Source organism: Saimiri boliviensis, chromosome 14, assembly GCF_048565385.1.
Source record: "Saimiri boliviensis isolate mSaiBol1 chromosome 14, mSaiBol1.pri, whole genome shotgun sequence".
Lineage (NCBI taxonomy): Eukaryota > Metazoa > Chordata > Mammalia > Primates > Cebidae > Saimiri > Saimiri boliviensis.
Genome location: NC_133462.1, coordinates 66,644,559 through 66,716,647, shown reverse-complemented (window position 1 = coordinate 66,716,647; position 72,089 = coordinate 66,644,559). Strand labels below are relative to the sequence as shown.

At 38.0% G+C, this 72,089-nt stretch overlaps 2 pseudogenes; one reads left to right on the top strand and one right to left on the bottom strand.

Annotated features, from left to right (window-relative positions):
• The first annotated feature begins 28,932 nt into the window (after positions 1–28,932).
• LOC101048862 (importin subunit alpha-1 pseudogene) lies at positions 28,933–30,543 on the top strand (annotated as a pseudogene).
• A 2,374-nt stretch (positions 30,544–32,917) lies between these two features.
• LOC141581165 (glyceraldehyde-3-phosphate dehydrogenase pseudogene) lies at positions 32,918–56,284 on the bottom strand (annotated as a pseudogene).
• Between the last annotated feature and the right edge of the window lie 15,805 nt (positions 56,285–72,089).

Sequence of the window (72,089 nt, the reverse complement as noted above, 5' to 3'; positions counted from 1 at the left end):
ATTTTTTAAAATATTCCACCGTTAATTATAATGTTGTTTAGATGGTATTTTAAGCTGTGCACAAACTGTAACGACTTAAATGCTTTGAGAAAACTAGCTATTTGACTGTGAAAAGTTGCTAATTATTTTTTGTCATACAAGAAAAAAAGCAGATAAGTAATCATTCTCCAAAGAATTCCTCTGTTAATAGTTTATAAAACCCCATTAATAACAAATTCTCAAATAGCTAAAAATGCCTATTACTAGGATTACTAATGGCAGATAACTGATTGCTTATTAAATGTTGTAAAGAATCAATGTAAAAGTAATAATAAAAGTAATGTAAAATAAGCCAATTAGAATGCTTAGTTTTTCTAAAGTTGGCTCTACAACACACACACACACACACACACACACACACACACACACACACACAGGTGCACTCACACTTAACATTATCTGTTGTTAGCAATGCTAAGTCATATGAATCTTTAATGTAGAAAGTTTACTAAACACTAAAAGTGATAGTCTCATTAACAAGGTATTTTTTAATGTAACTATTTCTATTGAAATTTTTTCAATATGGGTTAGGATTTTATAAGTGCACATTAAGTGTATTTGGGAAATTACCGATTACAATTCACTGAACTTTTGAAATGCACTTATACCTAGTTATTTATAAGAATAAATCAAAATGCATCTTTGGCAATGAAAATTACAGTCAAATACAACATTTCACACTATCAAAGACACGTAAGAGACCTTCAAATAGAGATACAAATTAACATTGGTCACCTAATAATCTAAGTACATTAGCTGCATGATCAATAATATTATTTAGGAGAATGTAGACAGTTTTGTTTTCATTGCTAATAGCTGCTCCTCATCTCAACTCTGCCATGAATTTCGATCCATGTACGTAAAACTATCGAAAGAAAAAGAATACAAAAATGATTGGCTAAACAGAGATACAGTCATGTGGTGTTCCCCTCTGCCTGTAAGATGTGACTTGCTGAACATTTTCCTATGGGTTCCAGAGTGTCACATGACTCTCAGGGTAGCTGCTTTTACACAGATTTGGACTACACTAAGCATTCAGTGAAGAAAATTACAGTGACAAATCAAGGAACAAAAAACATTCTCTTCCAAGGTCCTGTCTATTTAGGTGAAAGTTTTTCAGGTCTAGATTATTCAGCAAAGCATCTTAAATCTGCACTTCACTTTGCATATTTAGTTAATATAACATCTTTAGCTAAGACTCTTTATGTTATCTTTCTACAAAAAAAAGACATTTTAAATATTAGTGTGTAAACTATTATCTAAATCAGGTATGTTTTTAAAACCTATTTTTATTTAATAAGGGGATGCAGCATTAATTGTTGGGTCAACAAGAAGTTAAACAGGCAATATTTTAAAGGGAAAATGATTAGGACACTGGACTATTTTCACATAGATTAAGAGTGAAAATGACGACCAGCTAAAAGAAAGATCCTGAAACTCTGAAAAGTTTTATCCAGGGCAACACTAACCTGTGTCTTGCTTGCTGCTCTTTTTGAAAGCGCTCCTTAATGTTGTTCTGTTTGTTCTTTCAGAATGCTGATGGGGGGTGGGGCGGGAAACTCAAGCTGATTAATAATGTTTTTCTTTGAGTTTGTTTTTTTGAGTACCACAGTTCATTATTTACAGAAATGGATGCCCTGCTGCTGTCAAATCATTCATCTATGTTTGTCTAGAAACTGTTTCCTATAAAGCTAAACCCATATGTTTTGCAAGGATTTTTCTCCCTCTTAAAAATAGCCTGAATTTCTCCTTTCCACTACCATTGATAAGTAGTCTAGAATTTATTTTTTTGTAAAGTCTTCCTGCAAAGGAACATTATAAAATAAGTAATAATAATTAACATAACAGGGCTACAGTTAGTTTATTATCAGATTCCAATTTCTCTTCATTTTCTTGAAGCTTCATTTGTTTATGATAAGGCGGAAAAAAGCCCTCAGTGTCTTGAGTGCAAGAATAAAAATACATGGCTATTACAGTCAGAGTTTAGACTATAAAATTGTAACTTGTCTCCTTTTTTTCCAAGTATCATAAATGCATAACTTTTAGTTTTACTAGTTTTGGGAAATATGAGGACAGGCACTTTTTTAAAAAACAAAATTCTTTTAAAAGCCTTGATCATAAATTTATAAGGTTGAAGCCCAAGCTACTGAATTCATTTGTGAAAGAGTCATTGTCCTGTCTTTTCAATCTTGCCAAAAGAAAGAAAGAAAGAAAACTTACTTGTAAGAGGTATGGTAAATTTTTGTAACTTTTTCAAGTCATCAATAATACCATCTCCCAAATAAAACCCCAAGGGAATTAATCTTCCTAAAATAAGAAAGCAGCTTAGGTTTTGCCAGTGAAGAAAATGTTGAGATCAATGCTGATACACTTTATAGATCCTATTATAGATCCTATATTAGCAGGGGATGGGAGGCACAAAGGCAAATGGCTTGAATAATTTCAGTTCTCTTTTCCTACCTTCCCAATTCATTATGCTTTAGAGTATTTGATTTAAAAACAAGCTGTGTTTCTACTCGATTATTTTCCACCTCAAGTTTGGATGACGGGAACAGACCTCTATTTTGTCGGGCGGCACTCCCTACGGACCTTGCCTGTTCACCACTTTTCTTTTCGAAAGAGATAAACATGTTCTTGTCATCCACAGCTGCTCCTCCAGATGTTCCTGAACCAGGACCAAAATCAGCTCATCTGTGCTTTAAACGTGGTCCTCTTAGGAATTCTTGAGAGAGTTGCTGTCTTCTCTAGGTGAGACCTTTCACAATTCCAGTGCACAGCAGGACAGAGGCCATTTCTTCTTAAGAACATGTGCCTGCCAAAAGCAGGAGGAGGCTCCCTGACCAACTTGGCTAGGGAAAAGCTGCCCACAGTCAAGTGGGCCATCCAGGAAAAGCAAGAACCATAGCTATCAGCTGGGAGCCAGGCAGAGGAGCTAAAGTAAGAGGGTCTGTTGTGGATAAAATCTGAGAGCTTGTTTGCGGTTGAATTCAGCATTCATTTATTGTGGACTGTGGAGTTTACATATACAATTTAGTTTTAACAAAATCTTACTCGATGGCATAATTAATCCATCCCCACTTTATAAATTAGAAAACCGAAGCTTAGGGAAAACACAAATAAGGAGTTTTTGGGGTGTAATTCCCAAAAAGTCAACTTAATTTAGTTGGTTCATATTCCTGGGAAGTCTACAAAGCTGCCTTCAGTTCTGACTGAGTCCACAGATTCAAGATTATCACCATATTCCTATAGCTTCATCTTCATTTCTCAACTCTCTTTTCCAAGTGTTGGTGTTATTCTCAGATAAGCTCTCTCTGTGTGTATCAAAAATGACCACTAAAGCTCCATGCTAACATTGCTCTTACAGCTGGCAATCCCAGCGGGGGGAAAGAGTGCCCTTTTCCTGATAATTCTAGAGAAAGGTCTTGAGGATTGGTTGGCTTGGATCATATCTGGACTGATCACTTGAACTGGATACTCTGGCAAGGCCTGGGTCACATGCCACCCCTGTGGTGAGGGGGTATTGCAGACTCAAAGAAGTCACATGAAAAGAGTTTCCTACAGAAAAGTTCAGTTATCACACTAAGTGGGAAAAACATATATGTGTATATGTGTGTGTGTGTGTGTGTGTGTGTGTGTGTGTGTGTATACATATACACATATATATACATATATACATATATATACATATATATCAAATATATATATATACATATATGTAAACACACATTCATATACATATATACATACAAATGTATGTAGCTACCACACTCTAGTAAAGGGAGTGAAAATTCTGTCCAAGGCCACAGTGCTGGGATTCATATTTCACCGGAAATACTCCAAATCCCATACACTCTGTAGAGAAGAGAGGACCATGCAATCAAACCAACTGAAGAGAGAAAACTGACATTATATCCACTAACTACTCCAAAATACTTTGGAACTAAATTAAGTGGTAGATTCTGATGTTCATGGGGTTTGATACCAGAGCAAAGCAAGGACCCCTTGGATACTATGTCTTTTTAAATGATGGATTTCTAACTTTGGGTTTATTCTCACAATCACAAAAATGTTTACTATTCAACCTAATTTGTAACCAAATCATTTAAAAATATATTTAAAATGTTCTTACTGTTTTAAAGAGAGCATTTATATGGAACATAACGGCTCAAAATCATCAATATAAACAGCAGACATTATAATATACTACAATATAATCACACCCCTAGAGTCTCCTAAGATTGATAGAACTATTTACTCATTTGCCAAATTTACATTTTTGTGTCAGCTTCTACTTTTTCTGTTACCTTCCTCACTTGTCAAGAAAATATAAAAACTAAAATAAACTTTTTTGAGTAGAATAAAAGAGTTGTCATCTACCACTTCCAGCCTCCTTCAGTGTGCTTTCACATCTAGTCTGCTGCTTGAAAAGTACAGCGAGCATAGAAATCAGATAATGAATCCCATTAAGGGCTTGTCAGGGGGTGGATGTCTAGTGGAGGGATAGCACTGGGAGAAATATCTAATGTAGATGACGGGTTGATGGGTGCAGCAAACCACCATGGCACATGTATACCTATGTAACAAACCTGCACATTCTGCACATGTATCCCAGAAGTTAAAGTGTGTTTTAAAAAAAAAGTGTATCTTAATGATTTGAGAAATTGATTTTTTTGTAGGTGAACTTATAAATAAATTTATTGCTGATGATAGTTCTGTTGAATTACTGAAGTATTGAGATATAACATTTCTAAAAAAAAAACATTTGATCAGTAACTGCATGGGCAATGACTCAAATATTTAAAGGAAAAATAAAACATAAGCTTCATTATATGAAGTAGGCTTCACAAAATATTGAGGACAAGAGACATAGAGATTTGGGTGAGGTAACAGCTCTGCATAACTCTTTTACTCCCAGAGTGGAAAACTGATCATTTCTTTTTAAAGCTTTGGATTTGGAGTCTGACAGATTTAGGTGTAATTCAAAGACTGACCATCTATTTGCTATGTATCCACAAACAAGTTCCTTGCCCTCTCTGAGTTTCAATTTACTCACTTATAAAACAGAGATAGCAGGTTTTCTGAGGGTACTTATGAGATTTAATAAGATAATATTTTGAGGTGCTAGTCACAAGTACTTGGAAAACGATGTTCAAATTGTTATTGTTGTTACCACTACTTTGATCAAATAAAAGCTAGTTACATGATAGGGATAAGATGGACTGGATTTTAATAATATAGCAACATAGACAGAAAGGCACTAGAGGCTGAAAAACCAAGATTTAGTACTTGAGTAAATCTTCCTTAACTACTTTCTGATCCTGTTGGAAAAGGGAAAGGAAATTTTTTTTTTATCTATCTTCAACATTTTTAATGAAATTTATAAATGGGCAGAATTAATTTCTACTTATTACTTCATTCATCATGATTTTAGTGGGATAGGGTGGACAGATGATGAGAAGTTAATACAGCAATGTCTAACAAAGAAATTAGTACCCTAAGTCAATGAGTATCACAAAAATCAGTGCAGATGTCCAGGCATTTACCAGACCTGCTAGGGCTGCACATAGAAATCTAACAGGCCTAAATAGCAGATCCTATGAGAGGGATCTCCAACCACTGGGCTATAAGAACCTTGTGCTGCATGATTAGAGAAGCGTGCCATTTCTCTGGTTGATCAAAGGCAATACAGTAGCAATATAAATTGACAGACCCTTGACTGCAAAACTGTATTTCCATCATAAGCATTCATTGTTGAAGGTAACTTTAGCATCTCCCTAACATGACGGTGTGGGGATAGGAGGCTGATGTCCATACTTGCAGTTGACTAGGATTGATCTTAAGCATCAACCCAAGGCTGGTTTGCATGAAAATTCAAAGAAGAACAGTTTTTTGTTTCTGTTTTTTTTAGATTGGCACAGCGACCTGGAAGAACAATTTTTTTTAATGGAAGGCCAGATTGTAGAAGATCAGGGTTGAGCAAGTTAATTATTACCTTTCAGAAGGTAAGGCCATAATGGTATATAATCAAAACTGCCCTTGAAAAATCCCTTGAATTTACCTAAAGCATAATATAAATGAATAACATACACAATTCTGCATGGTAGTCTTATGCACACAAAAAATGGAAAATCCTTAAACTATACTAAAGGGGCAGGGAAAATAAGAGGAAAGTCTATAGGCAAATATCAAAGCTTTCAAATCATTTGGCTTTGAAAACAATATTGACATCTCTAGGTGGATGAAAGCTCAGGGGATAATTCTAGATTGTCCTAACTCATGTACAGAGCTTACTCCATTCTCTTACAGGAGAAAACCTCCATAGTGTTAATTAACAGATTAGTTGGTTGTCGGATGAATTACACGAGTTCCTAAGCTAACTGGGCTTTATTCAGTTTCCACAGGTAAAAGTTGATGCAATAAAAACTAGTAAATTATTTTTGTTTCTATATGTTTTTTGAGCTTTGTTTTAATTTTTTGGTCAAGAGGTAGTTTGTATTCAAATAAAAAACATGCAAGGCATTACATAAAAGGGGAAAATTTACCATTAATGAGAAATAAAGAGTCAAACATACCACTTTTCCTCTGTCACTTTACTAAAGGAAAACTACTGTGTGCCAAGAATATTTCTATTCATAATTCAGTTTAATTCTTATAACAATTTTATGATATGTATCCTACATTATAGATGAGAAAACTGGGACGTCAAGATTTGATGTGACTTACCTTAGTTCATGCAGCTTGTAAATGGATGCTGGAAGTAAATCACCGCTTTTTTAAATCTTAAGCTCTCTGTAATTCTCTTGCCTCTACATCATACCCTAAAAAGTAATCCGGTATTTAGGTATCATAATTGAACTTTAAACACAGTATATAAATTCACTTGCCTCTTGAGTTAAATACACTTGCTAAAAAGCATAAAATCAGCCCACCAAGTATTCAGCTTAATGCATAAATACTTAGTCGTATCTATGCATGCCAAATTATTGGCATTACCTTGTTCTAAATATTGTTAGAAATATTACAGCACTACTTGGTTCTAGATATCATTAGAAATATAATTGTTAAACTTATCTGACCAGACTACTCATGTGCTTTGGAAGTTCAGATTGCTTAAATCTACATCAAATAAATAGTTGCCCAGCCAAGAGTTTCCATCCTTGGCTTTTCTTAACAGCCTTGGAAATAAGTCTTAATGTGAATTGTTACAATGCCAAAGAGGCATTTTATCATATTCCAATTATTGTTTAGATAATCCTACAATGTTATGACAAAGGATGACATTTTAATGTAAGAAACTATAATATTTAGCAAATTAAGAATATTATTTACTGGATATTATTTTAAATATTTATTTGAGATTATTACTGAGTCCTTATTATGTTCAAGACACTATTCTTGGTGCTGAAGATACAATGAACAAGGCAGAGAAGATTCCTGCCTCTGTGAATTATCATGAGAGAAGCAAGAGACAAACGGTAAGCAAGTAAACAAGTAAATACGGATTCAAGATTGTAAGGTAGGCACTGAAGGGAACAGAGAGATGTTACACCTGAAGGTGAGAAAGAGCCTATCATATTAAGAGCAGCGATAAAAGCTTTCCAAGCAGAGAAAATGGCCAATTTCTGAGGCAATAAAGAATGTGGTTGTTGGAGCAACAGAAAGTCACCCAGTGAAACAGAGTAGACTAGGATGACCAAAGCAGGTGAGCAGGTTTTAGGGTACACAGGGGCTTGTAGGCCACAGGAAAGAGTTTGGATGTAATTCCAACGGCAATGAGAAGCCATTGAAGGCAGACTCTGCAGGGGAGGGACACAGGTGGGTTTGTGTGTAGCCTGCCTGCTGATAAGGAATGCACGCTTTGTGCCAGGCGTTGTACAGAGACGTCTCCTTTTTATCTCATTAGGCAGTCTTTTCACTATTGTGACGTGAGAAAACAGAGCCACACAACCTAGTTATTTAGTATCACTCAACTGTTGGGTTTGAAACCCATACATCTGACTCCCAGGACCAAGTGCCTAACCACAATGCATGGCTCTTGTAATGACTAAACAGCCTCATCAATGACACATTTACATTTCTGATACCTTCAGCATTTGATGTTCCATTTCTTGAAACAGACTGAGATCTGAAGTAAATGAATAATCTCTGAAGAATAATAGTATTATTCATTTAAAAATAAAATTGTGCTGGAATAAAGATTCTTACTCAAAAGGTGAGTGTTACAACTCAAGAATATAAAAATATGTATGGTTTTGGTGCTAAATAGGAGTCTTTAGTTTCACAGAGGAGCAAATAGAATTAAATTAATAAAAAAATTTAAGAAAACATCATGTGGAAGCTCACTATTTAGTAATTAGTAAAACTTTATACAACACAAGAATAGACAAGCAATTGTTCTAAAAATGAAAATAGATTTGACTGATACCTAAATGGCTTCAGTTCAATCCAACTGGATATAGATGTGTTGACATTCAGAGTATTTTTAGTCTCAGAATCTAGTTCTGACATGTCATGCACCTCTGACAGCCTGCACATACTGAGACTTTCCAGGAAAAAAAATGAAATAAGTCCTGGGTCTTGGGCCTTCCTTGACTCTTCAACTATACTATTTTCTCTTTTCTTATTCTTTATTTTATTCTTTTTCCAAAACTGCTTGTTATTTCCTTGTAGCTTATAGCATCTTTTCAACAATGATGTATACAAAGACTCAAAACCACATTGCTAAAGAGCATAGAATTAAAGTAACAGCATGTTGTATAAACTACCTGGTTACCATAGAGAATTATGGAGAAGGATTTTAACTGTTTTTAGTTATAAATTAATAGGAGCAGTAAACAGTTACGCAGTGTTTACTATAAGCATTAGGCACTGCTCTAAGTGCTTCATGAATGTTAACTCATTTAATCCTATCAGGTTGTACTATTACTACCTCCATTTCACAGATAGGAAAACTAAAGTAAACATAGATTAACTAACTGGCCTAGGACACCTGAGCAATTAAGTGGTGGAGCTTTGACTGAAGCCCAGTGATCTGGCTCGAAGAATGTGTTCTTAGAGATTTCTTTCCATGCTGCTTTGAAGGTCGGGAAAATATGTGGAGCCATGAAACTCCTGATCTTTTAATAAACGTCTAAAACTTAACAGAGTACTTGAGCACCTTAAGTCAGGTGCACTAATAGCTCTGATTGGAAGCAGAGAATGAAGCAAAGATTGGAATAGCTCTGATTGGAAGCAGAGATTGGAATCCAAGTAGAATGATCAACCAGAGACACACAAAATAGGTGTTTTAGTAGAAAGGCACTGAGAAGAACATGAGATAAGCCCTTTCAAAGAGTTTCTGGAATAAAAATGTAAACAGTTACCAAATGCAAACCTGCTAAAACTGTAGACATTGATGGATGAGTTCTCTTAGTATCAACCTATAAAAATGAAAAGATTCCTGCAGCTCCATTTCATTTCTGCCCACCAAGACTGGACTCTTGGCAGAAAATGTGAAGATTTCATCTTATCTATGTGCTCACTTTCACAGTGTGGTTCAAATATTTGTACTCCCTGAATGATGGGATTAATCTTAGAGTGTTATCGTAATTCTCTAGAAAATAAGGAGCACAAAGTATTAATAATAGCTAAACTGTGGTGGGTCCTTCCCATATCCTCAGGAGTTTACCTCTGTTAATGCAATCAAACCTTACAACTGCTCCCTGAGGTTGTAATAGCATTATTCATTTAAAAATAAAATTGTGCTGCAATAAAGATTATTACTCAAAAGGTGAGTGAAATAATTAGAACTCAAGAGTATAAAAACATATGGTTTTGGTGCTAAACAGGAGTCTTTATTTTCACAGAGGAGCAAATAGAGGTAAATTAATAAATTAATTGACCCCTCTGACCCACAAAGCAGCTCCTTAGTTCTCATTTTGGCTATTTTCCTTATTGTATAAACGTCTTGGTCAGAAACCCCACGGGGAATTGGAATGAGTGGCAATTTACTCAACCCACCCTCCTCCCATGCCCCTAGTAGTAAATTATTTTCCCATCTTCAGGATACAATTGAGGAACTGAATGGTTCAGTTGGGTTAGGTAAGGTACCACTGGGACACAGTTAAAAGACAGACCACCCTGGAGAAAGAACTGCTTAATCAAAACCTTGTTTTTTAATAGAAGAAATTTAAAACCCTCAGTTCACTGCCTGCAAAGATTTAGAACAAACTTTAGAACTCAGAGTGTGCCTTTCCCTAATGGGAAGTAGAGGGAGGGAGGAAGGAATTGTTTCCATTGATAAGGCTGTATTGTCCAATAAAGGGCACAGAATCAGAACTAGGGAGCAGTGGTTCTGGTCCCAGATCTTTACCTGTTAATGTCTCTAGAGTGGGCTTCCTGTGCTGTAAGAAGAAAATATCAACCTAAATGACTTCCAGCTACTTCTCAGATCCAGAATTTCATGACCTTTGCAAAGAGCTGCTAGGAGACTCAGATAAGGTAATCGATTGAAACCATTTTAAAGATTTTACCATCTGCTCTGGAAATGTATTATTATATGGAAAAATATAGCGAAAAAGTTCAAAGTGTTCGAAGGCCAAAGGATCCAGGAAATCGTTCCCACTTTGGCCCCACTCTGAGGGCCGTCCCACACAAGGAGTACCTGAGGAAGAGCCAAAGAGCCTGGAACATTTTTCAGAGCAAATGTCTCTGCTTTTGTTTTTTTCCTGATGCTCTTCTCTTCCCCAGCTGGGGTTCCCTTCAATTGATTTCAAAGGAAGAGCTCCCATTGTCACAAATGAAAGTTGCACCTGCACTCTGCAGAGAAGCAAATGGAACTCACCAGGAGGATGATAAAATAGACAGATTTTCCTTAAATCAGAGAACTGAAAACAGATAAATATTAATTTGAAATTATACTTTATCACAGCACTCATAATAGAAGTCTAAGAAGTAGGCATTGTCCTTAGAGAAATGAGCAGGTATCTGTGTATGAGAAAAAGATATAGTGATTGAGTGAGGCCAGGAGAGGTGGGGGTGGGCATTTTTAATATGGCAGTTGGGCACAGCCGGGGCAGGCTCATACACTAAAAAAGCAAACATCTATCCATAAGAGACTTCACCTAAAATAATTTAAAACAAAATAGCTGTTAGAATTCCCACTTCATAGAAGAAAGCAGGCCTGGGAGAGATGACTTGCTCAGGTCACATAGGTAAATGAAAGCTGACCTGTCAATGGTACCTCTAAAACCTTTGAGTCCTCAAATCCTCCTTCTCTACATTTCCATATTTATTATTGAAGGCTGTGTTTTAACTGCAGTGAAGGAATTGGGTGGAAAAATCATCGAGTTCTGGACACAACTGAGTGTTTACATATATGTCAACATTAGTGGGGATGTCACTGCTGGCCCAGCAGCAGAAGATATAGTCACTGACCCAGACACAGTTGACTCTCATCCATCTTAATAGTGGTGGCAAGCAGATAAACCAAGCAGGTAAGTCTCTTCTGCGTTAAACCAAGCAGATAAGTCTCTTCTTTTTGCACTCTTGCAGGCAGACCATACTGTCAAGTTAATCAAGTACAAAATGCAAGCTAACCAGACAGGTCTCCCTTAAGTTTCTGCTCAGTGTAATGGAAACCAGGTTATTCCAAGGATTAGGATTGAGGAAGCTGACATTTCAATGGTGGGTAAAGCATATGCTTGTGCAGCTTTGCCTCATTGCTTTGTAATGAGCTAAATGTGGAAAGGGGACAAAATCCACTCTGCGAAAGGCAAAGGTCGGCTGGTATGTGCAAGTTACTATCATATCAACAAATGCCATTCTTTATCTGGCTCTTAAGGTACAAAGTAGGTTCTTAAGTACAGATTTTCTGAGCTTTTCCCGGCACCAAACATCGATTTTCTTGTATTTCCACATTGACCTCACGTTTTCAAAGATTTTTCTGTTTACTAAACTTCATTTAAGTAAATTAATTCATTTGTTGAGTCTTATTCATCAAAGATATAACTGCCGATCAAAGCTTCTAATCAGCCTGGGATAACTGATGTTTCTACAGTGTGTTAATTATAATTCCAGGCTAAAGCAAAAACTTGACATTTTAATTAGCATGGGCAGCTTTGCCATACTAAATGAGTCGCTTCTACTGGCTTCTGCAAAAACTGAAAATAACTTTCTGTGTCCTATGGATCCAAGGTCCTAGGGTTCAGAAATAGTGGAGTTCTCTGTTCCCTAAAAAATAGGTCAAGGTCCTTTTTACGTAATCCCTTAAGACCTCCTGAAAACCCTTTCCAACATACCATACACATTGCATTGTAATTGCCTTTTTAAATATACGTAATTAGAGTTTGATTACTTAGGTACCATCCTAATTACATAACCATACCTACTGAGTTTCTTCCAAACATGTGCTTTCCCCAAGAATTCCAATGAATGTTATTTTTTTCAACTCACATCGCTTTAGTCTGTTTTGTTACATATCCATTCAGATATTTTGACACAGATACAATTAAATATTACTCAAAGAAATAAAATTCCACTTCCTCCAACCCCCAATTTGATGAATCAGCAGAAGATGATTCACATATCAGGTGAATAAAAAAAGGAGGAAGGGCACAGGAAGAGTGAAAGGATGAAAAAACATTTTTACATTTATCAAAATATGGCCTTATCCAGACAAAAAGAGGAGGTGGGCATCTATGCACAGAGAATCGAGTTTAGGACATGTTCATTAGCTATATTGAGTGACGGTTTAGAGATTGAGGAGAAAATGGCAAGAGACAATGGCGCAGAAAGCTGATCATGTGTTCACTGATAAGAAATTTAGATTCCATCCAGACACTATAGGGAGTCAATAAAGATTTTTGTAAATGATGTATTTGTGCTTTACAAAGCACAATGGCTGTGACTATGTGACCAAAGTATAACTCAGGTATTAGCAGCATTGACTCTGCCTAGTGACACAACAGAAATCCCCTTGAACGATGTTCCTCCCAAAGAGTTGTGGGAGACAAAAATATGCCACCCCAAAATCTGAAGGGTTGTTAGCTGAAGACAATTAAGAGGAAGCAGATACAGGACAGCTCTCTGCCCTTTCTCGGTTTGCGCAAAAGCAGGGTATAGACTTAGAAAGACAAAAGTTATTGTGCCTCTCCTTTCTTATCAGGTAGAACAAAAGTTAATGAATGAAGACAGCTTTGGACCCTTATCAGCCCAGAGATGATACCAGAGAAACTTGTATTAAGAAGATTTACTAAACAGCCTTTACTCAGCCAGTTTTTTGCCTTCCTCCAAGCTGCTGCTGTAGAGACTCAAAATCCTTTTCCTTTGTCTTGCTAGTTCTCTAAAAGTTTACTTTGTTGAAGATGCTCTATAAGCTGGAATTCAAAGCCACTTCTTCAATAACTACTCGTTTTGGGGGGTCTCCCATGTAAACATGAAATATACAGATCAATAAATTTCTGTTTTTCTCGTTAGTCTGTCTTTTGTAACAAGAGTTCACTGTAACTACAAACTTACAGGAGCTTAAAAAAAAATCCTACAGTTTTCTGCTAATTTCCAGCGACATTTTGTTTCCTGGCCTCTTCAGTCTCTCAGGCTTCTGATTTATTTCAACATCAATTCTAAAAGGAAGTCCAATTTTTTCCTCAGTTTCAAACAACCATACACAATTTTTTTTTCATTAATACCAAGTCTTTTGTTTTGGGATTTTTGCTTTGTTTTATATATTTGATCAATTTTGTTTTGAAAGCTACACTGAAGATTTCTTAGGGAAGACATATTAGGTTAGCACAAAAGTAATTGTGGTTTTTGCCATTATCAATCTAATAAAGGGTTATATCCCCGTGATGCAAATTGATGGCAATGGGAAGCTTTTTTTTAAAAATGTCACTTGGCCATTCACTTATGTCTTGCTCCTTGCTCTCTTTTGCCCCATTGTACCATTGAAACTTCTACACTTCTTGGAATAGCCTTGAGAGCTATGAAAGGCTTCCCCTCTATCAGACAGAACAACTTGTCCACATCCATGCTCTGATGTCAAGTTTCTGTCTCCCTGGCCTGGGGTGATTCCGCTGCCCACAAGCAGGCATATCAAGCCTTATTTCCATAAAAAGTATTTCTTGCTCCAATGAAATTTTTCCATCAACTGTAAAGAGAATTAGATTTTTTTATCTTGCTGAAAATTATTGAAAGAAGGCACACTTTCAATAAAAAAAAATAGTAGTTGGTGCAGAAATGTAACGAAAAATGGTAAAACTGAAATAGTAGCAGTGTAAATAATGAAAGGATTGTTTTAAGAGATAATAAGGAGATAGAATCAACAGTGCCTGAAGATTGATTAGGTAACAGCTTTGTGGAGGGAGAGATGGAGTCAAGGTTAATTTTCTTTTCTTACTTGAAAAGATGGGACTACCACATAAATGGTAATGATATTAACCAAGGTAGAGAATAATGGAGGATTTAGAATATTATTCATTTTCATGTTCTTTTTCACATTTGAGATGTCTGTAGAACATGCAGTGAAGACGTCCACAAGGTAACTGGATTTATAGGTCTGAAACTTTGGTGAAACATATTTAGATTCCACCAGAATGTCAGTAGATTTAAGCTGCAAAAATAGATTACATCACCCTGGACCAGTGTGATATGAATGAAGAAGAGACATGACAACAAACCAGGAGACATCTATGCATAAGAAGTGCAGAGGGAAAGAAAAGCCCTCTTAGGGGCTGGAGGAGCCACCAGAATGGAGAAGGAGAATCAGGAAGAAATTGGTATCTTGAGAGCTCAGGGAGGAAAGTCCCAGGACAGACTAATGACAATGTAAATGTTGTGCAGAAATTAACATGGGACTTCAATCCTCCTCTGGATTTTTTCCTATTTTGTCAAGGAAAGAAAACCACTGTGAGATTTGCCAGATCAGAAATTAAACAGTTGTTTCAATTTCTTATGAGTTCTAATAATTTACTTGTCTTTAACCCACTTCTTATCACCAACAGGTAAATATACGCAAAATATTCCAGAATATGACATTCTTTTATTCACAGCTGTGGAATAACGATAATGACAGGTATACATGAGAGGCCACATATCACCTCCATTTTAATTGATGAGGCTGAGCATCCCAACGAAACCAATCCAACATCAGCACTGCAACTATCAAGCTGAAGCCGTTGCCTAGTGAAAATTAGGCATATTTGGTAGCTGCAAGAAATCTCTCAGGTCACTGGGTCAAATATTATAGTAAATTATTACAAATGGTATAGGAAAATAAATAATGGATTACTGAATATTTAGAGACATATCTATTAGGATAATCTGCCCAAGAACAGTGGTAATTTAAATTTTTAAATCTTATTTTCTTCCTCTCTATACTATTCTCAGATAATCATAACAAGATCTCCTTCAGTATGACATGCTCCACTACCTAACATTAGCAGATATTGTTCATTAGAAGAAAAACATAACATTAAGAAATATCATTCTACTTAAGAGAAAGTATTTTTTTAAAAACTTTATTTTTCCATACTCTTTCTTTCTTGGTGCACATCCAAATTTAAGACCTATATCATTTTCCTTCTCTCTGAAGAACTTATTTTAACATTTCTTATAAGGCAGCAAATTCTCTCAATATTTGTTTGTCTGAGAAAGTTTATTTTATTTTATTTTTGCATTTTAGGTTTTTGGGAACATGTGAAGAACATGCAAGATTATTGCATAGGTACACACATGGCAGTGTGATTTGCTGCCTTCCTCCCCATCACCTATATCTGGCATTTCTCCCCATGCTATCTCTCCCCAGCTCCCCATCCCCCGCTGTCCCTCCCCTATTTCCCCCCAACAGGCCCCAGTGTGTGATGCTCCCCTCCCTGTGTCTATGTGTTCTCATTGTTCAACACCCACCTATGAGTAAGAACATGCAGTGTTTGATTTTCTGTTCTTGTGTCAGTTTGCTGAGAATTATGATTTCCAGGTTCATCCATGTCCCTACAAAGGACACAAACTCATCATTTTTTATGGCTGCATAGTATTCCATGGTGTATATGTGCCACATTTTCCCTGTCCATTCTATCATCAATGGGCATTTGGGTTGGTTCCAGGTCTTTGCTATTGTGAACAGTGCTGCAATGAACATTCATGTGCATGTGTCCTTACAGTAAAACAATTTATAATCCTTAGGATATGTACCCAGTAATGGGATTACTGGGTCAAATGGAATTTCTATTTCTATTCCATGTTCATGGTTAGGAAGAATCAATTATCATGAAAATGGCCATACTGCCCAAAGTAATTTACAGATTCAACGCTATCCCCATCAAGCTACCTTCTTCACATAACTGGAAAAAAAACCTTAAACTTCATATGGAACCAAAAGAGAGCCCGCATAGCCAAGTCAATTCTAAGCAAAAAGAACAAAGTGGGAGGCATCACACTACAGGACTTCAAACTATACTACAAGGCTACAGAAATCAATACAGCATGGTACTGGTACCAAAACAGAGATACAGAACAATGGAACAGAACAGAGGCCTCAGAGGCAACACAACACATTTACAACCATCTGATCTTTGACAAACCTGACAAAAACAAGCCATGGGGAAAGGATTCCCTGTTTAATAAATGGTGTTGGGAAAACTGGCTAGCCATGTGCAGAAAGCAGAAACTGTACCCCTTCCTGACACCTTACACTAAAATTAACTCTAGATGGATTAAAGACTTAAACATAAGACCTAACACCATAAAAACCCTAGAAGAAAATCTAGGCAAAACCATTCAGGACATAGGCGTAGGCAAGGACTTCATGACCAAAACACCAAAGCATTGGCAACAAAAGCGAAAATAGACAAATGGGACCTAATCAAAATCCACAGCTTCTGCACAGCAAAAGAAACAGTCATTAGACTGAATCAGCAACCAACAGAATGGGAAAAAATTTTTGCAGTCTACCCATCTGACAAAGGGCTGATATCCAGAATCTACAAATAACTAAAAAAGATTTACAAGAAAAAAACAAACAAGCCCATTCAAAAGTGGGAGAAGGATATGAACAGACACTTTACAAAAGAAGACATACATGAGGCCAACAAACATATGAAAAAACGCTCATCATCACTAGTCATTAGAGAAATGCCAATCAAAACTACATTGAGATACCACCTCACGCCAGTTAGAATGGCGATCATTAAAAATCTGGAGACAACAGATGCTGGAGAGGATGTGGAGAAATAGGAATACTTTTACACTGTTGGTGGGAGTGTAAATTAGTTCAACCATTGTGGAAGACAGTGTGGCGATTCCTCAAGGACCTAGAAAAAGAAAGTATTTTATAGAAACTGGTATGTTAGGTGCCGTGGTTTCTGCTTCAGTTTGCAGACACCCATTCCACAGTCTGCTGGCCACTAAGAGCTGAGATTTGCCCTGAGCCAGAGGGAGCAACCTCATCCAAGTAGATACCCCATTGACAAGGAAAGTTCACATCCAATGACTGCTATGTATGGGTAAAAAGCCAGATACCTTGCCTTGGCTCTTGCTCTAATTCTGGAAAATGCTATAGGGTCAAATCAACTCCAATCCTTTAAAATGGGGTGAAGCCTCTGTGGCAACTGCTTCAAGTTCAACTTCTTCCTTTGTCCCAACCTGTTACCCTCACTCCCCCATGGGCACTGTTCCTGAGAGCACTCCCTGCTATTTCTTGCACACACATAGATCTCAGTGTCTCAGTGTCTGTTTCCCAGGGAACTTAATCTAAGACAACTGATAGTAGGTGTCTATTTAGATACTCAAGATTAGAGATGGTCAGACTCCTAAAAGATCCAGTATTATAGAGCTCTTTTTCTAAATCTTTTTATGGTTATAATATACATCTGTAACTTTCAATCATCTCTGTTGTGTGTGTGCTAATAGCTCCATAATAACAAATACATAATTATTGTGTTCTCCATCATGTCTGTATAAATGCCATTTTGAGCAGAGTGTTTTCTATTTCTATTTATTTATATTTTTTAGAGACAGAGTCTTGTTCTGTCACCTAGGCTGGAGTGCAGTGGTGTGATCATAGTTCATTGTAGCCTCAACCTCCCAGGCTCAAGCAATCCCTTGTCTTAGTGTCCCCAGTTGCTGAGATGACAAACATGAGCCACTGCACTCAGTCTGTTTTACATCTCTAACTCTTACCTCTCACCTTCCTTTCTTGAAAATTTTAGGAACTATGTTATTGCTTTTTTTGATGGTGGTGTTGTTGACTATTTCTATCCTCCTTCTAATAATTTTGATTATTTATTCTCAGCTTTTGCCACCTATTTACAATGATTTGACTTTTTTCTCTATCTATAATCTTCACTGACTGCATAGGCTTCTAGAAATGTCTACCATGTTCCTGAAAGTTGCTATGATGTTTTCTTCACCTTGATTACTTCTCGTCAATTTTGAAGCATATTCTTTGGCCCTTCTGTAATTTTGTAAGGGGAGAAAGATTTTCTTTACCGTAATCAATCCTCTTGTGTTTTAAAGTTTATCCTATTTGTTAGCAGTTAGAATGATATTTTAATGTTAGTAGAGAACCTAGAGATGCACTAAAAGTATGCCTCATCAATTGGTTTTTAGAGAAGAACCATGAGTTCATCTCTAAAAACATTCTAAAAACAAAACAAACATCTAAAGAATGAAACACCAAGAATGAGAAACAAGATACCATTTCTAATCAGGAAAAGACGGAATCAAAACACTTCACCTAGACTAAAAGCTTTTCAGAATGCTACCTAAGCGCTTATCATCCTCTAACTGGTTAAGTGGTACAAAACCCCTTAAGAAACAGCTAGTGTACTTAGGCCCAGAAGCCCAGAGAAAAAGAAAAAGAGCTGCTGTCCTATGTCTGCTTGCCTGATGGAGGCTGGAATAGGACCAACTTGCAAGTAGATGCACTACCTTTTCACAGGGTGATTTCTGCATTCCCCACATCAAAAGCATTCCAGAAGAAGGTCTTCCTGTGGAGGAGTAAGGAAGAAGGTAGGCAGAAGAGACAGTCAAAGAAAAGCAGCACGCATACACCAACACACAGACACACACATACACATACACACACACACACACACACACACACACACACACACAGATGTACAGAAAATTTGTTACTGCCCTTAAATGTGCACTTCTGCTAAATTTCCCTGCTTTTGAAGAATTAGGTTAACTAGGCAAAAAGAAATACCCTTACTGCCTACTTCGACAGGGGTGCTATTTACCTGATTTGCCAACTCTGAAAGTCAGATTTTTTTTTCTAAATTCATGTAGAATCCACAGGAACCTCAAAACCATAGCTAGTGGCCACTCTGACTATTTATGTATCACTGCAAGTAGTAAGTCAGGTGTTAGATATTTTGAGTATCAGCCCTAAGTACATAACGCAATAATTAGAGGAGCTACTTAAGAATTTGTAAAGATGAGAAAGGGATTGATTGAGAATGACCAAATTATTATAATACCAACAGGTAATATTTCATATGTGCTGACACTCTTCTAAGAGCTTTGCGTGCCCAATGTACTCATGAGGTAAGCCTTATACTATCTACATTTTACAGCTGAAGAAATCGAGGCTTAGAAAGGATTAGTATCACTCCCAAAACTGTATTGTTAGCAGCTAAAATGAAGAATGTATACAATTTTTATGCAGGGAATTCCAATAACAATTTCTCATGTCTTCATGCCCATGTGGTTGAGGGGAGTAGAATGGGTCTCACCGGATCCCCCACAGCGCCTCTGCCTTGTTCTTGTCCCACGTTGTCTGATCAGCCCTAAGATGCAGGCTTCTTCCACTAAGTCCTCCTTACTAATCCTCAGTTTTATTCTTTACTTAGACACTTAGCAACTATTGTTTTGAAGATCCCAACGTTTCACAGTTTATTTTCTCTCTTCTGTAGTTTGCTTTACATACATGCTCTTATTTTTCCCATTTTCAAATAATTTTTCTTGAAAGCACTTTACTTGGCAGCTACTGCCTCTACTTTGTAGCAAAATTAATCCAAACAATTATCTACACTTGTCTCCAATCTTTCTCCTAAACCCACGTGAGCAGGATTTTGTTCCTGCTACTGTGTTGAAACTGGTCTTATAAAGATCTTCAGTAACATCACATTAATAAATCTAGTAGTCAATTCTCAGTCTGCACCTAATTGAATATCTGGCAGTGTTTGATACATTGGATCACTATATTATCTGTGACACTTCATTATCTATGATTTCATTTGGAATTTCCAGGTCACCACCTTCTCTGGCTGTCCTGCCATTCACTCGTTGCCCCTTCTCTGTTTCTTCTGCCAGTAGCTGTTTTTCTGTTAGTCCTGTTAATGTTGGAGTACTTCCAGGGCTCAGTCCTCAGTCCTGTTCACTTCTGTATCTACACTCAGCCCTCTGGTGATATCGACCAGTCTTGTGGCTTTAAATACCATTTACATTTCAACGATTCCCAAATTTATACATCCAAGCTCAGAACTCTCTCCTTAGCTTCACCTTCATATACGTAACAGCCTGTATGACATCTCCATTTGGATATCGAAAAGACATCTTATACCTAACATGTCCAAAATTCTATCCCTGACCTTCATTCCCAAACCTACCCCATCTCAGTTGGTTCACGGTCGCTCGTCTTTCCAGTTTTGAGCTCAACACTTTCGAGTCATCCCTGACTTTTTTCTTTCTCTCACACAGTATAGCTAACCCAGCACCCAAATCCTGTCAGCTCCATCTGCGACATACATCCAGAATCTGACTACATCCTCACCTCTACTCTTGCCATCCTGGTTTCACACACTTTCATCTCCCACCAGAGCAACTGCAGGAGACACCTAACTGGCCTCCCTGCTTTCACCGCTGTCCTTTGTTAGTCTGTTCCCAATATAGCAGCCAGAGTCATCTTTATAAAACATAAAGTCAGGTCATCCGTTCCTCTACTGCACTGCAAAAACTTCTCATGTGACACATAGTGAGAGTCCAAATCCTATCATGGTCTATGGGACACCATAGGCTTTGACCTCCCTGTTACCTTCTGATCACCCTTCCCTCTGTTCACTCCCTTATCCCTTTCCAGCATCCTTGCTGTTCATAGATGATACTAAGTACAGTCTTTCTTTTTGGAATAGTCTTTCCCCAGATAGCTACACAGTTAACATCTCATCCCCTTTAAATCTTTGCTCAAATGCCATCTGTTTAGTAAGACTTACCCCGACCTCAGATTACAAACTCCCCAGTAGTCCTGCTCTAGGTTTTAGTTATTGTTCTTTATAGCACTTAACACCTTTGATTGTCCTGCATACATTTTCTCTTATTATGTGTCGCTCCATTAGAACATAAATTTCATATGAGGGAGGGGTCTTGCTTTGTTGAGTTATAAAAGTTCTTCAGATATCCTGAGCAGTAGACCTTTATCAGACATAGGTAATTTCTCCCATTCTGTGGGTTGTTTTTTCACCTTCTGATAATGTCTTTTGGTGCATACAAGTTTTAATTTTGATGAAGTTCAATGTACATATATATTTTTTGTTGTTCCATGTGCTTTTAGTAAAAGGGAAGTTTTAAAGCCACATTAGTAGAAAGAGTTTCCTCCTGCTTGGAGTCCAAACCTTAATCCATTACGAAATGTGAACAGCACTATGATACATAACTGCATTCAGCTTTGCCCGGACAGCAGTAAATCTGGACATCACCACCCTTTATCATTGGAAATTTATTCTTAGCTCCTGGCCTTACTTTGTGAGGAAAGTTTACTGTCTAACACTCCTGGGCTCTGTCAGGCCCCTCATTCACTGTTCCTCCTAATCAGTAAGTAGATTTGGGAGTGATGAACTAGCAGAGTTAGCACTGCTCCTCCCTGTGCCTCTTGACAGCTGGTCTGCCTACGGAGACAATGTGTAATGTTCTGCTCTCTATCACGTGGGGAAGGAGGTTGACAACTGAGTGCATAAGTTTACTCAGCTCACACATATAATCTTACATCTGTAATGAAGTTGACACTTTTACTTTCATATGCCTTGCCTATTCACTGACGTATGCAATTCATCCACAAGCAAATAATTATTGAACGCCTATTTGAAACCAGGCACTGTCTTATGTGTGATGACACAACTGGAACAAAATAGACCAAAAAAAAAAATCCTTGTGTTCATGGAGGTATGGTCCTAATAGTAAGAATGAAACAAACAAGATAAATAAGTAGAATTACATTGCTCAGAACTTGGGCAAAAAATACAGAGATACCCATTATTGGCCCCTTAGAGCCTAACAGTGACCAGTATGACAGGATTTCTAATCACATGGCTCAAACAGTTTACCCTTGTCTCTGGCCTGCATTCTTGCTTGCAAGCAGTAGATAGGAACTCCAATTCTTTTACATATAGATGAAACTACCATGTAGAGGAACAGGTTTGAAACGTAAATAGGAAACAAAGGTGCTCTGGAAACCAATTGCAGGGTGGAATCCCTGACCATACCTTGCCACAGCCATCCCTTTAAACCTCACAGCTCCACGTCTGCTGCTGAAGGGGCAAGTTCCCAGGCAGGAGTCTCCTAATGGTAGAGCTGAAATTGTGTGTGTACACTCTGGCTGCCATAGATAGCGTGAAGAAATAACTGGCTTTCCTCAATTTCCATAGTGAGACGTATGGATTGGCTTCTTACTGGCGGCCCCTTAATGAGATCCTCTAAAAATCAAACATGTTGGATGTTAACCAAAGGAGATATATATCCATTATATTAGCACTTATTACTACACGCACCCTAAGTCCTACTTACCTTACTTTTTTTCTGCTTCCCTTTTTATAAGGACTGTTTGGTCACATTTTTTTTTTCTTTCTTTTAATCTTATGGCCTGAAAATGAAAAGAAAAAAAAAAAAGAAAGAAAAGAAAAAACTGTCATTTAAAACTGCAAGTACTTTTGTCTCCCGACAGATGGAGAATTGAATCAATCTTTGAGGCAAATTGCTCCTTCATTTTGGAGGTAAAAAAAAAAAAACCCTACCACTGTTTAACAACACAGCATCCATCCCGAGTACAGATGTTTCTAACAGAGGTATGCCTCTGAAGATTTAGTCAGCTTGTTGAGATAAACGTTTCTTAAGGATAGAAACTGCCCTATGTTGTTGCATTATTGTTTGTGTGTGTGTGTGTGTGTGTGTGTGTGTGTGTGTGTACACAAAAATTCAAGCACTTGCTCCTAGGAAATTTGTGAACAAAGACTCTCAAGACTCAAGAAAAATAATATTTACTGCCAGCAGACAAGAAACAGTAAAAAGGAACTGGAAATAAAATATTGCACACATGGTATTGTTCAAAAGAGAATAACACAGTTTGGAATATATACTTATTTTGGATAATGTTCAGATGTGATTATCTTTTGGAAGCCCTAGGACAAAACCATCATGGGGTGGATTGTGAGCAGGCTCCCCTCAGGAGAAAGAACATCCCCTCATCACCAATTCGGTACCCACTTCATATTGCTGCCCCTGCTTCCATAGCTTCATGCCCTTCTGCATTCAGGAGGCTGAACTCACTGCTGCCGCCCGTTGTGTCTGCCATGACCACAGTGAGAACTGCTCAACCCCTTGCCTCGTGACGTCCTGGCTGCTAGACAGCCTGACATGAGGGTTGCTGAGTTGTGGAGACTGGGCAATGTGCCTGTATTCTAACTGCAAGGCAAAGACAGACTCAGCAAGCCACCAAGGAGCGTTTACACCTCCTTTAGAGGAAGAAGGTCTTTGCCAACACTCCCTCCCCAAGGTGCTAGGAAAGAGTTTGAGTAGGCAAAGTAATAACAAATGCCCACTACACGTTCCAACATCATTTTAAATATGGTATTGTTTTGTAATACAATAAAATGTTAATTAGGTTTGGTACCATTGCCCTCATTTTCTACCTCAGAACCAATAAATAATTATTACTTGATAAATAGGAATTTAAATTTGTTGATGCCCCCAATTTTTAAAAATGTATTCATTCATTTCACTCACCAAGTAAGTACCTATTGAATACCACATCTTTCTTGTGTGTGTGTGTGTTTTTTTAAAGACAGGGTCTCACTCTGTCATTCAAACTGTGGTGTGATCATAGCTCTCTATAGCCTTGAACTCCTGGGCTAAAGCAATCTTCCTGCTTCAACCTCCCAAGTAGGGAGGACTACAGTGCATGCTACCATGACTGGCTAATTAAAAAAAAAAAAAAAAAAAAGATACAGGGGCTCAGCATTTTGCCCAGGCTAGTCTCAAACTCATGGGCTCAAGCCATCCTCCCCGCTCAGCCTCCCAAAGTACTGGGATAACAGGCATAAGCCAATATGCTTTGCTAAATTTTATGTAGTATTTAGAAATAACTTAGGGTTACAAATGCTGGAAAGTTATGTAGAATGCCTTACCTTATGTTATTAAATATTCTAAAATTATTCATGAAAATGATTCGTTCTTTAGAAAAAAAATTACAGTTCTACGTTCTCCCTGAAATTTTGCATATTTACTTTTCTTTGTCAACTCTTTTCATATACCTGATTTTTTAATCTTAAATTCTTATGGAATTATATATGAAATAGCACAAATCTAAAAATTGAGGCAACAGAAAAATATTAAAGTGTTGCTTTTTTAAGAAGAGCTCTAGAAATGGAGTAACAAGAAATGCAGTTCGGTCCAGGACTTGAACTCAGATCCGGAAGAACTAAACGTAATAAACATTTATACAACTCTCCACTTCAAATACGCAAAATACACACTCTTATTAGTACCACATTACACCTACTCTAAAAGTGAAGTAAATCATTCCTTAATAATTGTATAGCATTTCACAGGTTTAAATGAAACATTGGTTGGCTGCTTGTTTGTTATTTTCTTCCCTCATTTCTTCCTGTCTCCATTATTAAGCACAATTATTGGCATAAAAGAGGTTTTCAATACCCATTTTTAGACTGCATTCTAGCCTGGGCAATAAAGCAATACTCCTGTTCTCTCTCCCTCTTCCTCTTTCTTCCTCTCCTTCATTCTTTTTTCTTTCTGTTTCTTTTTTTAAAAAAGAGAGAAACACTGCCCGTAGCATAGACAACCCCACTAAACAAACGCTGCCTGTAGCATAGATAATCACCTTAGAGAAACACTGCCTGTTTCACAGATGAATCCCCATAGAGAAACATTGCCCGTAGCACAGATAATCCTCAAGAAAAAAAAGTCAGACTCTAAAAATCATCCAAATTTTGTAAAAATGTAATCTACATCTAAATGTATATAGTCCAAAGTTTCTCAATCTTGACAAAATTAACATTTTGGGCTGAATAATCCTCTGTTGTGGGTGGCTGTCCTGTGTATTATAGAATGCTTAGAAGCATCCCCGGCCTCTACCCACCAGAGGCCAGGAACACCCACACCCAGTTATGCCAGTCAAAATTACCTAGGAAGGAATCATCACATTTCTAAATTCAGATGGTCCCATTTAAGAAATTAAAAAAAAAAAAGAAATGGAAAGATATCTCCCCTGAATCTCAAATCATATTTCCAAACATTATGTAATGAGCGCATACTATGTAGAAGGAAACATGGTCTAGTTTTAAAACAGACTTAATAAATAATTATAAAATAGGGAACATATTTTATCTTTAGCACTTATATAGTTAACCTATCTCAAACTAAACGTTGCTTATAAAGTAAAGTAGGACACATTTTCATCTCCCTCACTATGGAAAATTGTCCCAGAACCATTTATTGAGGCATCTATGCCTCCCTCTCTGATGTACAAGGGTCACCTCATCATATATTGTGCTGAAATTAAGGCATGATTCTCCATGATGCTCCACTGTACAGTTCAACTTTCCCTGTATTCATTCCAGGCTCTCCAAGCACAGTAACCCTGCTCCAGGACAGTCTTATCTATAGGAGGTCGGATGGGCTTTACCACTCTATCCCAGCAATGTAGGCAGGGAGACCATCTGAAGACATCCCCACAAGGTGGATCTATTTCTGGGTGGGTTCTGAGTCCTCAAAGTGGTCGCCTCTAAAACCAATTATAAATTACTTTTTGTGTTGTGCTTCCCTTCCACTACCCCAAACCTCCATTAAAATCTTCCTAAGTGCTATAGCCTCATCTTGTCTTTCACCAAGGGAGACAAGGCAAGGTATAAGGACGTAGTGAGATGAAACAGTGTGAAGAAGGGCAGCTGTTGGGAGAGAATGCTCTGTAAATAGTTTCATGTTTCTGCAGTCAGCTACCCGAGCAAAGAGCACTGGCACCTGGGCTAAAGGATAATTGAAGAGAAACCCTGAAGGTAGATGCCTCTGAGGAGATGTAGAGATTAATCTCCCTGGAGCTATTTGTTTACATTCCGGGGTGGAGTAGAGACTTCTTCCTCTCCTCTCTAGAGAGGATCTGTTCACATTTCAGAATAAAAACCTCTCTCTTCCTCCCTCCCTCCCTCTCAGTCCGTGTAAGCACCTAGAGGGGAGGATGGACAGATATGTCAGTGACATCTGCATAGACTCTGAGTTTCATAACTGGGGGGTTCCTCCTCTGTGGTGCAAACCTCTGAATGCATAGGTACCTATAGCACTCACTGCACTACCTCATGGAGAGCTAGGGCTTGAGAAACTGATGCAAGCCCTAGCTCTGCGAACAAAAGCTGCTCTGTTTCCTGATCTTGAGATCTTGATAGATGAGATAGAGACAGAGACAGAGAGACAGAGACAGAGATAGAGACCGAGACAGAGAGAGAGATACTACGGTAGGATGACTAGTTAGCTTGAAAATAGGGTAACATCTCCGCTAACCTTTCACAGCTTCAGACATAACAGCAGCTGCAGTCCAAGTAAAACTAATTTGAAGATGATAGAAGATGATCCTGAGTGGATGAAACAGTAGTTCCCAGACCCGAGGAGATCAGAAATCTAAGACTGGATGGTATTGCATCTGCAAGGCATTCAGGACAGATCTGTACTCAAGTGTTTCAGAAATTCTGTGGAGAGAGAAAATTAGTAATAAACTATTTTTTGTAATTAAGGGAGTTGGAAGAGATGAGGTTAGAAAGGCAGGCTGGAGTCACAGGGCCAAAAGGACCAATGTTACATCAGAGAATTTGGACTTTATCCTATAGTTAATATATATTTTTAAGCAATGGTTGGGGGGGGGGGAGAGAGAGGGGGAGAGAGGAGAGAGAGAGAGAGAGAGAGAGAGAGAGAGAGAGAGAGAGAGAGAGAGAGACTTTTAAGATAACTGCCAGCAATGCTCAGTTTAAATTATAAAACATTATACAAGTCTAGGTGACAGATGATGAGGTCTTCAAACAAGGAAGATCTAGCAATTCTAGTTTTCTTTTTCTTAAATTGAAGTTAAAATTAAGATTAGCTTCTCTGCTGATCTAAAATGCATTTGTTCCTGGCTCCAGAATTTGGATTACAGCAAATATACTTCTTTTACTCATCGAAACTGAATATGTAATCAGTTCTCCATTACATATTCTCTTGCTGCATTGTTCCTTATAAGTAAATGTTCAGCAGATTCTTGAGTCAGAACTTTCCCTGAAAGGGTCTTCATACACAGAAGCCATGTATGCCTTCTTTCCTCCTTCCTCCTCCTCTTCCTCCTGTCATTCTGCAGCCCTTGCAGAAAACAAAATGGGAATACCAGAAATGTCTGTTTTCTTCCCTTGTGCATTTCTTTCCTCCTCTTTCTTCTTACTCTCCACCCCCAACTTCTCAGTTTCTTCCTGTCATTCCATCCCTGAAATCTCCCATTTCTACCTGATTGTTGACACTGACAATATCCCTGACTAAAGCCAAGGACAGAACATTTTGAGCTTCTGATGCCTAAACTCCTACGTGTCTGAGTTTCTATCACCTGTTGCTGTTGTCCTTGCATCTCTTCCTCCAGCAAGTTCTGTATAATTTGAGCCCACATCTTCTCTGTTCCCTGACTCCTGATCCTCTTGGTGTCTGTTTGAGTCCCTGTGGGTTCTACATTCATTCGCTGAGTTTCCTGCTTCTCACTGCTGGTATCCACAGAGGCTTCACTCCAGGAAGCACTCAACCCTCAGAGAAAAGATCAACTTACCCTCATAATGACCATGCCTGGTAGGCATAAAAAAGACTCTTATCTCCAACTTACAGATGGAAAAACTAAGTGACAAAGACATGAAGTGCCTTATTTCAGAGCTGCTTGATTAATTAGTGACAATGCCAGGACAAACACTGCACTGATATTTTTAAATGGTCACCTATTTCTGGTGCACTAATAGCTCTAAATTGACATCCTAACCAGTTAGAAATATTTTTGCTAACCAAAGTCTTCCATTTATATCCAAGGATTTAATTCAAGCTTTCCACAATACTTACAGGAAAAAAATGGCATCCTAACCAGTTAAAAATATTTTTTTCTAACCAAAGTCTTCCATTCATATCCAAGGATTTAATTGAAGCTTTCCACAATACTCACAGAAAAAAAAGCTTAGACTTGCCTACAATACCATGATTCAGATTGCCTTTCTATTTAAAAAAAAAAAAAGTCCCAAAGCTTTGTTAAAACACTTGAGCTACATTTTTCAGACACAACTGGGGAATTTAAACAGTGAGTAGAGTTCAAGATAATGCTTTTTAAAATTATTTCCAACTGTCCAGATAATAGATGGAAAGTGTTTAATGACTGTACTAGCATAATGGAAATAGCTCAATTTCCATATGATTATACATATACAAGAACTGAGAAAACTAAAGCTAAAGAGTATTATTCTTGTATATATATGATTGTATAATCATATTATTATACAATTATATTATTTACTCCTCAAAACATAAATACTTGAATCAATAATTTAAGAGATGAGCACACGGTCTTTGAGCTGAGCGCAGCCTCCCCACAGCCACGGATCCCCGCTTAAGCCTCCTGTCGAAGCCCAGGCCCACTTCGCAGCTTTCTCCCTTTGTCTCATAACCATGTCCACCAATGAGAATGCACATACACCAGCTGCCCGTCTTAACAGATTAAAGAACAAGGGAAAAGACAGTACAGAAATGAGGTGTTGCAGAATAGAAGTCAATGTGGAGCTGAGGAAAGCTAAGAAGGATGATCAGATGCTGAAGAGGAGAAATGTAAGCTCATTTCCTAATGATGCTACTTAACTGCTACAGGAAAACCGCAACAACCAGGGCACTGTAAGTTGGTCTGTTGATGACAGTGTCAAAGGCATAAATAGCAACAACGTGGAAAATCAGCTCCAAGCTACTCAAGCTGCCAGGAAACTACGTTCTAGAGAAAAACAGCCCCCCATAGACAACATAATCCGGGCTGGTTTGATTCCAAAATTTGTGTCCTTCTTGGGCAGAACTGATGGTAGTCCCATTCAGTTTGAATCTGCTTGGGCACTCAGTACCATTGCTTCTGGTACATCAGAACAAACCAAGGCTGTGGTAGATGGAGGTGCCATCCCAGCATTCATTTCTCTGTTGGCATCTCCCCATGCTCACATCAGTGAACAAGCTGTATGGGCTCTAGGAAACACTGCAGGTGATGGCTCAGTGTTCTGAGACTTGGTTATTAAGTACAGTGCAGTTGACCCACTCTTGGCTCTTCTTGCAGTTCCTGATATGTCATCTTTGGCATGTGGTTACTTATGTAATCTTGACTGGACACTTTCAAATCTTTGCCGCAACAAGAATCCTGCATCCCCGTTAGAGGCTGTTGAGCAGATTCTTCCTACCTTAGTTCGGCTCCTGCATCATGATGATCCAGAAGTATTAGCAGATACTTGCTGGGCTATTTCCTACCTTACTGATGGTCAAAATGAACGAATTGACATGGTCATGAAAACAGGAGTTGTGCCCCAACTTGTGAAGCTTCTAGGAGCTTCTGAATTGCCAATTGTGACTCCTGCACTACGAGCCATAGGGAATATTGTCACTGGTACAGATGAACAGACTCAGGTTGTGATCGATGCAGGAGCACTTGCCATCTTTCCCAGCCTGCTCACCAACCCCAAAACTAACATTCAGAAGGAGGCTACATGGACAATATCAAACATCACAGCTGGCCATCAGGACCAGATACAGCAAGTTGTGAATCATGGATTAGTCCCATTCCTTGTCAGTGTTCTTTCTAAGGCAGATTTTAAGACACAAAAGGAAGCTGTATGGGCTGTGACCAACTATACCAGTGGTGGAACAGTTGAACAGATTGTATACCTTGTTCATTGTGGCGTAACAGAACCGCTGATGAACCTCTTAACTGCAAAAGATACCAAGATTATTCTGGTTATCCTGGATGCCATTTCAAATATCTTTCAGGCTGCTGAGAAACTAGGTGAAACTGAGAAACTTAGTATAATGACCGAAGAATGTGGAGGCTTAGACAAAATTGAAGCTCTGCAAAACCATGAAAATGAGTCTGTGTATAAGGCTTCATTAAACTTAATTGAGAAGTATTTCTCTGTAGAGGAAGAGGAAGATCAAAATGTGCCAGAAACTACCTCTGAAGGCTATACCTTCCAAGTTCAGGATGGGTCTCCTGGGACCTTTAACTTTTAGACCATGTAGCTGAGGTATAAATCTGTTGTGTACTATGTTTGGTATTTTTTCTTCCTGTTTATCTACGAAGAACTCTTTCTAAATGTGGTTTGTTATGGTAGCACTTTTTACACTGAAACTATACTTGAACAGTTCCAACTGTACATACTGTATGAAGCTTGTCCTCTGGCTATGTTTCTTATTTCTATGTGGAATTTCATATCTTGCAGCCTCCTGTAAATAAACATTAAAACTCACCCTTTACTTCACCATGCCTATGTATTGCTTTCTAATTTGGGACCTTTCATGTTGCAAGTGAAGGATAACCTATGCAAACTGATGCGATTAAGCAGAGGCAGTCCTGGTTGCAGTTTTTTAGAAGTATGAATAAAATTTTCCAGAAACCCTCAAAAAAAAAAAAAACACAAAAAAAAGAGATGAGCAAATTCCTAAGAGACAACTTGATTCTTTTCCCAAAGGCATTAAATGCTATTGAAATTCAACCAAAAAGAATTTATGTTGAATTTACATTAATATTTTCAGTTGCTCACATGATCTCTCTAAATAAAAATAGATACCCTTCTTTCTACACCCACCATAGAAATTCTTTCAGTTACTTTCATAAAATGATTCTTGTGTTTTAAATGTTACATATGTATTCAAATAAGAAATAGAAGATAGATGAAATAGAAACGGAAGAAATAGAATAGAATAGAAATAGAAGAATAGATGAAGAATTTTTAGTAGCCCTCTAAGATATAATTTCAATATTCAATTAATGTTTAAATTTTACATGTTTCAATGATATAAATTGGCTCAGTGTACCTTGAATGTAAGAACTGTCATCTGTCTTTAGAGTATTTTTAATTCCAGTCTGTATTTGATCATTAAGTGTTCACACTCATTCCTTCACTCCCATGTTCATCCACTAAATTATGCAAAATGATGAAGCTTTATGTGACATCAGTAAATTCAAGTTCAGCATGGTTTTTTTGTGTATGGTGGTTTCCCTACTTGTGGCTTTTCTTTCTGCTACATATGATGCATGACTGAACATCTGTCGGACACTGCTTCTCAGGGCAAACTAGAGAGATGCCCCTCACGAAGGAAGTCTGCACAGTCTGCCAGCTTGGCCACATCAGACCTGTAGTATCCATAAGCCACACTCAGTGCCTTCTGAAGAGCTGTGCTGGTCTCCGTCATCCATGGAAGCCATTTCCCATTAACTCAGTCCAGTGGAATAGATCCGTCCTTAGTGCACTCTCTTTTTCTTTCCAAGCATCAACCTCTCTCTCCTCATTTTCTCTCTTCTGGAGCCACTTTTACTCCATCTTTCATTGAGCTTAACTTCCCCAACAAAGGCTGTATATCTAAAACTTTTTTTTTTTTTTTTTTTTGTGAAGTGTGGTTGATGGTGCTTTGTTTTTTTCTGACTACTTCTATGGAAGGCCAGTGAAGAAGCAAAGGAAGACGTGAAACTTGATGCTCATTCTTTTTCCTGTTGGTCCCCGACATCCAGCAAATTGTGAATTTGAAAAATGATGGCCACAATTTTCAGAAGTGCTGACAAATTTCATATTGGTATGCAAAAGCTCATCACCCATTAGGGTTTGTTGTTGAATCAGCAGTACTTAGCATATTAAAACAGTACATCAGAACTCAGGCTCAGAGTCTTTATAAATGGGATTAAGGCGGACAAGATCTCCTAAGATCTGAAAAGAAACCTTAGTATGCTCATCTGGTTGGAGTCTACGTGAAGCTCTGATTTTGTCAGGGTTTTTCTACATATAGGGGGCACTGAAGGTGATACAAAGGAAAAAGGAAAGGGATCATCGATTAGTTGATCTCAAAATACGCTGCTGTACGTGACAATCACTGGAAGTGCCCTTTTATCTAGTCAGTTAACATACAAGTCTTATCTAGTGAGTGGATGTGAGAAATTTGCAGGAGGGGCCCTGGAAAAATCTGAAGCAGGTGGTTCTAGGACCACACTTGGAGAAACATTGGCCTAGGTCCCACAATACAAATGCCTGGCTGACCCCCAGGAGAGACGAGAAAGGAAAGGTGCCACTCAGTCTTTCGTGATAATTTACAATCAGCCTTCAATCGGGAAAATAAGAGAGCTGATTTCTCAATCTGCTTATCTTGCAGCATATTTTGTAAATTTTTTCTATGATATAGAGATTCTGGGTGTCAGAATGAGAATCTGTCCCTCTGAACTGACAATAGCTGATAGGTCAAGTCAACTAAAAGTCAAGAAGCAGAAGAAGTATTAACATGATACATATTGGAGTATTTTACACGTATGTACAAATTATACATTCATATTTTCAGATTTTGCTTTTGCAAATGGTTTTATCATTGGCTATTTTTTTTCTCATAGAAAATTTTTTGCTTATTTTACTTTCACCTCACAGTATAAGTCTAGTCTTATAATAACCATTTCTACCTAAGAAAGAGAAGAAATAAAGATTAAAAAGCATAGTAAAAGAGCACCTTTCAAAGTTGCAACTTTCAAAGTGAATATTACTTTCCCCCCTCAATAAATGCTTCCAGACATCCATTAGCTATTCCTAAAAAAAAAAAAAAAAAAAAACCTTTGTGAAATATGAAAGATTGAAAGCTAGATAAATGTAAAATAATGATAAAAATGTGAGCAGTAGCCTCTGGAGAGAAAAAGGTGTATTCAATAGTTTCATGATTTTCCTACCTTCACTATAGATAAAATAAGGCCTCATAGTGAGTAACAGCAAAACCCCCAATTACTTTTGCACCAAACTAATACCTTTAATTGTTGTTAGATAATTTCGCTCTTTAAACATCTATCCCAGGATTATTTTGTGTTATGCTATTTACAGAAAAGGGGAAAAAACATTGTGAATTAAATGTAAAATACAATTGCATCTAATAACTTTAAGATTGTTTTATCTCTTGTGACATAATACATTATTATTATGAATAGCATCACAGGAAGAAGTAAGTAATCATGAGCAAGTCAAATGTACATCTAATAAAAATTTTTGAAGGAAAGAATAAAGAAGGAGACAGTATTTTAAAAAAAAACATATTGCAGTCTCTGCAGGAGGCTGGGTCTACGGGACGCAGGGCCTGGCAGGTGAGAGAAAGCCCGGGTAGAAGAGCACCGAGCCTGCCACTGGACGCGAGCGCGGGGCGGGTGGCCAGCGTCTCTCCCGACACGGCTGCCGTTTTCCCAGGTGCTGAGAAGCCCGGAACTTCCTGGGAAGCAGCGGCACTTTTCTCCCTGGAAGTTCCCAGAAACTGAGAAGATGAATAACTCTAAGAACAGAGCAGCAGAATGCTGGGAAGATGACTGCCTAAGAACAGCTCAGGACCTCCGCTCCCAGTGAAAGTGCAGAGGGTGAGTGGACGCCGCATTTCCAGATGAACTCTTATTGCCCACAGCCCAGGAGATACCCAAGCAGAGGGGTCGCCAGCATCGCAGTCCCAGCCGGTGCGGCTGTTTTGGCCCCCGTGGGGCTGATTCTGCCCGTGCGGCTGCTGTGACCACGCCCTGTTGCTGTGGTTCTCCGTACAAAAGCCACTGGTCAGGGAGCCCTCTTAGCTGGCGATCAGATCCCTGAGACGGCAGAGTTGCCCATTCATCTGAAATAGCGAGCCAGGCCAGGAGATTCCTAGGCAAAAAATCCGCCAGGAGCCGGCGCCGCAGTTCGAGCTGACTCAGTGAGTTGCAGCACTGGAGATCCCGGCGCCTTTTCAACAAGCGACTGGAACGCGGGGTCGTTCAACTTAAAAGAAAAGACTCTGAGTCAGGGAGCCAGGTGATCAGGCTCGGTTGGTCCCACCCCTCCACCCCCAACAACAACGAAAACAAAAACAGTAATTGGAAACCCTCTGGGTTGAGCCCTTCAAACCAAGCACAGCTGAACCGGGACAGTCCGGCTCGGTGGGGGAGGTGCTTCCGCCATTACTGAGACTCTCCACCGCTATGGAGGCAGGCCCCCGTTGCCGAGGCAACCCACTGTTGCCGAGGCAACCTGCCACAACAGAGAGAGTCCGCCATAACAGAGGCGGGGCCACCTTTGCCCAGACAGTTCTAACTAGGCACATATAAACAGGACTGCAGGAAAGAGGTCAGGGCAGCTGGGCGGAGCCCACAGCAGCTCAGCAAAGCCCCTGTGGGCAGGCAGTGGCTAGGCGTGCTGCTAGCTGGAGGGTCAGACCTGAAAGAAAAATCGAAAAAGGCAGTAGTGCAACGGAAACTCATAGAGCTCCAACTCCCTAGGACAGAGCACCTGGGAACAAAAAGTGCTTTATGAGTTCAGCTGCAGCAGACCTAAACATACCTGCCCAGCAGCTCTGAATGAACAACGGAGCTCACAACTCAGGACTTAAGCCCCAATAAAAGATAGACTGTCTCCTCAAGTAGCTCCCTGACCCCCATAGATCCAAACACGCACCTCATAAAGGAGAGAACGGACTGACAGTAGGCAAGCATCCTTCTGAGACAAAGATAGCAAAAGAGGAAACTGGCAGCAACCCTTACTGCTCTGCAGCTGCTGCAGGTGACCCCCAGGCAAGCAGGGCCTGGAGAGGACCTCAGCAGTCCTACAGCAGAGGGGCCAGACTGTTAGAAGGAAAGCTTAAAAAAAAAAAAAGAAGTAACTTAAACATCCACGAACTAGAAGCTCACTCAGAGACCCAATCTGAAAGACAGTAATTACAAAGACAACAGGTGGATAAACCCACAAAAATGGGAAGAAACCAGCGCAAAAAGGATGAAAACTTCCGAAACCAGAACACCTCTCCTCCTAAAAGGGATCAAAATTCCTCAACAGCAAGGGAACCAGACTGGATGGAGAAGGAGGGTGATGAAATGACAGAATCAGACTTCAGAAGGTGGGTAGTAAGAAACTACAGTGAGCTAAAAGAACATGTTCTAACCCAACGTAAAGAAAATAGGAACCTTGAAAAAAGATTGGACGAACTGCTAACGAGAATGGACAGCATAGACAGGATTACAAGTGAATTGATGGAGCTGAAAAATACAACACGAGAACTTCGTGAAGCATGCACAAGCTTCAACAGCCGAATTGACCAAGCAGAAGAAAGGATATCAGAGGTCGAAGACCAACTCAATGAAATAAAAAGAGAAGGCAAGAACAGAGAAAAAAGTGCAAAAAGGAATGAACAAAATCTTCAAGAAACGTGGGACTATGTGAAAAGACCCAATCTACGTCTGATAGGTATACCTGAATGTGATGAAGAGAATGAATCCAAGCTGGAAAATACTCTTCAGGATATTATCCAGGAAAACTTCCCCAACCTAGCAAGGCAGACCAATATTCAAATACAGGAAATACAGAGAACACCACAAAGATATTCCTCAAGAAGAGCAACCCCAAGGCACTAATCGTCAGATTCACCAGGGTTGAAATGAAAGAGAAAATGCTAAGGGCAGCCAGAGAGAAAGATCGGGTTACCCACAAAGGGAAGCCCATTAGACTCACAGCAGATCTCTCAGCAGAAACCCTACAAGCCAGAAGAGATTGGGGGCCAATATTCAACATCCTTAAAGAAAAGAACTTCCAACCCAGAATCTCCTATCCAGCCAAACTAAGCTTCATAAGTGAAGGAAAAATAAAATCCTTTGTGAACAAGCAAGCACTCAGAGATTTCATCACCACCAAACCTGCTCTACAAGAACTCCTGCAAGAGGCTCTACACATATAAAGGAACAACCAGTACCAGCCACTCCAAAAACACACCAAATGGTAAAAGAGCATCAACACAATCAAGAATCTGCATCAACTAACCAACAAAACAGCCAGGTAGCATCAAAATGACAGTATCAAATTCACACATAACAATACTATCCCTAAATGTCAATGGACTAAATGCCCCAATCAAAAGACACAGACTGGCAAACTGGATAAAAAGCCAAAACCCATCAGTGTGCTGTATCCAGGAAACCCATCTTACATGCAAGGATACACAAGGCTCAAAATAAAGGGATGGAGGAAGATCTACCAAGCAAATGGAGAGCTAAAAAAGGCAGGAGTTGCAATTCTCATCTCTGATAAAATAGACTTTAAAGCAACAAAGATCAAAAGAGACAAAGAAGGACATTACATAATGGTAAAAGGATCACTGCAACAAGAAGAGCTAACGATCCTAAATATATACGCACCCAATATAGGAGCACCCAGATACATAAGGCAAGTTCTTAATGACTTAGAAAGAGACTTAGACTCCCACACAATAATAGTGGGAGACTTCAACACCCCATTGTCGATATTAGACAGATCAACCAGACAGAAAATCAACAAGGATATCCAGGATCTGAATACAGACCTGGAACAAGCAAACCTAATAGACATTTACAGAACTCTCCACCCCAAATCCACAGAATATACATTCTTCTCAGCACCACATCACACCTACTCTAAAATTGACCACATAATTGGCAATAAATCACTCCTCAGCAAATGCAAAAGAACAGAAATCATAACAAACAGTCTCTCAGACCACAGTGCAATCGAGTTAGAACTCAGAATGCAGAAACTAACTCAGAACCACACAGCTTCATGGAAACTGAACAACTTGCTCTTGAATGTTGACTGGATAAACAATGAAATGAAGGCAGAAATAAAGATGTTCTTCGAAACCAATGAGAACGAAGACACAACATACCAGAATCTCTGGGACACATTTAAAGCAGTCTCTAGAGGAAAATACATAGCAATGAGTGCCCACATGAGAAGAAAGGAGAGATCTAAAATTGACACCCTATCATCAAAATTGAAAGAGCTAGAGGAGCAAGATCAAAAAAACTCAAAACCTAGCAGAAGACAGGAAATAACTGAGATCAGAGCAGAACTGAAGGAAATAGAGACACAAAAAACTCTTCAAAAAATCAATAAATCCAGGAGCTGGTTTTTTGAAAAGATCAACAAAATAGACCATTAGCCAGATTAATAAAAAAGAAAAGAGAGAATAACCAAATTGATGCAATAAAAAACGATAAAGGGGATTATCACCACAGATTCCACAGAAATCCAAACCATCATCAGAGATTATTACAAACAACTCTATGCACATAAACTAGTAAACCTGGAAGAAATGGATAAATTCCTGGACACCTGCATCCTCCCAAGCCTAAACCTGGAAGAAGCCGAAACCCTGAATAGACCAATAACATGGTCTGAAGTCGAGGCAGCAATAAAGAGCCTACCACCCAAAAAAAGCCCAGGTCCAGATGGGTTCACAGCTGAATTCTACCAGACATACAAAGAGGAGCTGATACCATTCCTTCTGAAACTATTCCAGACAATCCAAAAAGAGGGAATCCTTCCCAAATCATTTTACGAGACAAACATCATCCTGATACCAAAACCCGGCAGAGACTCAACAAGAAAAGAAAATTTCAGGCCAATATCCATGATGAACATAGATGCAAAAATCTTCAATAAAATACTGGCAAACCGATTGCAACAGTATATCAAAAAGCTCATCCACCATGATCAAGTAGGATTCATCCCGGGGATGCAAGGCTGGTTCAACATACGCAAGTCCATAAACGTAATTCACCACATAAACAGAACCAAAGACAAAAACCACATGATTATCTCAATTGATGCAGAGAAGGCTTTTGACAAAATTCAACAACCCTTTATGCTAAAAACCCTCAATAAACTAGGTATTGACGGAACGTATCTCAAAACAATAAAAGCTATTTACGACAAACCAACAGCCAATATCATACTGAATGGGCAAAAACTGGAAGCATTCCCTTTGAAATCTGGCACTAGACAAGGATGCCCTCTCTCACCACTCCTATTCAATATAGTAATGGAAGTTCTAGCCAGAGCAATCAGGCAAGAAAAAGAAATAAAGGGTATCCAAATTGGAAAGGAGGAAATCAAATTGTCTCTATTTGCAGATGACATGATTGTATATCTGGAAGACCCCATCATCTCAGCCCAAAGTCTCCTGAAACTGATAAACAACTTCAGCAAAGTCTCAGGATACAAAATCAACGTGCAAAAATCACAAGCATTCCTATACACCAGTAATAGACTTCAAGAGAGCCAAATCAAGAACGAACTGCCATTCACAATTGCTACAAAGAGAATAAAATACCTAGGAACACAACTAACAAGGAACGTAAAGGACCTCTTCAAGGAGAACTACAAGCCATTGCTCAATGAAATAAGAGAGGATACAAACAGATGGAGAAACATTCCATGTTCATGGTTAGGAAGAATCAGCATCGTGAAAATGGCCATACTGCCCAAAGTAACTTACAGATTCAATGCTATTCCCATCAAGCTACCAATGACCTTCTTCACAGAACTGGAAAAAAAACACCTTAAACTTCATATGGAACCAAAAGAGAGCCCGCATAGCCAAGTCAATTCTAAGCAAAAAGAACAAAGCAGGAGGCATCACACTACCAGACTTCAAACTATACTACAAGGCTACAGTAATCAAAACAGCATGGTACTGGTACCAAAACAGAGATATAGACCAATGGAACAGAACAGAGGCCTCAGAGGAAATACAACATACCCACAACCATCTGATCTTCGACAAACCTGACAAAAACAAGCAATGGGGAAAGGATTCCCTGTTTAATAAATGGTGTTGGGAAAACTGGCTAGCCATGTGCAGAAAGCAGAAACAGGACCCCTTCCTGACACCTTACACCAAAATTAACTCCAGATGGATTAAAGACTTAAACATCAGACCTAACACCATAAAAACCCTAGAAGAAAATCTAGGCAAAACCATTCAGGACATAGGTGTAGGCAAGGACTTCATGACCAAAACGCCAAAAGCAAGGGCAACAAAAGCCAAAATAGACAAATGGGACCTAATCAAACTCCACAGCTTCTGCACGGCAAAAGAAACAGTCGGTAGAGTGAATCGGCAACCAACAGAATGGGAAAAAATTTTTGCAGTCTACCCATCTGACAAGGGGTTGATATCCAGAATTTACAAAGAACTAAAGCAGATCTACAAGAAAAAAACAAACAAGCCCATTCAAAAATGGGCGAAGGATATGAACAGATACTTTACAAAAGAAGACATACAGGAGGCCAACAGACATATGAAAAAATGCTCATCATCACTGGTCATCAGAGAAATGCAAATCAAAACCACATTGAGATACCATCTCATACCAGTTAGAATGGCGATCATTAAAAAATCTGGAAACAACAGAAGCTGGAGAGGATGTGGAGAAATAGTAACACTTTTACACTGTTGGTGGGAATGTAAATTAATTCAACCATTGTGGAAGACAGTGTGGCGATTCCTCAAGGACCTAAAAATAGAAATCCCATTTGACCCAGCAATCCCATTACTGGGTATATATCCAAAGGATTATAAATCATTCTACTACAAGGACACGTGCACACGAATGTTCATTGCAGCACTGTTTACAATAGCAAAGACCTGGAACCAACCCAAATGCCCAACGATGATAGACTGGATAGGGAAAATGTGGTACATATACACCATGGAATATTACACAGCCATCAAAAACGATGAATTCACGTCCTTTGTAGGGACATGGATGAACCTGGAAACCATCATTCTCAGCAAAGTGACACAAGAGCAGAAAATCAAACACCACTCATAGGTGGGTGTTGAACAATGAGAACACATGGACACAGGGAGGGGAACACTACACACTGGGGTCCGTTGGGGGGAAATGGCGGAGGGATGGGGGGGTGGGGAGGTGGGAAGAGATAGCATGGGGAGAAATGACAGATACAGGTGAGGGGATGAAAGACAGCAAACCACACTGCCATGTGTATACCTATGCAACAATCTTGCACATTCTTCACATGTACCCCAAAACCTAAAATGCAATTAAAAAAAAAACATATTGCTAAAAAGTAATGAAAATCACCAATTCAACAGATTTAATAATACACTGAATCTTGTGCAGGCAAAATAAAAAGAATTCCTATTTACTCATATTATAATGAAATTTTAGAACACCACAAAAGTGAGAAGGGGTAAAAGCAACCATGAGAAAAGAATGCAAATCAGACTGCCAATTACCTGTCAAAAAGAACAGCAGAATGTGGAAGATATAATAACAGTATTTTCAGTGTTGAGAGAAAATAATTGGCAATCTATTATACCCAACAAAAATACCTATAAATAACAAGGAGAAAATAAAAAAAATTTTTTTTTCTCTTTTCTTCTTTTTTTTCTTTTCTTTTTTTTTTTTTTTTAGACAGAATCTTAATCTGTTGCTCAGACTGGAGTACAACGGTGCGATCTCGGCTCACTGCAACCTTTGCCTCCCAGTTCAAGTGATTCTCCTGCCTCAGCCTCCTGAGCAGCTGGGATTACATGTGTGTGCCACCATGCCCAGCTAATTTTTGAATTTTTAGTAGAGACAGGGTTTCACCACATTGGCCAGGTTGGTCTCAGACTCCTGACCTGAAGTGACCTGCCCACCTTGGCCACCCAAAGTGCTGGGATTATGGGCATGAGCCACCATACCCAGCCTAAAAAATATTTTCTAACAAGTAAAACTAAAAATTTACCTTAAGCAAGGTAATTAGACCTTCACTAAGTACATTCTATTAGGAGTTCTTCAGGCAGCTGGACATCCTTATAAAAAGAAAAGTATGAAAACCAAAAAGGTAGAAAGAAAACCCTAATTTATAAAAATAAAAGGTTTAATTCTCCAGGAAAATATTCAAACATATCTTGAAAATACAGAAAGCAAAATTTGACAGAATTGCAAAGGAAAATAAATCTACCACTGTGAGGGCAATTTTAGTACAACTTTCTCTGTAACTGATAAATCAAACAATGATAGATTTCAAAATTGGCCACAAATTCCTCTTATTCCAGGATGCGTATCCCTTTGCAATGTGATTTTGCAACTTTTCCCATGAAAATGTGAAATTTATTTCTCCATCATTTGAATAGGAGTTTGGACATATAATTCACCTTAGTCAAGGAATCATTAGCAAATTGAATATGTAAGCTTACAGTTTTGGGCTTGCTATCTTTCTGGTCTTGGGAACCTTGAATCAACCACCAGATGAATCAGCCTGGGCTACCCTGCTGGATAAAGAATGCCTTTGGGCTTAAGGTGGCCATCACTCCTGCTGCTTACAATATATGGTCACTATTAGTGACCATTAAAGTAGCTAACCATTAATGCATGAGTGCATTTAGATAACCCCTTGGAGCAGAGATGAGCCTTTCCAGCTGAACTCAGGCCAAACCGTTGACCTAAAAAAATCATGAGCAAATAATTATTATTTTAAATCAGTACATTTTTAGAGTCGTTTGTTTTGTAGCACGAGCCAACTGATAGTTTCCAGTTATAGAAAGTTAAATTGTAAAATTAAATAATATATTGCTTATAGACATATAAAACAAAATTAGTAAAACTATTTCAAAAAGCAAGAGAATTATTAAAACAAAAAATCGAAGCAATGCCTAGAATGAAGATAGAATTGGGAAAGGGCATATAGAGAATTCCTAAAGTTGCTGTGATACTCTATTTTTGACTTGGGTCATTAGTATACATTATCTGGCTTTTTAAAATCATTATCCTTTAAAAGGTATGTATCTGTATGTTTATATAGACTTCTAGAAATATATTTCTTGTTTTTACAAAAACAAGAGTAAAAAAGGACAAACAGCAAAACCAAAAGCATGTACAGGGGAGAGGCTATAGGGAATAAATAGGATGGGGAAAAAAGGCCTCTATAACAGGATGGAAATTAAATTCAATCTACCAGTAAAGAAACAGAGCCAAAGACATCTGACTGAGTGGAAAAAGTTGGTATCTGAAAGTAAGGAAAAAGAATTTCCCTGGTCTTTAAAATATTTATGAATTGCACCCGATTGGAGAATCACAGGCTACGGAGAAAGTGACGCAGACCAGCTAAACAATTCTAAAAATGCCTGGTATTACCAAAAGATCCTACAGGTAAAAAGCAGAACATTATGGAAAATCAAACTACGAGCATCAGGAAGGCTAAAGCAGAAAAATGCAAGGAAGCAAAAATGCAAAGTTTCCCCATATGTTTATCTATCTTGCATATGAACTGAACAAAGAAATAATTTATTACCAGTTGGAACTTCAAGCTCAAATCTCAGTGCAGGACCTTGGTAAACTAAGCTAACCCATACGGAGTTATTTTTGCACACGCTTACTCACATCAGTCCAGAAGAAAGAATAGGGTATTTGGACTAAACCCCTGAGCTCACTACTCCCACTTGGACCTCTGGTGAGTAAAGCCCTGTCTAGAACACATGTGTCAGCAAAAAGGAGAATAGTTTGCAGAGAGAGCTCTCAGCCCCAGACTGGGAGAGTTACTCCTTTAAATTACCACACTAATCCAGAGCATTTACAGAGGCAAAAGGAGACAAAGAAAACAAAGGAAAAGGAGATGGTTGGGGTTTCTCTTAAAAGGAAGCAGCTCTGGCCAGCCTCTTAGTAAGAGGCAGCAGCTCTGGCCAGCTTCTCACTAGCCGCTGTGCTATGAGAGAAACAATGGAAACAAAGATGGGATATTCACCCTCTGGGGAACAAGTGCAGGACTGAGAATACTGATCAGATTATAATGGTATCTGCAAGAGACAATGGAGATGCTAATCACAGGAGGTTGTGTTCACAGCTAAAGGGACCTAGAGGTAGAGTGGGGCCATTCATTCATGTTTCCCAAGGAAAGCTGGATTGATACCATTGTTCTGGCATGATTATTCATAGCACTCACTCTCACTTTTTTTTTTTTTTTTTTTTTTTTTTTTTGAGACGGACTTTTGCTCTTATCGCCCAGGCTGGAGTACAATGACACAATCTCGGCTCACCGCAACCTCCACCTCCTGGTGTCAGGCAATTCTCCCGCCTCAGCCTCCCGAGTAGCTAGGATTACAGGCACCTGCCACCATGCCCAGCTAGTTTTTTGTATTTTTAGTAGAGATGGGGTTTCACCATTTTGGGCAGGTTGGTCTCAAACTCTTGACCTTATGTGGTCCACCTGTCTCAGCCTCTTAAAGTGCTGGGATTACAGGCATGAGCCACTGCATCCTCCCACTCTTAAAAGTGCTTCTGTGTCAACAATAAATTATACAGTCATCCTAATTATAAGGAAAATCTTTTGAGGGAAGTTCAGGGCAATAAAACAGAAAGCAAGCACCTGTTTGTTGGTACCATCCCTTGCTAATACCCATTGTTGATAAGCACGTCTTTTCCAGGACATGAAATCCAATCCCTGGATCCTGCACAGTCAGTCATTTCCTTCCCTTCTCCCTGTTTCTCTAACAATAGAAATCATGCCATCACTATCTTTATTTCAAATGAGTGAAAATCTCTAAACATTTTTGGTAGAGTGATTCAATGAGTCACAGGAATTATAGGAAGCCCTAAATTATAAGATTCAAACTGGGGAGAAAGATGGAACTATGGAATAAAAGAGAATTTGAAAATGGGCATGTCTTGATTTTCATTTTAGTTCTCTCTTTTATTATAAAATGCCAGCTACAAAATCAATAGATGCTATTTTCAATAGTGTTAGACGTTTACATTTTTCCTCAGGGGAGTATATTAAACCACATTTTCAGCTCAGTGACTTTCACATCATTTGCTTATAGTTACATTCATTCATCCTTGTGTGCTAGGTGTATTTTCAGCAACTAGATGTTTTTTCTTTTCTTTCTGAATTTAGAGATTATATGGCTCTCCATTTACAAAATTTATAGACTTGCCAGTGAAGATGATTGACAAGTTCAGTTGTCGTTGTGCAGAACTGTAAAATATCTACAATGCATCTCCTAGATCCCAGCTTTGCTTCCTTAATTTCCATTCTTATGTGATTTTAGCAGCTAAAAGCTCCTGTTTGCATTTTTTTAAAAAAGGTGCAAACTCTACCATCTGTCTCTACAATGATCAAATTTTTCCATAAAATAAATATAGTACCAAACTGATTTTCTAATTTAAAATTTTAGTTTTATTAAGGTAGTTGGTATTTTATAATTCAAGCAGAGACCAATTATTTGAGAGAGATGCTTTAGAAGGAAGACAAATTATTTGAGAGATGCTTTAGAAGGTTGTGACCTGAACAGGAGGTATTGATTGATTCAACAGACATTTATAGAGTGAATACAATGGTCCATAATAGATACTGAGCCAAATTTTATTGCTGTTTAAAGGAAATAAAGGCAACGATAGTGGAATGTCCCAATAATTCTGTGCTACTCACCTCTCCTCCCTAAAGGATTTCATATCAATGGCCCTATACCCAAGGAATAGCAGAACAAGAGTCGAAATATCAATGTACTGATTGTTTAATGCAGTTTAGTCAAAAGTGATCAAGTATCAAGCATAGCCTAAGCTGGGGCATTTTACTTTTTATCCCCACCCCTATTTCTAATCTAAATTCAGGGTTCATCATGTATTAGTTGCCTTCAGAGAAAAAGAGATGGCCAGGTTACAAGAGGGGTCTTGAATCCACTCAGCCATCTAGCTATAAAGAACAGGAGAACGAATGAGGAACTTTCATCTATGACCATGACCACCCTAGGAAAGAGACAGGAAGGCAATTAAAAAAAAAAAAAGAAAAGAAAAGAAAAAGAAAGAAGTAATCAGTGAGTGCTGGGTTTTCATGTTTTTTTAACTCAAGCATGTAATAAGAGGTGGCTCTGACCAATTGATTTACCATTTGTTCCTCAATTTTTGAAGCAAAATGGGACTGAACTGAAGAAGTTCTCTCCCAGAAAGGTATCAGCCACTGTGCTGGGCATTGGTGACACAGAGATCACCATTACAACACCCAAAGAGTTCATATTGTTGCAGAGAATAGCAAATGAATCAACTATTAGGCTCAACCAAAGACTAGGACTCCATGCTTCTACTAAATATCTTTAATCTAATTAATAGCTAGAGAAATCATTTAAAAATTTTGAACAATATAATTACAGGGCTCTGTAAGGCAACTCTATCAATTCACTAAAATGAAACCTCCTATTCAACTTCTTTGATTCTAATAGTTTCAGAGCATATCTAATCTCCAGACAACGATAGATTTAGGCTTCTGATCAATGAAAAGCAACATATAAAGAAACCATGGCTTCGAAAAGATGTGAATAACTTAGACTTTTATTCATTCATTCAATACTCATTGAACACCTAATATATGCAGGCAGTAGGATACAGCAGTGAACAAGAAGGCCAAAGACCTTCAAAGGATTTTATAACGCACACACATGTGCATAAAAAGTATATATAACTCATAAAATTAGTTTTGAAATAAGGATTAATCTCATATAAATTTCCTAGACTTGGATAAATGTTTGCCATAAATTAAAAAGCACTAGAAAGAGAAACTGCTTTTAAAAATCAGTTAAAGGGATTTTAACTGATTCAAAGGGGATCAGTTTCAAGGGATTCAAAAGGGAATCCCTCGATTCTGATAGGGATTCAAAAGCAAAAAATGAATTGTACACATGATTATTCTCTTTGTTAGCATAAATACGTGGCCTTCCCATCACTCATCCAATCGTCTCATATTTCCCAACTGAGCCTAGATGCAACCTGAGAATCATTCTCATAGTCCTCTGGGCAGCCATTACCAATCAACTGTGGTGATCACTCAAGATGAAACGTTTGTCCTCACTGACGTGGGGCATCTATCACAAAGTGTTTAGCGAGTAGCCACCAGGTACTTCCAATTCTTGCTAAATGCTAAAAGGAAACAATACGGCCAGAAGACATGTACATTGACTAGGAGTCTTGTACACGTAAACAATTACTTAACAAGACTTTAACTGGTGTGGGAAGAGTTCCAAAGTTGCAGTTGATGTTCTTTTTCTGGTCTGAGCACTCGCTAGCTGTGTAATCTCAGGCTTACTTCTTACACTTCTGTAGCTCAACTTCTTCATCAATGAAATGAGAAAAATGAATGACTGTTCTGCCTATTTCTCAGAGTTGTTGTAAGAATAAAACAAGATACTACAAAAGCAAGCACTGCAAAAAATGTAAAATGCCACATAGTATTAATATACTGCTAAAAGAATGAGCTACAGTTATAAGACTTGGACTAATTTTGTGAGTTATATATAGTTTTCATGCACGTGTGTGTGCATGAAACAGTATCTAATATGGCATTAAACCATACAATGTATAAAGAATAGATTGAGTATAGCAAATTTTAAAATTTTAATTTGAAAATGTATGTATATGAAATAAGAGCCAAAAGAAAAACTGGGTGGGATGGGGGGATATTTATAACTTATTAAAGTTAAAGGTTGATATGTTTTCTATGTAAAACACTCATAGTAATGAAAACAAACCAGAAAAATCACTACCACAATGGAAATTTGAGCAAATACTCTAAAGCGGCCAAGGAATAAATCCTAATTTACCACCATCAACTGAAAAATAATATGTAAAGAAAGAAATGTAAATGTATTTCTCACTGATTACATGAGCAACTACCATAAAATAAAATACTCGCAAGAATTTAGAGAAATGGGCACTCTTATATTCTACCAATAGGAACACAGATTGGTACAATGTTTCGGAAGGATAACTTGTCACTTGAAATCACAATTTTTATTGTATAGAATATCCTTTAATATGGTTGTCCACAACACTAATTATCATGGAAAAAGAGGAAATAGTTAAAACCTCCATCAATAGATTTGCTAAATAAATGATTTTCCTACCAGTGTAATCCTCTGCAGCTAATATAATAAATAAAATGATCTTACTTATTAGCTTGGGGAAATGTCCATAATCCATTATGGCTTTGTCATTCTGCTGTATTTCCATCTTTGTTAAAAAAAAAAAAAAATTGGGTGTGTGTGTATGTGTATGTGCGTGTACATGCACAGAAAAAGAATCTTGAAACATAATCATCAAAATTTTCATTGTGATTATCTCTATGATAAAAGTGGTAGAACTTTTCTCCTTAAATACACACATACACATATTATTTTTTATTTTTGTGGGTACAAAGTAGGTGTATATATTTATAGAGTACATGAGATGTTTCCATATAGGCATGCAATGCATAATAATCACATCATGAGAAATGAGGTATCCATTCTCTCAAACATTTATCCTTTGAGTTACCAACAACCCAATTATACTCTCTTAGTTATTTTAAAATGTACCATTAAGTTATTATTGACTGTAGTCTCCTTATTTTGCTATCAAACAGTAGGTCTTACTCATTTTTTCTTTTTTTTTTTTTTTTTTTGGACCAATTAACCAACCCCACCTCCTCCCTACCCCACCCAGCCCACTACCCTTCCTGGCCTGTGGTAACCATCCTTCTATTATCTATGTCCATTATTTCAACTGTTTTGATTTTTAGATAACACAAATAAGTGAGAACATACGATGTTTACGTTTCTGTGCCCGGCTTATTTCACTTAATATAATGATCTCAAGTTCCATCCATGTGTTGTAAATGACTGAATCTCATTTTTTATGGCTGAATAGTACTCCATTTTGTATATGTACCACATTTTCTTTATCCATTCATCTGCTGATGAACACTTAGGTTGCTTCTGAATCTTGGCTATTGTGAACAGTGCTGCAACAAACACAGGAGTGCAGATATCTCTTTGATAAACTGATAGTCTGTCTTTTTGGTATACACACAGCAGTGGGATTTGATTTTTGCATATGGTAAGAAACAAGAGTCTAAGTTCATTCTTCTGCATATGGCTATCCAGTTTTCCCAGCACTATTTATCGAAGAAACTATCTTTCTTCAGTGTATGTTCTTGGCACCTTTGCTGAAAATGAGTTCCCTGTAGGTGTGTAGATTTGTTTCTGAGTTCTCTATTCTGTTCCATCAGTCTACGTGCCTGTTTTTATGCCAGCACCACGATATTTTGGTTAGGATAGCTAGTAGCATAATTTGAAGTCAAGTAATGTGATTCCTCCAGTTCTGTTCTTTTTGCTTAGGATAGCTTTGGCTTTTCTAAGTCTTTCATGGTTCCAAACAAATTTTAAGATTGTTTTTTCTATTTCTGTGAAGAAAGACATTAGTATTTTGATAGGGGTTGAATCTGTAGATTGCTTTAGGTAGTACGGATATTTTATCCATATTGATTCTTCCAATCCATGAATGTAAAACATCTTTTCATTTTTGTGGTGTCCTCTTCAATTTCTTTCATCACTGTTTACAGTTTACATTATAGAGATCTTTTACTTCTTTGGTTAATTCCTAGGTATTTAATTTCATGTGTGGCTATTATAAATGGGATTATGTTTTTATGTCTTTTTCAGATTGTTCAGTGTTGGCATATAGAAATACTACTGATTTTTGTATGTTGATTTTGTATCCTGTAACTTTACCGAATTTATCAGTTCTAATAGTTTTTTGGTGGAGGCTTTAATTTTTCCCCCTCCTTATATTTTTACATTAAGTAAGTTTTACAGTGGGGGTTGTGTTTCATTTTAGAATCAGGAAAATCAATCGAACTTTTAAAATAAACAATCCAAAAAAAGTACAGTTATATGGTTCAGGCTGTTACGTGAACAAGAATATTGACTTTTAAAACAATGGAATTGAACTCTATATGCCTTGGTGATTTAAAAATAAGTTTTATACATTTTCTCCAAAAAACAAGTGAGAACAGAAGATATCACATTCTCTTTATTTCCTGAACACAGTAACTGCCATGGGTGTGGTATGACATAAAAACATGGACCCTAAATAAGAAAGACCTGGCTTTGAATTCAGATTTCACCATTCACTGCTTTACACTCTTTGCAAATCACAAATGCTTTTCAGGTTGCTTTTATATTCTTGGGAAAGGGTACACTTTCATTTTCATTTTTTAAATTGAACTTATTTTAAGAGTTTCTACTTCCAATTCTTAAAGTAAAAAAGATGAGCCTTTAGAAAAGGTTTATTTTGAAGTCTAATTGCATCTAAAATATCTGAAACCCTTTAAATAATTATCTTACATATACTAAATTTTCAAAAGGATCCTTAGCTCTTGGAATAAAATTAGTTCCCGACATACATCCTTCTCATCACTTGAAATTTTCCTGTGTGATATTAGACTGCCTCATTGGAAATTGAAGAACACATTATTTAATGCTTACCAGAATAAAAACAGTGATTAAAAAAAAGAAAACCCTGCAATGTCTTCCAATCTCCTGGCTTTAAACACCAGCTAATCATGATGGCTCCTAAATTCCCATCTCCAGCCCTGACATACGCATGCAACTATCTTACTGACATGTCCACTTTTTGTCTAATAATTATCTCATGTTAACATATCCAAAACCAGACCTTCTATCTTTCCTCCCCAAACCCTGTGCTCTCCATTTCAGTAAATGACTCCTCCTTTCATCCAGCTATTGAGGTCAATTATATTGGAGTCATGTTTGACTTCTCTTTCTCTTGTACTTCTAGTCCAATCCCTCAGCAAATTTTGATGGCTGCCACTAAAATACATCCAGATGTTATAGTCAACCCCAAGTTTCCCTTAAAAGAATCTATATGTCAGTATGTTCAGCTCTCTTATTCTTTAAATCTCTATTTTAAAGTTTAACTTCCTTGTAATTCCAGTAAATAACCTTCTCCACCTGTTCATCAGTAGTTCACATCTGCTCCCCTCCCCCATCCTGACTCATTCCTGTCACGTGGTCACCCCTGGCTATCTGCTCTGACACGCCCATAACCATCCTTCTTGCCAAAACACCCACCCTGCCACTCCGGCTCAGACCCCTGCTCTTTTTAAAATAGCCAATCGGGATTAGTCTAGTTTGTGCTGTCTAACCCTAGACAACAGGGAACGACACAGCAGCAGGGATGACCCCCATCAGGCATAAGTATCCCTTCCCTCCTTGTCCAAGCATGCGATCACCATCATTGCTCCGTCCTGGTACCCCGCACCCTTCTATAGACGTAAACTGCCTTGCTGAGAGGACACATCTTCGAGTGCTATTTCTTTTGTGGCATCAAAATTTTACTTATAACACAGACTTGTAGACATGGCTCCAGAGAATTCCTACCATGCCCACCTTCTCAGGCCACGCCATCATTGTTTTTTACCTGATATACATTAATAGCTTCCTACTTGTATCCCTGCTTGCTCTCTCACCCCCCTCCTCCCCACTCTGTTGGTGCCACACAACACCTAGAGCAATCTTTCTAAAATGTGCACCTTATTCCATCCTGACCCTGCTCAAAATCATCTAGGTGCTTCCCACAACCCCCTTTAAAATAAAACTCAAAGTTCTCACCATGAATGACAAGGCCTGACATGATCTGGACCCTGAATACTCTACAAAATATTTTACTTACCACTCTTCCCCTCACTTATTCAACTCAGCTACACTAATCTTTTAGCTCTTCTTTTAATATATTAGTCCAATCAGCTCAGGGCCTTATACTTGCTCTGCCCTCTGCCCGAGTTAAGCCTCAGCTCAAATGTCTTCTCATCAAAGATGTACTCCCTGACCAACCTATCTATAATAAGACCTTCACTGCTCGCCCATCATTCTTTATCCATTTACATGATAGAGTTTTTTGCAAAGTACATTTCACTATATTATGTTTTATAATGTGTTTGTCTGAATATTGTTTTCTGTTTCAAACCAATTCCCATTCCATGCAAGATCTACGAATTCATGCACTTTGGTGATGACTATACCTCCAGGACCCAGAACAGTGCCCAGCACATGTCGACATTTTGCTGAAAATGTATTAAGTGAAAACATGGTAAATGAGTAAAGTGCTCCTGGACTCCATTCTGTTCCACATTTCTGTGAATTTTTTCCTGCAATCTTTCACAGAGAGGCTCCCATTTTTAATCCAACTTATGTTTTTCTTCAGTAATAAATGAAGATAGTATTAGGACCATAAAATACTAGGCAGCAGTGTCATGATATTCAAAAGAATATTTCTCTTTAATCAAAAGAGAAATGAGTTATACTCTGTATCTTCTGCATAGAGACCACAGATATTGTACTTTGTTTTAAAAAAAACTTCACATGAGCCAGTTACAATAAAACTGAATTTATGACTTGAAATATTCTATGTTTTTTATGCACAGCTTTCCAGGGATATTCAAAGTTATAAACAGGTTCCATCAACATAGTCTAATTTTTCATTAGCTCTGAAGGAGTTTTGTAAATCATCGTTTGACCAAAAAAGAAAACATTATTATTTTTTACCAAAGTGATTTTTCTACTGTCATGTTCTGTTTTAAATGGCAGGTATCTGTATATGCTGTTAGGCTGGTGCAAAAGTAATTGAGGTTTTTGCCATTACTTTTAACCGTAATTACTTTTGCACCAACCTATTACTAGAATACAGTCCCGTATTTTCATACCACTATGTGTATGAAATGTATGCATTGTAGTATATTTTTGCAGTTTATATCAAAAGAAATAAAATAAATCTTGTCAAAATAACATTATTATTCCAATTACCTTTTTATAACAGAATTTTGTTAATAAAAATGATATAATTCAAAACACAATTTAACATTTCAATAATTGAAAAAGAGAGCAGCAGTGTATATGTATACATGTTATATCAGAAATATGTTAAGAATATCTTAAAATGTAGTAATAATTCATCAGAAGGGATATTTTAATTCAAGTAACATTTAATACCTAATAGATGCTCAGTGTGCTACTAGATATCTTTGCATATGATATCTTCTTTAATTATTGCAAAACCACAAATAGCAGCTATTATTTCCATTTTACACCTACCAAGCTTGAGGCCTGGAGTTTATGACCCAAGTCACTGCTTCTGAATCATGTTTAGAGCCCAGGTTGTGTTGATGCTCTTAATCTATATAAAAGATTTCTGAAGTATATGTTAAAGATGGAGTGTGAAGAAAAAATGATAACTTCTATTTAAATTTATTTTGATAATTCATCTTATTTTGTACTGTTTATTGTAGCTTATATTGCATGCATATTTGTATTCAAATGTTTGGGTTTTTATATACACATACGTATACAAATATATGTACTCAAAATCTTTTTACAAATTAAATACACAATCAAAAATGTTCAAGGACTTTTTCTTCTTAAGAATTTGATGCCCAACTTCAGACTATACTACACAGCTACAGTAATCAAAACAGCATAAAACTGGTATAAAAACAGACTCATAGACCAATGGAACAGAATAGAAAACTCAGAAATAAAATCGCACATCTACAACCATCCGATCTTCGATAAACCTGCTGACAAAAACAAGCAATGGGGAAAGGACTTCCTATTTAATAAACGGTGCTGGGAGAACTGGCTAGCCATATGCAGAAAACAGAAGCTGGACTCCTTTTGTGCACCTTATATAAAAATTAACTCAAGATGGATTGAAGACTAATATGTAAAACCCAAAACTATTGAAAAAAAAAAAAAAAACGTAGAAGAACATCTAGGCAATACCATTGAGGACATAGGCACAGGCAAAGATTTCATGACAAAAATGTCAAAAGTAATTGCAACAAAAGCAAAAATTGACAAATGGGATCTAATTAAACTAAAGAGCTTCTGGACAGCCAAATAAACTATCAGCAGAGTAAACAGACAATCTACAGAATGGGAGAAAAGTTTTGCAATCTATCCATCTGACAAAGGTCTAATATCCAGAATCTATAGGGAACTTACACAAATTTGCAAGAAAAAAAACAACCCCATTAAAAAGTGAGCAAAGAACACAACAGACACTTCTCAAAAGAAGATATTCATGCAGCCAACAAACATGAAAGAAAAGGTCAACATCACTGATCATTAGAGAAATGCACATCAAAACCACAATGAGGTATCACCTCACACCAGTTAGAAGGGCAATTATTAAAAAGTCAAGAAACAACAGATGTTGGTGAGGCTGTGGAAAAATAGGACTGCTTTTACACTGTTGGTGGGAATGTAAATTAGCTCAACCATTGGGAAGACAGTGTGGTGATTCCTCAAAGACCTAGAACCAGAAATACAATCTGATCTAGCAATCTCATTACTAAGTATGTACCCAAGGAATATAAAAATCATTCTATTATAAAGATACATGCACATGTATGTTCACTGCAGCACTATTCACAATAATAAAGACATGGAATCAACCCAAATGCACAACAATGATAGACTGGATAAAGAAAATGTGGTACATATACACCATGAAATACTAGGCAGCCATAAAAAGGAATGAGATCATGTCCTTTGCAGGGGAATGAATGGAGCTCAACACCATTATCCTTAGCAAACTAATACAGGAACAGAAAACCAAGCACTGCATGTTCTCACTTATAAGTGGGAGCTGAACAACATGAACACATGGACACAGATAGGGGAACAACACACACTGGGGCCTTTTGGGAGGGACAAGGGGAGGTAAAGCATCAGGATTAATGCATGCAGAGTTTAATACCTAGTTAATGAGTTGACAGGTGCAGCAAACCGCCATGGCACATGTTTACCTATGTAACAAACCTGCACATCCTGCATGTGTATCTCAAAACTTGAAATAAAATAATAACAAATGTAATAAAATAATTTGATGTTTCACACTCTGAATGGAAAAGCAGGCCGATTAAGCAATTGAATTATTTGACTTTCAATTCATTTTAAGTTTTGTTTCTCCAAGAACCCAGAAGACAAAAAATGGATACTTTGAGGCCACTATTTGTTAAGTGTTTTCCACAAGTTGTTCATCAGAACACTAGGTCACTCATTTATTCATTCCAGAAAAATTGAAGGTGTACACACTGTGTGAGTCTGTGAGAACAGGGAAGACGTATTTCAACAAACATTGATGGAACATGTGGGTAGTGCTACAGGGCCAGGAATGTAGTGCCCAAATGAACAGTAGGTAGATGAGGAGAGAGGTTTCCCAGAGGAAGGTGGTTGTAAGCTGAAATTTGAAGGATGAGCCAGACTGAGAGCGATGAAGAGGAAGAAGAGAGTTGCTCTCAGGGAACAGCATGTGCCAAGCCTGGGAGAGAGACATCACATGGCATGATTGAGGAACTGAAATATGTTCCGATTAGGAGAGCAAGGTGAGGTGGGAAGGGGTAAGAAATGAGGTTGAAGGAAAAGATCATGGATGACTTATTCCTACAGTCCCTTCATGCATTTGGAAATTTTGAACACCTTCATCATGGCAGGCTCTGCACAGGTGCTAGGGTTTCACAAAGTAGACATGGCCCCTGCTCCCACTGAGATTACTCAGTACTGCTGGAGGGGAAATACTGAGTTTACTGTAGGGAAATAAGAAGCAGAAGCACCTAAATTTTACTTAGTAAACAAGGACTCAGGGAAGGCATCCTGGAGAATGGAGCCTTTAAGAGAAAATCTATAGAATAAGAATTAAAAAGACAAACACAATCTAGGCCAAAGCAGGGGGAAAAAACAATTTAGCTAAAGAAGATGCCAAATGCTCTAATAATAGGTACAAAATAGGGGAAATATAGAGTTGAGTTTGTATTTTGTGGATCATTTGAAGTTCATGTACTCCATGAACTCCAGGTTGTTTTCTGCTGTACCAAAACTTTAAATTACTCGTGTGGTTTTTAACTCTTAACAGGACCATGACTGATACACTACCCAAGTGGAGATGCCTTTAAAAAGCTAGAAATGTAGTTTTAAAGAGACAGAGCTTTGAAAGGAAATTCTTATTTGGGCATCTCCAGAATGTTACTGGTATTTATTTTTTATTTATTTATCCATTATTTAATATTTTTGGCTGAGTACAGGAGACTTTACTGCTAGCCCATGACAAAGTGGGGATCCCTGGGCTCCTCCCTCTTCAGGGGGTCTGCGTGGAAACTGTGAGGAGGGGAGATTCTCAGTGTGGTGGGGGACTGAGTGTAGCAGGAGCTCCATAGGAGCTGAAGGCCTCTCTCTTCCTCTCGTGCTCTTGCTAGTGCTGGTGGTCTGGGCGTCTGATTCCTCAGAGGCCATGTGGACCACGAAGTCCACCACTCTGTTGCTGTAGCTAACTGCATTGTAATACCAGGACATGAGCTTGATGAAGTGGTAATTGAGGGCAATGGCAGCCTCAGCATCAAAGATGGAGGAGTAGGTGTCACTGTTAAAGTAGAAGGAGACATCCTGGTGCTCAGTGCAGCCCAGGATGTCCTTGAGGAGGCCCTCTGATGCCTCCTTCACCAGGTTCTTTGTGTCATCATATTTCGCAGGTTTCTCCAGATGGCAGGTGAGGTCTCATACCAACATGTTGGCAGTGGGGACATGGAAGGCCATGCCAGTGAACTTCTTGTTCGACTCAGGGACGACCTTTCCCACAGCCTGAGCAGCATGAGATGTAGGGATGATGCTCTGGAGAGCCCCACGGCCATCACACCACAGTTTCCCAGAGGGGGCATCCATGGTCTTCTGGGTGAGGTGACAGTGATGCCAGAACTGTGGTCATGAGTCCCTCCATGACTTCAAAAGCTGTCCTGGATGACCTTGGCTGGAGGGACACTCGGTGGTAAAGGTGACATTGCTGATTATCTTTTATACTTCTCATGCTTTATGATCATCATGAACAGGAGAAATCAGCAAAGGGAGCAGAGATAATGACGTTTTTGGCTTCCCACCCTATAAGCCCCATCTTTCTCCATTGTAGTGAAAATGCTGGTGGACTCCACAGCATAATCAGCACCAGTATCTCCCCATTTGATTTTAATGGATCTCACTCCTGGAAGATAAAGATGGGATTTCCATTGATGACAAACTTCCTGTTCTCAGCCCTGACAATGCCATGGAACTTGCCATGGGTGGAATCATACTGGAACATGTATACCATGTAGTTGAGGTCAATGAAGGAATCATTGATGGTGACAATACCTACTTTGCCAGAATTAAAGGCAGCCCTGGTGGCCAGGTGCCCAATATGGCCAAAACCATTTACTCCATCCTTCACTTTAACCATGGTGTCTCAGGGATGCAGCTGGCACTGCACAAGCAGATGTGGCTGTCTGCCAAATGGAAGGAGCAGAGAACCACTGATGGTATTTAAAACTAAAGAGTAGATGGTTACTATGAAGAATGTAAACAGTGAAGCCATAAGGGAGCTAAGGAGGGAGCCCTGGGACACCATCATTTGTGGGACAGGTAGGAAAAGAACAAAATGGGAATTGAGGGAATGGAGGAACAGGCACAGTGAAATGAGGAAAAGAAGCTGAGGAAGATTTGTCTTAGAAGTTAAAAAGGAAAACAGGGGAAGCCAGAGGCAGAGAGAATTTTAAAGAGTGTTTGATCAATAATGCAAATACTACAGGTAACTCAATTCAGTTAACTGAAAACTCAAAATGAAGTTAGGGGTAATCTTTTCAAGAACAATTTTAGTACAGTGGTTTGAGAAGTCAATAAGAAGAGAGCAAGCAGGCATGACAAATGTAAACCACTTTTTTTTTGCTAAACTTGAAAAGAGAGAGTAGCACCTGGCACAAGGACTTCACAAAATCAGTGCCTCATCTCTCTTCTAGTTTATGTTCACTGTAAATTGGGCTGATTTGGGTTAAATGAATTATCTGTAGGTTCTTCTACCCTTACATGCCTCTTCAGGTATTTGGTTTGATCTGCTCGCTGCTCACTTAAATTATCATTAGAAAGTGAACAATAAAAAAGAAAAAACATAGGAAGCTAAAGGCAAGTTTTGTTTTAATCTACCAGCTCTAGAAGCTAGCACTACCTAAACTTAATTGTGTTGCATTAAACCATCTCAAAACTTTTTGCTTCATTCATTATAAAACTTAGATTTATCTACAGGTTTTATTTAGCTTTTCTACACATATCTAATATCCTTAATATCATGCCATTGACTTCACTGACCACTACACCATGATTAATGCAGTGGTGCCAGTGCAGACATTTAATAAATTCTGTGGACCAGTGAGAGTTTTCTCTATCTGTTGCTTAAAATAGTAAAACATTATTTTCAGCATGAATTTGATGGTGAAGTATACAAAATGGTTTCAATTATGATTCTATGTTCACATGTTCATAACTTGATTTAAAAAAATGCCTTTGGACTGAAACTTTCCATTCCATGTTCTGACTCCACCCAAATATAGTTATTTTTTCTCCTCTGGAAAATCTGAGGGAATCCGTATGATCACTTATGAATGTGGAAAAAATGCACTCTTTCAAATGTTTAATTAAATAAAAGGATCAACAATTACACAATATTTAATATAAACTTCCCATACATATTTATAAAGACCAAAATATAAATCTAGTAGGCCTCAGAAAAGAGAGTAGGTGTTTACCCATTTACAGAAAACTCTAATTTTGAATGTTTACTAATTTGAAACTCAAAACAGTTTTATGCAAACACAATAGTAATTTTCACATCAAAAGTGATACATTGAAGTGGCACTGTTGTCTGGGGTAAATACCCGGAGTTCATTGTCTCGTGCCAAGAAGATTAAGGACATGGACAAACACATACATATGGAGTGAGTTAAGGAACAGAAAGTTTAATAGGCAGAAGAAAGGAGACAAGAGAGCAGTTCTTTCTCTCTCTTGTGAGAGACAGGCATCCAAAAGGGAAAAGGTGGCCTGTGGTGGACTACAGCAGATTTTATAGACAGGCTTGAGGAGGCAGTTTCTGATTTGCATAGGGCTTACAGATTCGTTTGACCAGGTGTGATGCTTACATAGAGCTCAGGGAAGGTGGTTCACCCCACCCTAATCTTATTATGCAAACAGACTTTTCACTTGACCAGCACCATCTTGTCTGCTCCTTACCATACACATAGCTGGCAAAAGGAGGAAACCCATTTTGAAGATGTCTAGTCCCAGGTAGCTTTATTTATTTATTTTTTTTTTTGCCAGCATTCATGGGTGCAAGCTTCCAGCTTGCTTGTCTAAGTCTGTAGCTCAATTTTACAGGCTGTTCTTTGCTAGAAAATGATTTTGGGTCTGCTTTTCATTAAAAAGGAAAACCTTACTAAGGACTCCAATACCCTCATTATTTGCCCTAGTAGTTTCCCTTTAACTCCTATATCATATTCAATTGCCTTTATAATATGACTACTATTAATTTTTACTAAATAATACAAGATATACTTTGAATATTTGTCCCTGCGCAGATACCATTTTGAATTGTTATCCTCAGTGCTAGAGGCGGGGCCTGGTGGAAGGTGTTTGAATCATGAAAGCAGATCCCTAATGTCTTGGTGCAGTCTTCGCTATAGCGAGTGAGTTCTTGAGAGATGTGGTCATTGAAAATTGCATGGCATCTTCTTTCTCTCTCTCTCTCTCTCTCTCTCTCTCTCTCTCTCTTTCTCTCTCATGTGCATTCTCTGTCTGGCTCCTGCTTACACTATGTGATATACCTGTTTCCTCTTCACCTTCCACCATGATTGAAAATATTCTAAGGCTTCACCAAAAGCCCAGCAGTTGTCAGCAACATGCTTCCTGTAAAGCCTGCAGAACCATGAGCCAATTAAACCTCTTTTCTTTATAAATTATCCAGTCTCAGGAATTTCTTTATAGCAATGCAACAACATCCTAATACCACACATGATGAACCAAAGAACAGATTTAAGAATGGAGATTGTTTTTTGAATTTGCCATGCTCTGTATATAGTATGTGCTCAGTAACTATCTGCTACCCAAATGCAATATGTGAAATATGGCAAATAATTTTTTTAGGGCTTAAAGTTAATCTAACCTTCAGAAGGGACTTTTTATCTCTTTTTTCTTTAAATGCAGAAAAGAAACAGGAGCATGGCTTTCCAGAGACACCAATAGAAGAGAATGTTGTAAAAAAGGGTGGTTTCTCATTAAAGTGAGATATATTTTCATCTATGGATTAGAAAGTTATCAGTCATCCCAGAGGCAACAGTTTCAGGAAAATAGTGGGAATCATAAGCCAGAATGTGATGCTTTGCAAAATGAATTGGAGGGACAAGGAGTAAAAGCAGTGAAAAGATAATCTTCTTTAACCTCTACTTCTACATTGTGTAACACATCATTCAAGAGGAGGGTATTTAACATATGCGAACTGTTAAAAGCAAACACACTGTATCTGCTTCCAAGCCCAAAACTTACAGCATGACTAATGTCTTTGAATCCCTTTATGCACCTCCTTGAGCACGTGCACTCCATTCACCAAACATAACCAATAACTGAATCATGAGTTAATCAGCCCCTTGCTTTTCTGCCTTTTCCATGCATGCATACACATATCTCTAAATAAAAATGTTATTTGTTTTGCCTAATTTGAAAGTTTATATAGGCAGAATCATAAATTACACTTTCTTTTGAAAATTTAATATAGCAATGATTTTACAATTCAGTCAGGTTGATTTTTAAAGTGATAACTCATTTTTTACTGATTTTTGTATTCCTTTCAATTGAGGCACTAAAATTAATTTATCCATTCTCCTGTTAATGAATATTTGAGTTGTTCTCTATTTTTTGTTATTGAGAAAATGCTGATATTCATGATATTATGCAAGTCCCTGGCATGTGTGCAAGACTTTCTCTTTAAACATACCCAAGGGTGGAATGACTTTGTCATAAGATATGTGAATATTCAAATTTATTGTGAATTTTTCTTTTTTTAACCAAACTGATGACCAAATTAATCATTTTACCATTTGCCCAAAGCTTCTCCAATACTTAGCATTATCCAATCTAGTGCACTTTTAGTTTGCATTCTCTTGAATACACATTTGTTTAATATATTTTCTCTTGTTTTGACCATTCAAGATGGCCTCTTTGGTTCGATCCTAATTTCCTCTTTTCTATTTTTTGTTCAATACTGTTTACTCTTTTTGGTTCAATTCTAATTCATGTTTATTTTGCCCTTTGGGGGCAGTTGCATTTATTCAATAAATTTGTAGCCATTTTTATGTATTTGGTATACTTTTTAGTAATACTACCTGTTTCAAATATTTTCTACCAGGTTGCAATCTCTCTTTTTATTCTCTTTATGGCCTCTTTTGAGTAACAGAAATTTAAGGTTGATGTAGTCAAATTTATTAATCTTTTGTTATATGTTTTGTGCTTTTTCTCTTTTTAAGGACCACTCCACTAACCAATTGTTAGCCCATGTTTTCTTCTGAAAGTTTTGGTTTTTTTTAATTCAAGATCTTAATCCATTTCATGACTTGGCCTCCTGCCAAATAACTAGTTACAAAAAGAGCTAGGGGCACAGACCACTCCAAAGCTTCACAAGATCTCTCCTCATCTATGCATGGATGAGTGGCTGACTCTGGGGCCCAGACTGTTGCTTCCCAGAATAGTGATGAATCCTCCTTAGTTTGGTGAGTGAGTATGTGTGTGTGTGTGTGTGTGTGTGTGTGTGTGTGTGTACACCTGGGGTGTGTATATATATTATATATACATACATATACATATATATGTATATATATACACACCCCTAGGTGTATATGTGTGTATACACACACACACACATATACACCTAGATCCCTCACATGCATAGTTCACAATACAGTTCCCACTCCTATGAGAATCTAATGGAGCTGCTGATCTGACAGGAGACGGAGCTCAGAATAATGCTGACTCTCTGGCTACTCACTTATAATAACCAAATTGCAATAGGAGGGGGAGAAGAGAAAAGATATATATATTTTTATTATATATTAACATAATAAGAAAAGATATGTATATATATCTTTTCTCTTCTCCCCCCATTGCAATTTGTTTATTATATCAATTTCCTTATTATCTCAATTTGCTTGCTATCTCATTTGCTTATTTATTTTATTGGCATTGCCATTTACCTGGGATAAAGGTTGTTTATCCTTAAAGGTATTGTGTGTATGTGTGTGTGTGTGTGTGTGTGTGTTTTCTTCTCCACTTGCGCATTTCCTACACAGAAAGGACGTCCACAATCATCATCCTAGAGCTTAATTTCTCTAGTAGCTTAAATTCAGGTGCACACTCCACCCAGCAAATAACACAGATAAAAAGACCTGGAGGCCAATGTAAAAGAATACAAAACAGTTTTTACACCTTTTTTATCTTTAATAAGACTAATAATATTATAACCGCTTTGGCTTTTTAACTTCTTATACTGGGCCAGGCATTTGGCTAAGTGCTTTGTGAAAATTGTCTTCACAACAATCCTATCTAAAAGGTATTTTTCCATTTCATAAGTGAGGAAAATGAGGTCTAGAGAGTCACATAACTAGCAAGAGTCAAGGATGAGATTTTGACATGACTCTGTTCCATCCTCCAGCTGATGCTCTTAACCAACCACTCAGTTCCACAGTCCTCCTCTGCAATCCTGAAACCTCCATCATACTACAAACCCAAAGACCTTCCTCAGGCATTGAAAAATTTTCACCAGATAGTCAAGTCTGACCTAAACTGAGGTGAGGCTCCTTAGAATCTTTAATTATTCCACTTAATGTGGATATTTTTACTTTTATCATATAAAACTATACAAACAATAGACACAAACAATGGTCACCAAGCCCTAGAACAGGTTGTGTGAGCCCCTTGAGGCATTCATCCAGCACTGTTTGGGAGAAATTTCTATTTCAATCTGTTCAATCTATTCCTATACGTTAGTTATTGAAAAACAACAAACAATGGTACTACATGAAAATTACCTAGTTGATGTAAAACTTATTTGGGCAAAACCTGCTTTTCTACATGCCAGTGAGGACATTATGTGGTATAGAACAGGGGTCCTCAACCCCCAGGCCACAGCCCATATAGTCTGTGGGCTGTTAGGAACCCGGCCACACAGCAGCAGGTGAGTAGCCAGAGAGTGAGATTTATTCTGAGCTCTGCCTCCTGTCTGATCAGCAGCTACATTAGATTGTCATAGGAGTGGAAACTGTATTGTGAACTACGCATGTGAGGGATCTAGGTTGTGCACTCCTATGAAAATCGAATGCTTGATGATCTGAGGTGGAACAGTTTCATCCCAAAACGGTAGTCCCTGCCCCACCCCCACCATTCACAACAGCCCAATGTCCATGGAAAAACTGCCCTCTATAAAACCAGTTCCTGGTGCCAAAAAGTTGGAACCCCCTGGTAATACTGTCCTAAAACCTGAAATATTCACAATTCCAAGAAACACCTGACTGCAAGGATTTCAGAGAAGAGATCATGGGCCTGTAGATACAGCCTATTTTAATCTTTTAAAAATATTTTAGAAGTCACTGGATCAAACTTCAAAAGACAAACATTTGTGCAGGGGCTCATGCCTGTGAGTCAGCTCACGCCAGCACTTTGGGAGGCCAAGGTGGGCAGATCATGAGGTCAGGAGATCAAGACCATCCTGGCCAACATGATGAAACCCTGTCTCTACTAAAATACAAAAAATTAGCCAGGCATGGTGGTGCATGCCTGTAGTCCCAGCTACTCAGGAGACTGAGGCAGGGGAATCACTTGAGACCAGGAGGCGGAGATTGCAGTGAACCAAGAGCATGCCATTGCCCTCCAGCCTAATGACAGAATAAGAAGACGCCATCAAAAAAAAAAAAAATAAATAAAGACAAATATTTACAAGTAAAGAAAATAAAAAGGACTGGCCAAAACATCGATTAATCTATGTGATATAGTTAGAAATACACCACTCAATACAGAAAGAGCTTTTATCAAATGTCTGGTTTTCATTTCTCTCTTTCTCATAAAACTTGGTCTATGAGTGTGGGAGAAAAAGATTTTTTTTAAGTTTGGACTGAAATTAAATGGGGAAATCTTCGCAAATATATTTGCCTCCTACTTGAAAAGTGAAAATTTGTCTTCTCACAAAATTCACATGAGCAAAACAAGTGATTATGACTTTCCTCTGGCGTGGAAGTGACATGCTGATTTTGCTCAAGCCAGGAAGTGTTTATGTTTTGAATTAGCCAATAAAGCAAATAATGCTAAAAATAAATTTTGAGCTACAACACATTAAAACAATTACACAAGCATTATTTCTAGTAAACAAACAGACTTAGATGATATTATTGCCTTTCTACTTTTTTTTTTCCCCAGAAAGCACTAACACATGAAAAGTAAACAGGGCAATTTTATGGGTTGAAATGACACGTCCATGTAAATTGCTCAGTGCTATTACCGTTCCTCTGTACTTACCACATTCATTTGTTACATATGGATATTGGCATTGCCGTTGGGCTTCTGGGAACTTAAGAACTGTTTCTTTTTTTGAATTTTCATTATGAAAATAGTTTAACTATACACCAAGTAAAGGAGACAGTACAGAAAACCAACATACGTCCATCTCCCAGACTAGACAACCATCAGCATTTTCCCAACTTCTTTTTATGCTTTGTCTCTTTTCTCCTCTTTCACGCTTTTACTTTCTTGCTTTTTTTCTCCTCATAAAGTATTTCAAAGCAAATCCAAGATATCATGACATGTTACTCCCAACCACTTCTTGATTAATTTCTTTTAAAAAGATGTATTTTTACATAATATTAAAACACCAAAAATAACCATAATCCTTTAATGTCATCTAGTACCTAGTCAGCATTTTAATTGTATTCATAATCTCAAAATGTTTTAATACTTTTCCTGTCCTTTTCATACCACAGACTTGCCAAATGATTGTTTTATTATTTTGAATTGAAATAATCTGTCTGCCTGAACATATTAAAATGAAATAATATATTCCTTATCACATGAGCCCAATGCAATCTCTATCTTGATTAAGTACCTGGTCATTGGACTGCACTTCCAGCTCCTCCACTTACTCTCTGTGTGATCTTAGATAGATTATGTATTTCCCAAGTGCCTAACTTTTCTCTTCCATAAAATGGCAAACTATAAGCACATAGGATTGTTGTGAGGAGTGAATGAATCTTTGCATATAAAGCACTTACTACAACGCCTGCCAGACAGGAAGCCCTGAATGAACTGAGTTTATTATTTTTCTACATTGTGCTTTTTTTTTTTTTTTTTTTTTTTTTTTTTTGCATACACTACGTGCCTACTTTCTGGATTTCTGCAATTTGTATGGCATTTCTAACAGTTTGAGTCTGTGTGTTTATATACTTAAAGAGAGATGCCTAGAGTATAGACACTGAAGTGCAGCCAGAGATTCCTGTACCAAACATGAAATTGTACTTAGCTCTTTCTTGAGCCGAACCAGCCCCTCTAAACAACTATCAGAATCTGCAAAGATCCTTGTCCAATTGTAAAAGCTATCATATATAGACAGAGGGAATCAAATTTATCCTATACTTGCATCCTTGTTGAGCTAGTATAGTATGGAGAAGGGGAAATGAACTCAGGGGCCTTCAGACAACACATGCTTTCCCTCTGTACCCCAGCTCCCACTTATTTTACTCTCTTCTTCAATGGCTTTCTATTTTTCATTTTCTTTACTTGGCCTCTAATAGACAGTTATATTATGATTTTGACATCTCTGGTCATCAGTTTCCTCACCTGCAAAATTGTTCTAATAAAACGTACCTCATGAAATAGTTGTGAATCTTTAGTGAAACATTACACTTAAGCACCTTTTTCCTTGTAAGTGCTTCTTAAATGTTAGTCTGTTTCCACTTTGAATAAATTAGGGTTGCTCTATTTGTTGTAGAAATGGTATCTTATCTCTTTTGTTGATTTTTTTCAATTCTCTCACTCTGCCTCAGACACATTATTTCTCTCCCACTCACTTTCTTCTTTTTCTCTTTTCTTTGCTCTGCTCTGACATTGCCTTTAGGCCTTCTGCCAGTCCAATGTGCAGTACGACTTAAGAAGGACAAGGTATGAACATGACCACCATTACTGCAACCTACAAAACTACTACCACCATCCTACCTCAACCAAAAACAGTAACAGCAACAACAGTAACTGCTTATACTCATATAGTACTTTACAATCTTAAATGGGTTTTCACGTCTCATTACAGTTAATCCTGCTCACAACCCTGTGAAAACGATATTATCTCCCATTTTATAGTCAAGGTAGCCAAGGAGCAGAGATTCATTTTGAAGGTCCATAGAAGCCATTTTTATCAGTATTCTCAACCAGTCCTTAGCCACATCTCAATTAACAATGCGAGATGATGAATTTTTAGTCTGTTGTTTCTTCCAACTTGAAACTGATATTGAACATCAGGAAGAACTTGTTTGTGGCTCTATGTTAGTTTCTTTCTAATTGTTGGTTAGAATTACTTAACCTTGAAAGAATATTGCACCCTTTAGAAAATCATTTCTGATTTGAACAAATATTGCCTCTCCAAATTCTGTCATGGCCGCAGATTTTAAAAGAAGCTATTGCCGAAGTCATTTGAGCATTCTACTTTGGTTCATACAAGGTCCACTCATGTAGTGAAAGTTCGGAACAGAAGAAAAGAACCATAGTTTGTATGTGTTAACAGAGGGTGAAAAAGAAGAGGACTGTGAAAGCAAAAGAAATTCCTTCCACTGACGATTAGTAAGCAGTTCTCCAAGTACCCATCTTCACTCAAGGAGGGAGTCAGTTGAGAAAAGCTACCTACAATGACTTGACTATGGCAACTCTGAGTCTATAATACATCCCTATAATGGGCTTTTAAGCTGGTAGCTAATAGAATCCAGGAGAACTCCTCAAAAATAACAACAGTAAAGTTATTCTTTATGTAATTTCAAAGATTTATGAGAGATGAATAGAATGTACACTGTTACAGGATGATGAGAAAGATATCTAATTAGGATAATTTGCTTTTTGTACTGTACTCTCTCTAATGTATAACTGTGACACTAGTTATTCTTAAAAGAATTTGCTTAAATTACATAAATCCCCAAAATTATACCTTTTCTAGCTTTACATTTTTATTAAAAAAAAAAAAAAAAAAAAAAAAAAACACCTTCAGTCGGAAATTTTGACTGTAAGTCATTGCTTAAAATGGCCTTGTCAGAAAGGTGATTAGGATGAAATCGACTAGCCAAATATTTATATAATTAATACATATTGATTATCAAATTCAACTGCTTTTTTCCATTCTCTTCCCAAAGGTAACATAGGCCAGGGCATTGTAAAGGTACATGAAGAATAATATTGTCTGTAATGGCAAAAACTCTGATGCTGCCATGTTTAAAAAAACTGATTGAGGAAAATATACAAAGGAAAAGGATATGAGAAAGGAAACAATTAAAACTTTAGCCAAAAGAGAGCAGCTGTGGGAGAAATGTGGAAATGGAAGTGATATTTTAAAAGGAAACAAATACCATTTGTTAGAGATATCAAAATTATCTATAAATCATAGAAGCAGACAAAATTCTTGACTAGAAAAAGAAAATAAAAAACCCAAGAGTGCTAATACGTAGAAACTCATTACTTTGACTATATTAGTTCATAAAATAGGGATAGCTCGAGCTGAAGTTTTTTATCCTCTCTCTGTATTATAACTGCTGTTACAATTCAATTGTGCTTTGTATTTTAGCTCTCATCATACTTTATTGAAATAATTCGCTGACATCTTGCCACCTCCACTGGATTATGCCTTGAAGGCAGGGACTATACTTGCATTCATTTTGGCATCCTTAGCCCCTGGTGATGCATCCACATCTGTGTCCCAAACTCACAGTGGGCTCAGCCTGGAACAGTCTCAAATGCTGTTTACCACCAGCCCCTCCCTGCCTGCTCCTTTTCCTGTCTTCTCTCTATAAATTAATAAGAGTCACTCTCCAGTGTTTCTCAGTATAAAAATATAGTAGCTGTCTTTAATTTTTTCCTTTTTTGCACCATATATCAAACTAGTCAACAAACAAATCAATTACTTTTTCCCAAAAAATGTCTCTAATCTGACTTTCCCTCTCCATCCTCACTGCCATGCCTGATTTTGCTGTCTCACTTGAAGAGTTTCAATAGCCTCTTAACTGGCTTCCAAGCCACACATTTCTGCCCACTCCTATGTAATCCTTCACTGGAAAGATGAACTGGAAAAGTTCAGATTATGATATTGAACAAACAAATAATTTAATTCTTTCATTTGTTCATTCAAAGGTTTCCCATCACTCATGAAAAAGTTCAGCTGTTTCTCCATGACACCTGGCTGCTCCATGACCCAGTGCCGGCATCTTCCCGCAAACTCATTTCCCACCCCTCCTCTTCCTACCCACACTCTCCAAAACTGAATTTCTTCCTCTCCCTCAAATGCTTAACACATTCATTACCTTGCGCATGCCATTTCTCCTTCATAGAACGCATACTGTTTTATTCAAGGAAAAGATCTATTCATCAAGACTGTTCAGCAATATTTTCTTCTCTGAAAAAAAATTTCCCAGCCTCCAGAGTTTGCTGCTCCAACTCCACTTTCTCACAGCACACTGTATTACAGTATTAATCGTGTGGTATCATCATTGCTTGCTCATAGCCTGATTTCCCATCAATGGGTTCTGAGAGTCCTTGAAGGCCAGGACTTTGCTATATCCTTCAACACAACGGTCCTCAACACATGTTCTATAAATGCTTAAATTTAAAAAGAATTGAATAATTAAGAAATAAATACAGTATTAGAAAGAATGTTTAAATAACAAGAGAAAAGTGTTCTCAAGCAGTTTTAAGCACCATTTACATGAATAGAACTATAAACCGTTTTGATCAATATAGCTAAGGTAGATCTCTACACACCAATAATTTGAGAGCATTATGTTATGGCATTACTTGATGTGGGAGCCACTACTATTAAGGCAGTAACTACTCTTTGTTGTTATCATCATTATTTTATTTCACCACACTGGGCCTTATCTTCTAGAATATGGTTAGCACATGTTTTCTTAAAGGCCAGATAGTAAATTTCTTTCTTTTTGGGGTGTGGGTGGAGACGGAGTTTTACTCTGTAACCCAAGCTGGAGTGCAGTGGCACCATTATAGCCCACAGCTGCTTCAATCTCCTGGGCTCAAGCAGTCCTCCTACCTTAGCTTCCAAAGTAGCTGAGACCACAGGCATGCACTACCACGTCTAGCTAAGTCTGTTATTTTTAGTAGAAAAGAGATCTCACTATGTCACCCAGGCTGGTCCCAAACTCCAAGTCTCAAGTGATTCTTCTGCTTCGGCCTCCCAAAGTGCTGAGATTTCACAGGTGTGAGCCAACATTCCCAGACAGATAGTGAATATTTTAGGCACCACAACATTACATCTATTATGTAGTTACTTATATAAAATGTAACCATTTTAAAGAAGTGAAAAACATTCTTCTTAGTTAACAGGCATTAAAAACAAAACAACGACAACAGTAACAAAACAGGTGGCTGGCCAGACATGGCCCACATGCCTTAGTTTGCTGACCTTATTCTAGAACACTCTCCAACAGAAAACTAAAGCAAGCCTCCAATATGAACCACATATGTAATTTAAAAATTTCTAGTGGTCATACATTTGAAACTAGGTGAAATTAATTTTAATAATATATTTCCTTTAATCCAACATACTTAAAATATTTTCATTACGAAGTGTAATCAACATAAAAATATGCATTTTGGAGATACTAAGTCTTTGAAATCTGGTGTGACTTTTATACCTTCAGCATGTCTCAATTCAGAAGAGCCACATTTCAAGTGTTCAGTAGATACATGTGACTGGGTACTGCCAATTTGAATAGTATAGTTCTACAACTATAAAATAAAAAATTAAGGTGAAATAATACATGTTTCCTTTTGTTCAAAATAGTATTCAATTATGAAGCTCATCTAATTTTCTAATATCTCACCAACACTCATTTATTTTTTCATTTATTTATGCAAGAATTTGAGATTTCATGTTTCATAAGTGTCAGGTACTGTATTAAGCTCAAAAAAAAGGTGGACAGCTTAGGAATGGTTCTGTCTCCAAGAGTTCACCCCTAACACAAGAGTAACAATTTATAAGTCTGTAAGAACATAACAGAATAAGAAAGCAAGTAACACAGAGACATATACATGTGAGATTGGGGGCAGGGTGTAGGCGCCAAAAAGAAAATGGCCAGTTCCATCTGAGAAGAGGGCCAGGACAGCATCCCAGTGGTGATGATGCTTGAGTTGAATTAGCAAAGTGATGACAGCTTTCAACTCCTGCAGAGGGGACAGCATGATGAAAGGCAGGGAGGTATGGCACAGCATGGCCCCACCAGGGATCTGCAGGTCATTCTGACTGAGCAGACTTTAGGATGCCAAGAAGGAAAAGCATAGCTGCACAGCCCAGTGAGGAACCTTGGAAAGCTTTAGTAGCAATAATACTAAGAAGTTTGTACTTTACCCTGTAGGTTATAGAAAGGCTTACCTGGTGAGAGGCAGTGGTTGGTATGATCAGTTTTGCATTTTGAAAAGATCATTTAGTTGTAGTGTGGGTCCTGAGTTGAAGGGACAGACACAGGGGACAAGGAGACACGTTGGGATTTCATCCTAGATAAGGGATGATGAAGGACAAGAGGCTAAAGCAGGCAGATCACCTGAGGTCGGGAATTCAAGACCAGTCTGGCCAACATGGTGAAACCCCATAGTTAATAAAAATACAAAAATTAGCCAGGCATGGGGGCGGGTGCCTATAATCCCAGCTACTCAGGAGGCTGAGGCAGGAGAATCACTTGAACCCAGGAGATGGAGGTTGCAATGAGCTGAGATTGTGCCACTGCACTCCAGCCTGGGGAACAGGAGAAAGATTTCATCTCAAAAGAAAAGAAAAAAAAAAAGATGATGTAAGACAAAACCAGGACAGAAACAAAGGAGGGTACAGGCACAGAACATGGCAAAGGCAACAAGCAGCTGTGCAGTGAATGGAAGAAAAGAGGCAGAGGCACAGGTTTCTGACCCAAATAACTAGAAAGATAGCTGTAATTCTATTGGCCATTCTAACAGGAAAGACAGGAGAAGGACCTTCAAAAAGAAAAAAGAAAAAAAAAAAAAAACCTCTCTTCTAGAAGTTTCCAGAGAGACCCATCTTTTACAGAATGCTTCTCTATAACATGTTTGCCCTGGACAAGGAAAGTATAATGGGACCTGATCAGTTTGTCCTTTTAGAAAAAGCTCAGGGAAAGAAAGAAGTATTTTTTAAAGGGTGCTTAGTGAGTTTCCAGCTCTACATTGGAACAATCATACTAGTGTATCATCTGATGCTTGTTTTCTGACAGAGCATCTTGAGTTCATGATCTAATGTTCCTGAATCCACCACAAAGTCCCCACAGAAAACTAAATTTGCCTCAACTGCAAACTCAATGCTTTTTTTTTAATGCTTTGATGATGGAATTATATCCCGTTTCTCTTTGCCTCAAGCACTCATGAGTTGTTATCTGGTCAGTCTGTCTGACCACACATTTCAGTCTCTTATCATCATAGATTTCACCATCATAATTAACTGTCTTGCTGTACAGCTCCAAGTGTTACATCCTCTCTTAACTTTGTCCAAGGCAAACTGAAAGAGACAAGATTTCTTACCTAATGAATCCTTTTATTAGGGAGCAGAATTCTTACCAGAGAGCCTTCTCACCCAGCAACCTTCCTCTTATGACTCGCTAAATGGAACTGAGTCACATGTCTACCCTTAAACCACTAGCAAAGGGCAATAGGATTATCATGCCCTTACCTAGACCAAAAACGGCTCATTCCATGGGACAGTATCGGGAGGGATGAAGGAGGGCAAGGAAGAAGGCCACTTTTCCAATTCATGTATTACCAAAATAATAATAATAATCAACATATTGTTGCTGTAACAAATTACCACAAATTAGTGGCTTAAAACAACACAAATTTATTATCTTATTTTCTGGGGTCAGACATTCAAAAAGGGTTTCACTGGCTAAGATAACGCCCTCTGGAGGCTCTAGAGACAAATCTGTTTCCTTACCTTCTCCATCTTCTAGAGGGCACCTGCATTCCTTGGCTTGTGGTCCCATCCTTTATCTTCAAAGGCAACAATCTAGCATCTCTCTCGATAGATAGATAGATAGATAGATAGATAGATAGATAGATAGATAGAGATAGAGATAGATAGATATATAGATATATATAGATCGAGAGAGATCTATAGATCTCTCTATATATATTAGATCTCTCGATCGATCGATCGATCGATCGATCTAATCTATCTGTAGAGAGAGAGAGAGAGGAGAGTAGGATACACACACACACACACACACACACACACAGACATCCCTCATCACCTTCTCTCTTCATTCCTCTTATAAGGACTCTTACAATAACACTGGGCCCACCCAGATAATCCAAGATAATGTCCCCATCTCAAAATCTTTCACTTGACCACATCTACAAAAGTCTCTTTTTCCATGCAACGTAACATATTCCCATGTTCCAGGGATTTGCGTGTGGATACCTTTGGAGGGCCATTATTCAGCCTACCACAGTTAGGCTTCTATAATCCAAGAACAATAAATGATTTCCTTGACAGCAAATCACTTAGTGTCTTATCATTTGTCAAGCCCTGAACTGGGGCACTTTACATGGTTATCCAATGAAAGATTAACACTAAAATTGTAAAAGAGGTAGTCTGCCTGTTTTACAGACGAAGAGAAAGATATCCAGAGTGTCTTTGTTCATGGAGCCAGTAACCAGCCTCAGTTCAAACCCAGGTCCACCTATCTTCTTAGCCCATCTCTCCAGTGCTCTTTCCTGCTTGGAAAAATCCATTGGAAACCAAGGGAGGGCGATATTTTGAATACCCAAAGTTTAGTGATTTCTTCAAGTGCATACCT